The 72,089-nt window shown below is 51.1% G+C and overlaps 2 protein-coding genes across 13 annotated transcripts in view; both read left to right on the plus strand.

Annotated features, from left to right (window-relative positions):
• LOC146049909 (uncharacterized) overlaps positions 1-5,486 on the plus strand; it is a 104,734-nt gene extending 99,248 nt beyond the window's left edge. For both annotated transcript variants that reach the window (XM_083166590.1, XM_083166591.1), the window contains one exon: positions 1,925-5,486. In XM_083166590.1, coding sequence (XP_083022716.1) covers positions 1,925-4,504 — 2,580 coding nt within the window. In that variant the 3' untranslated portion in view covers positions 4,505-5,486. The remainder of the gene's footprint in view (positions 1-1,924) is intronic.
• An 8,244-nt stretch (positions 5,487-13,730) lies between these two features.
• Positions 13,731-45,071, plus strand: USF1 (upstream transcription factor 1). 11 transcript variants are annotated; one of them, XM_083167499.1, is made up of 12 exons: positions 13,731-13,904; positions 20,568-20,625; positions 20,714-20,763; positions 20,842-21,020; positions 21,124-21,225; positions 21,302-21,494; positions 21,568-21,655; positions 22,425-22,483; positions 43,165-43,259; positions 44,240-44,279; positions 44,313-44,368; positions 44,444-45,071. In XM_083167499.1, the coding sequence occupies exons 2-12, from the start codon at positions 20,618-20,620 to the stop codon at positions 44,531-44,533; spliced, it is 960 nt and encodes a 319-aa protein (XP_083023625.1). In that variant the 5' UTR covers positions 13,731-13,904; positions 20,568-20,617; the 3' UTR covers positions 44,534-45,071. The 11 variants fall into 11 exon arrangements, with proteins under 11 accessions (XP_083023625.1, XP_083023623.1, XP_083023621.1 ...); XM_083167497.1 differs by having other exon boundaries at positions 13,734-13,921; positions 20,848-21,020; positions 44,240-44,368; XM_083167495.1 differs by having other exon boundaries at positions 13,736-13,904; positions 21,302-21,488; positions 44,240-44,368.
• The last annotated feature ends 27,018 nt before the right edge of the window (positions 45,072-72,089 follow it).

Here is a 72,089-nt window from a genome sequence, read left to right on the forward strand (position 1 = left end):
TACATTAGATCTGTGTGTAAGGCGTGTTATATACATTAGATCTATGTGTAAGGAATGTTATATACAGTAGATCTATGTGTAAGGAATGTTATATACAGTAGATCTGTGTGGAAGGCGTGTTATATACAGTAGATCTGTGTGTAAGGCGTGTTATATACAGTAGATCTGTGTGTAAGGCGTGTTGTATACAGTAGATCTGTGTGTAAGACATGTTATATACATTAGATTTGTGTGTAAGACGTGTTATATACAGTAGATCTGTGTGTAAGGCGTGTTATATACAGTAGATCTGTGTGTAAGGCGTGTTATATATAGTAGATCTGTGTGTAAGGCGTGTTATATACATTAGATCTGTGTGTAAGGCGTGTTATATACAGTAGATCTGTGTGTAAGGCATGTTATATACATTAGATCTGTGTGTAAGACGTGTTATATACAGTAGATCTGTGTGTAAGGCGTGTTATATACATTAGATCTGTGTGTAATGCGTGTTATATACATTAGATCTATGTGTAAGGAATGTTATATACAGTAGATCTATGTGTAAGGAATGTTATATACAGTAGATCTGTGTGGAAGGCGTGTTATATACAGTAGATCTGTGTGGAAGGCGTGTTATATACAGTAGATCTGTGTGTAAGGCATGTTGTATACAGTAGATCTGTGTGTAAGACGTGTTGTATACAGTAGATCTGTGTGTAAGACATGTTATATACATTAGATCTGTGTGTAAGACGTGTTATAAACAGTAGATCTGTGTGTAAGGCGTGTTATATATAGTAGATTTGTGTGTAAGGCGTGTTATATACAGTAGATCTGTGTGGAAGGCGTGTTATATACAGTAGATCTGTGTGGAAGGCGTGTTATATACAGTAGATCTGTGTGTAAGGCGTGTTATATATAGTAGATCTGTGTGTAAGGCGTGTTATATATAGTAGATCTGTGTGTAAGGCGTGTTATATATAGTAGATCTGTGTGTAAGGTGTGTTATATACATTAGATCTGTGTGTAAGGCGTGTTATATACAGTAGATCTGTGTGTAAGGCGTCTTGTATACAGTAGATCTGTGTGTAAGACATGTTCTATACATTAGATCTGTGTGTAAGACGTGTTATATACAGTAGATCTGTGTGTAAGGCGTGTTATATACATTAGATCTGTGTGTAAGGCGTGTTATATACATTAGATCTATGGGTAAGGAATGTTATATACAGTAGATCTATGTGTAAGAAATGTTATATACAGTAGATCTGTGTGGAAGGCGTGTTATATACAGTAGATCTGTGTGTAAGGCGTGTTATATTCAGTAGATCTGTGTGTAAGGCATGTTGTATACAGTAGATCTGTGTGTAAGGCATGTTGTATACAGTAGATCTGTGTGTAAGACATGTTATATACAGTAGATCTGTGTGGAAGGCGTGTTATATACAGTAGATCTGTGTGTAAGGCGTGTTATATTCAGTAGATCTGTGTGTAAGGCATGTTGTATACAGTAGATCTGTGTGTAAGGCATGTTGTATACAGTAGATCTGTGTGTAAGACGTGTTGTATACAGTAGATCTGTGTGGAAGACGTGTTATATACAGTAGATCTGTGTGTAAGGCGTGTTATATATAGTAGATCTGTGTGTAAGGCGTGTTATATACAGTAGATCTGTGTGGAAGGCGTGTTATATACAGTAGATCTGTGTGGAAGGCGTGTTATATACAGTAGATCTGTGTGTAAGGCGTGTTATATATAGTAGATCTGTGTGTAAGGCGTGTTATATACAGTAGATCTGTGTGGAAGGCGTGTTATATACAGTAGATCTGTGTGGAAGGCGTGATATATACAGTAGATCTGTGTGTAAGGCGTGTTATATATAGTAGATCTGTGTGGAAGACGTGTTATATGATCCTGAACTTGTGCTGTTTGCTATTGTCAGATGGAGGAATTCTCTGTGGAACCTCCGCCAGACGACCCTTGTACTGAAGATGAGGCAGAACAGAAGTACTTCATGGCAACGGGCTGCCCGGATATGGAGCAGCAGTGGAGAGAAACACACGACAGCTTAGAGGACATTTATCTCAGCGCATACGATGAGCTCAGTCCTTTGGTTGTTGATTTAGTTGAGGTGGGTGATGGTCACCAGAGGCAGCAGGAGAGTGAAGAGAACCAGGGAAATGAGAAATATAGTACATTAAATGCAGATCCACTGACAGTAAAACATGACCATGACACATCCTATGGTCACACAGATATGGAAACAACATATGGGCCACCCAATCACATACCAGAAGCTGGGGCACTTCACAGTCTGCACTGCAACCTAGGAGCTGCCACAGAAAACAGGTCGTGTTCCATGAAACCTCAGACGGTTCTACATGATAAAGTAGACGGTGGTGAATCACAGACCATTATTTCTCTCTACAGCAACAAAGAACATCTAGATGAGGATGCTACAGTTATAAATGCATTTTACAGCAAATCCCAAGGTCCTTTCTACAGTAAGGTTGACAATCCTGAAGTTGTAGCTACTGTGGAAAGTCCATGTCTTGAAGAACCACCAGGTGGTGGTAGTTGCTGTAAGGATGACAAGCTAGAGGAGGCTACCCTGGAAAGTCCATGTCCTGAGGAATCACAGGCTGATGTTATTTGCTGTAAGGATGACATTCTAGATATGGAGGTTACCATGGAAAGTCCATGTCCTGAGGAATCACAGGCTGATGTTAGTTGCTGTAAGGATGACATTCTAGATATGGAGGCTACCATGAAAAGTCCATGTCCTGAGGAACCACAGGCTGATGTTAGATGCTGTAAGGATGACATTCTAGATATGGAAGCTACCCTGGAAAGTCCATGTCCTGAGGAATCACAGGCTGATGTTAGTTGCTGTAAGGAGGACAATCTAGAGGAGGCTACCCTGGAAAGTCCATGTCCTGAGGAATCACAGGCTGATGTTAGTTGCTGTAAGGATGACATTCTAGATATGGAAGCTACCCTGGAAAGTCCATGTCCTGAGGAACCACAGGCTGATGTTAGTTGCTGTAAGGATGACATTCTAGATATGGAAGCTACCCTGGAAAGTCCATGTCCTGAGGAACCACAGGCTGATGTAAGTTGCTGTAAGGATGACATTCTAGATATGGAAGCTACCCTGGAAAGTCCATGTCCTGAGGAACCACAGGCTGATGTTAGTTGCTGTAAGGAGGACAATCTAGAGGAGGCTACCCTGGAAAGTCCATGCTCTGAGGAACCACAGGCTGTTAATAGTTGCTGCCAGGATGACATTTTAGATATTGAGGCTACCCTGGAAAGCCCATGTCATGAGAACCCACACAGTAGTGGACTTTGCAACAGCAACAAAATTCTGGGGGCCCAAGCTGAGGTTAAAAACTTAATTTCTGTAGAAATTCCAGATTATGGAGATAACAGCAGGAAAGACAATCTGCTAGAGTCTTGGACATCAGAGGGTGTGAGATACGCTGGGGAACCCATGGATATTCTAGCAGAAAAAAAGCCACAGGGTAGTCTGGAAAACATGCACATACTCTATACTGGAGAACACAGTGTACAACAGAAAGTAGATGATACAATCAATATTCCAGATATATCTATCTTAGGAAAAGATGGTGCTGCAGAAAGTCAGGTGGAGGCATCTGGAGAAAGACATTGGGAAAGTGAAGAACATAAGCCCATGTCAGGAAACCAGCTGTGCATTAGAGACGTCCCTCAGACTCCCCTGTCTTCAGATGTTGACGGTGAGGACATGATGACCAGTTTGGGGTTCTCTGACATTTTGAATGTGAAGTTTTTTATCCAGCATGATGACCATAAACCACATGAATCTGACCCAGAGCAGAGAAGATCTTCTGTATTAGAGAACACAGTACTTGGGCTATACCCTGACAGAAGTGTGGCCATGTCACTGGCTTCCACAACTAACAAAGTACAGCAGGCAAAATCCTTCCCCATTGTCCCACCAAAACCACAGTTTGCCAAGCTGCCTCCTGCGCTGAAGAGCAAAATACATATGACCTCATCATTCTCCACAAGGCCACAGAAAGCCGAAAAGAATCCTGCAGATGGCAGTAGGGACTCCACCTCACAACGGTGCTCCAACTGGCGTAATGCCACCAGTGTATCCTTTGATACAGCCATGGCACTTGCTAAAGAGCGACAGCAGTCCCAAAATCCAGTTAGACGAATGCAAACGTATTGTATTGGGGATTCCTATGAGATTATGGACAGTTCTAAGTCTGAGCCCACTCCCCATGTCCAGAAAATCACCATCACATCAGCCAGTACGAGGACAAACAGACCTTCCAGCTTCATGTCTCTACCCGCTGCTGATCATCGGCCAAGAGAAGACTCTGTAACGATCTGCGGAATACTCAGCCCAGACCTTGATGCTTATATAAAAGTAGTTCCTAGCAGAAACAGACTCAGTATGCCACAGCTAGGGAGACAGGCAAGTGGTGACAGGGCCGACCTGTGCCAGCAGCAACGCCAGTCTCTGCTCTGAGTCTCTATCATATACCAGGAGTGGGTCAACCACCCAGTCCGCACAACCTCGTGTTCTGCACATGTACAATGTTGCCTACAGACCCTCACACCATAATCTCTTATTACGAGCGGTTCCTATATAGGGGGTTACAATGACATATAGCTGTGATGTCACCATACATGTACATCCAAGTATACTGTAATGGGCACTCACCTAGAACAAAGCAGTGGTTACATGACTCGTACATGGGGGTGTTCTGTAACTGCCATTAAACTGGAGTGAGAACCATATTAGGAAAGGGTAAGACTGGGAAAGATGGAGTCGTGTGGCACATACAGCGACAGATTTGCTGGTATCCCTACAGTGCAATGAACCAAAGCTTCGTTCCTCCGGAAAACTGATGGAAATAAAAGCTATTGTCTCCTGTAGTGCTGCTGCCTGGGCTGTGACCGAAAATGAAGAACCCATGAAAACCCTAAAGAACTTCCTCAATGGCCTGGACCCAGTTGTTGTTGTCCCATAGAAAAGACAATAATTGGATTACAGTGATATCTCAGATTAATCCGTTTCTTGAATTAGCATCACACATGTTTTAGCATTCAGCCTATTTAATTAAAGACAATTTTAAACTTTGTTCTTTGGTATCATCGTGTGCACCACACTGCTGATCAGGAAGCCCGGCAGACCCCAACCCCATAACAGCAGACATTAACAGCCACTGGGGTCCCCTTACATCTCCTAAGGACCCCCAGAGGCTGCCAAGAGAAGCAGACATCTGGAAACGATGAAGTCCCTACGGTCACAATGTTCTGATGGTCACAATGGTGGTGGCCAATGTCGCAGTGTTTTACCAAAACCAAATATTTTTTATATTTTTATAAAAGTTGTTTTTATTTTTAATAAAATTGATTTGGATACGTCTTTTTGACCTAATGCAAGCAAAAAACCCCAACAAATTCTGAGCCATCTATGAAAAAGTATTAAAGGGAGAAGAAAACCCTTGGTAACAGATGTTGTCACAATAATAGTTCAGTGTGTCTTCAATTGTGGTCAACATCCACGGACTCACACCAATCCCTACAGCAGGACATTACTCAGCTGGCATAACTGTGCGGTCATCTCTGCCTTGAGAAAGGCAGCGTTTACAGCCCTGCACGATGCCCTGGGGTTACAGGTTCTTGGATCACACAGTAAGCACGCAAAAGCCAGGGACAACGGCGCCTATATTACATAAAGACTTGGGGGGCACATTTATCGGAATATTACCGGCCAGATCGATGATATCACCGGGATGTATTACCTGCTGTGCGTAGGGACAGGGCTCCGAAAGGAGCCCGTCCCTGCGATGAATGGAGCCGGAAGCCGGGGGGTCTGCGAATGCGCGGTAACGCGCTGCCCCCCACCCCCCCCCCCCCACTGACCGCACTGCCGCTCGGGCAGTGCGATGTGCACCCATAGGCTATCACCATATCAGAATGGCGATAGCCCAGGGGTGCGATGCCGGGCTGCCCGATGTTGATACATCGGGCAGCTTCACATCCCCCATTGAAACCTATGGGGGATGTGGCCGGCGGCGCTGCAGGGGGGATCGGAGATTCCTGCTGCGTTCCCCATTAATACATTTCAGTGCTACTTAATATTTGCGGTTAACCCCCGAAAACAGATGTTTTCGGGGATTTAGCTGCAAATATTGCTTGATAAATGGGCCCCTAAATCCAACATGTAAACTGAAACCACACTAGGTACATATATATACAGGTAGCATTAACATGGAACACGGCTATGACTAGACTACTATAAGAGGAACCCTGCCCCTACGCAGTCACTAGGCCCCTCAGGGAATACTTGCGATGGTGACTCCTGGAGGATGAGGGTCTTGCAGCCGCTGTGAAGTCACTACTCCTGTAGGGAGTACGGCATCCTTGGAGAGTCACCCATATCCGACTGTCACACGTAAGCCAGGTACCTACGATAGCTCTGATGGCTGCGTTCCCACCTTCTGACATGAGACAGACAGCACTGTGACGATGCTCTGCTTTCCTGGTGACTGTCACACGTAAGCCAGGTACCTACGATAGCTCTGGTGGCTGCGTTCCCACCTTCTGACATGAGACAGACAGGACTGTGACGATGCTCTGCTTTCCTGGTGACTGTCACACGTAAGCCAGGTACCTACGATAGCTCTGATGGCTGCGTTCCCACCTTCTGACATGAGACAGACAGAACTGTGACGATGCTCTGCTTTCCTGGTGACTGTCACACGTAAGCCAGGTACCTACGATAGCTCTGATGGGAGCGATACGCTTGGCTGCGTTCCCACCTTCTGACATGAGACAGACAGCACTGTGACGATGCTCTGCTTTCCTGGTGACTGTCACACGTAAGCCAGGTACCTACGATAGCTCTGATGGGAGCGATACGCTTGGCTGCGTTCCCACCTTCTGACATGAGACAGACAGCACTGTGACGATGATCTGCTTTCCTGGTGCTGCTACACAGTCTCCTGATTGCTGGGGCTTTGGAAACATGGGGGAACTTTACTAAGATTGAGAAATCTATTCCACATGAGATGTTGCTATGGGCAACCAATCAGATATTATTATCTTCTAGAGGGTGCTAAATAAATAAGAAGTAGATTCTGATTGGTTGCCCATAGCAACATTACATGTGAAGTAGAATACACATCTTAGTAAATTTCCCCCATGGAGTCTGGAAGCAGCGATGCAGCACAAAGGCCAGGTAAATATGCTAATAAGGGGGTTGTCCACTTTGGGATCGTATAATGAGCAATGTTAACCCCTCATAGTCTTTCATCAGAGCGCACCGTCTATAAGCGACGACATCAGAGCTCACCTTCTATAAGCGACGACATCAGAGCGCACCGTCTATAAGCGACGACATCAGAGCGCACCGTCTATAAGCGACGACATCAGAGCGCACCGTCTATAAGCGACGACATCAGAGCGCACCGTCTATAAGCGACGACATCAGAGCGCACCGTCTATAAGCGACGACATCAGAGCGCACCGTCTATAAGCGACGACATCAGAGCGCACCGTCTATAAGCGACGACATCAGAGCGCACCGTCTATGAGCGACGACATCAGAGCGCACCGTCTATAGACGACATCAGAGCGCACCGTCTATAAGCGACGACATCAGAGCGCACCGTCTATAGACGACATCAGAGCGCACCGTCTATAAGCGACGACATCAGAGCGCACCGTCTATAAGCGACGGCATCAGAGCACACCGTCTATAAGCGATGAAATCAGAGCGCACCGTCTATAAGCGACGACATCATAGCGCACCGTCTATAAGCGACGACATCAGAGCGCACCGTCTATAAGCGACGACATCAGAGCGCACCGTCTATAGACGACATCAGAGCGCACCGTCTATGAGCGACGACATCAGAGCGCACCGTCTATAGACGACATCAGAGCGCACCGTCTATAAGCGACGACATCAGAGCGCACCGTCTATAAGCGACGGCATCAGAGCGCACCGTCTATAAGCGACGGCATCAGAGCGCACCGTCTATAAGCGACGACATCAGAGTGCACCGTCTATAAGCGACGACATCAGAGCGCACCGTCTATAAGCGACGACATCAGAGCGCACCGTCTATAAGTGACAGCATCAGAGCGCACCGTCTATAAGCGACGACATCAGAGCGCACCGTCTATAAGCGACGACATCAGAGCGCACCGTCTATAAGCGATTACATCATAGCGCACCGTCTATGAGCGACAACATCAGAGCGCACCGTCTATAAGCGACGACATCATAGCACACCGTCTATGAGCGACAACATCAGAGCGCACCGTCTATAAGCGACGACATCAGAGCGCACCGTCTATAGACGACATCAGAGCGCACCGTCTATGAGCGACGACATCAGAGCGCACCGTCTATGAGCGACGACATCAGAGCGCACCGTCTATAAGCGACGACATCAGAGCGCACCGTCTATAAGCGACGACATCAGAGCGCACCGTCTATAAGCGACGACATCATAGCGCACCGTCTATAAGCGACTACATCAGAGCGCACCGTCTATAAGCGACGACATCAGAGCGCACCATCTATAAGCGACATCAGAGCACACCGTCTATAAGCGACGACATCAGAGCGCACCGTCTATAAGCGACGACATCAGAGCGCACCGTCTATAAGCGACATCAGAGTGCACCGTCTATAAGCGACGACATCATAGCGCACCGTCTATAAGCGACATCAGAGCGCACCGTCTATAAGCGACGACATCATAGCGCACCGTCTATAGACGACATCAGAGCGCACCGTCTATAAGCGTCATCAGAGCGCACCGTCTATAAGCGACGACATCATAGCGCACCGTCTATAGACAACATCAGAACGCACCGTCTATAAGCGACGACATCAGAGCGCACCGTCTATAAGCGACGACATCAGAGCGCACCATCTATAAGCGATGAAATCAGAGCGCACCATCTATAAGCGATGTCATCAGAGCGCACCGTCTAGAAGCGACGACATCATAGCGCACCGTCTATGAGCGACGACATCATAGCGCACCGTCTATAAGCGACGACATCAGAGCGCACCATCTATAGACGACATCAGAGCGCACCGTCTATAAGCGACGACATCAGAGCGCACCATCTATAAGCGACGACATCAGAGCGCACCGTCTATAAGCGTCATCAGAACGCACCGTCTATAAGCGACGACATCAGAGCGCACCGTCTATGAGCGACGACATCATAGCGCACCGTCTATAAGCGACGACATCAGAGCGCACCGTCTATAGACGACATCAGAGAGCACCGTCTATGAGCGACGACATCAGAGCGCACCGTCTATAAGCGACGACATCAGAGCGCACCGTCTATAAGCGACATCAGAGCGCACCGTCTATGAGCGACGACATCAGAGCGCACCGTCTATAAGCGACGACATCAGAGCTCACCGTCTATGAGCGACGACATCAGAGCGCACCGTCTATAAGCGACGACATCAGAGCGCACCGTCTATAGACGACATCAGAGCGCACCGTCTATAAGCGACGGCATCAGAGCGCACCGTCTATAGACAACATCAGAGCGCACCGTCTATAAGTGACAGCATCAGAGCGCACAGTCTATAAGCGACGACATCATAGCGCACCGTCTATAAGCGACGACATCATAGCGCACCGTCTATAAGCGACGACATCAGAGCGCACCGTCTATAAGCGACGGCATCAGAGCGCACCGTCTATAGATGACATCATAGCGCACCGTCTATAAGCGACGACATCAGAGCGTACCGTCTATAAGCGACGACATCAGAGCGCACCATCTATAGACGACATCAGAGCGCACCTTCTATAAGCGACGGCATCAGAGCGCACCTTCTATAAGCGACGGCATCAGAGCGCACCTTCTATAAGCGACGGCATCAGAGCGCACCGTCTATAAGCGACGACATCAGAGCGCACCGTCTATAAGCGACGACATCATAGCGCACCGTCTATAAGCGACGACATCATAGCGCACCGTCTATAAGCGACGACATCAGAGCGCACCATCTATAGACGACATCAGAGCGCACCTTCTATAAGCGACGGCATCAGAGCGCACCGTCTATAAGCGACGACATCAGAGCGCACCATCTATAGACGACATCAGAGCGCACCGTCTATAAGCGACGACATCAGAGCGCACCATCTATAGACGACATCATAGCGCACCGTCTATAAGCGACGACATCAGAGCGCACCGTCTATAAGCGACGGCATCAGAGCGCACCGTGTATAAGCGACGGCATCAGAGCGCACCGTCTATAAGCGACGACATCAGAGCGCACCGTGTATGAGCGACGACATCAGAGCGCACCGTCTATAAGCGACGACATCAGAGCGCACCGTGTATGAGCGACGACATCAGAGCGCACCGTCTATAAGCGACGACATCAGAGCGCACCGTCTATGAGCGACGACATCAGAGCGCACCGTCTATAAGCGACGACATCAGAGCGCACCGTCTATAAGCGACGACATCAGTGCGCACCGTCTATAAGCGACGACATCATAGTGCACCGTCTATAAGCGACATCAGAGCGCACCATCTATAAGCGACGACATCAGAGCGCACCGTCTATAAGCGACGACATCAGAGCGCACCGTCTATGAGCGACGACATCATAGCGCACCGTCTATGAGCGACGACATCATAGCGCACCGTCTATAAGCGACGACATCATAGCGCACCGTCTATGAGCGACGACATCATAGCGCACCGTCTATAAGCGACGACATCAGAGCGCACCGTCTATAGACGACATCAGAGCGCACCGTCTATGAGCGACGACATCAGAGCGCACCGTCTATGAGCGACGACATCATAGCGCACCGTCTATAAGCGACGACATCAGAGCGCACCGTCTATAGACGACATCATAGCGCACCGTCTATAAGCGACGACATCAGAGCGCACCGTCTATAGACGACATCAGAGCGCACCGTCTATGAGCGACGACATCATAGCGCACCGTCTATAAGCGACGACATCAGAGCGCACCATCTATAGACGACATCAGAGCGCACCGTCTACAAGCGACGACATCAGAGCGCACCGTCTATAAGCGACGACATCAGAGCGCACCATCTATAAGCGATGAAATCAGAGCGCACCATCTATAAGCGATGTCATCAGAGCGCACCGTCTAGAAGCGACGACATCATAGCGCACCGTCTATGAGCGACGACATCATAGCGCACCGTCTATAAGCGACGACATCAGAGCGCACCATCTATAGACGACATCAGAGCGCACCGTCTATAAGCGACGACATCAGAGCGCACCATCTATAAGCGACGACATCAGAGCACACCGTCTATGAGCGACGACATCATAGCGCACCGTCTATAAGCGACGACATCAGAGCGCACCGTCTATAGACGACATCAGAGTGCACCGTCTATGAGCGACGACATCAGAGCGCACCGTCTATAAGCGACGACATCAGAGCTCACCGTCTATGAGCGACGACATCAGAGCGCACCGTCTATAAGTGACAGCATCAGAGCGCACAGTCTATAAGCGACGACATCATAGCGCACCGTCTATAAGCGACGACATCATAGCGCACCGTCTATAAGCGACGACATCAGAGCGCACCGTCTATAAGCGACGACATCAGAGCGCACCGTCTATAAGCGACGACATCAGAGCGCACCGTCTATAAGCGACGACATCAGAGCGCACCGTCTATAAGCGACGGCATCAGAGCGCACCGTCTATAAGCGACGACATCAGAGCGCACCATCTATAGACGACATCAGAGCGCACCTTCTATAAGCGACGGCATCAGAGCGCACCGTCTATAAGCGACGACATCAGAGCGCAACATCTATAGACGACATCAGAGCGCACCGTCTATAAGCGACGACATCAGAGCGCACCATCTATAGACGACATCATAGCGCACCGTCTATAAGCGACGACATCAGAGCGCACCGTCTATAAGCGACGGCATCAGAGCGCACCGTCTATAAGCGACGACATCAGAGCGCACCGTGTATGAGCGACGACATCAGAGCGCACCGTCTATAAGCGACGACATCAGAGCGCACCGTCTATGAGCGACGACATCAGAGCGCACCGTCTATAAGCGACGACATCAGAGCGCACCGTCTATAAGCGACGACATCAGTGCGCACCGTCTATAAGCGACGACATCATAGCGCACCGTCTATAAGCGACATCAGAGCGCACCATCTATAAGCGACGACATCAGAGCGCACCGTCTATAAGCGACGACATCATAGCGCACCGTCTATGAGCGACGACATCATAGCGCACCGTCTATGAGCGACGACATCATAGCGCACCGTCTATATGCGACGACATCATAGCGCACCGTCTATGAGCGACGACATCATAGCGCACCGTCTATAAGCGACGACATCAGAGCGCACCGTCTATAGACGACATCAGAGCGCACCGTCTATAAGCGACGACATCAGAGCGCACCGTCTATGAGCGACGACATCATAGCGCACCGTCTATAAGCGACGACATCAGAGCGCACCGTCTATAGACGACATCATAGCGCACCGTCTATAAGCGACGACATCAGAGCGCACCGTCTATAGACGACATCAGAGCGCACCGTCTATGAGCGACGACATCATAGCGCACCGTCTATAAGCGACGACATCAGAGCGCACCGTCTATAAGCGACGACATCAGTGCGCACCGTCTATAAGCGACGACATCAGAGCGCACCGTCTATAGACAACATCAGAGCGCACCGTCTATAAGCGACGACATCAGAGCGCACCGTCTATAGACGACATCAGAGCGCACCGTCTATAAGCGACGACATCAGAGCGCACCGTCTATAAGCGACGACATCAGAGCGCACCGTCTATAAGCGACGACATCAGAGCGCACCGTCTATGAGCGACGACATCATAGCGCACCGTCTATAAGCGACGACATCAGAGCGCACCGTCTATAAGCGACGACATCAGTGCGCACCGTCTATAAGCGACGACATCAGAGCTCACCGTCTATAGACAACATCAGAGCGCACCGTCTATAAGCGACGACATCAGAGCGCACCGTCTATAGACGACATCAGAGCGCACCGTCTTTATTACCAGTTAATATGATATTGTGGCAAGAGCCCGTGAGGGTACCATTCTGCTGCAATAGATACAAAAAACCTAAACCTATGGAAATTACATGGGTGATGCTGCCTGCTGCAGGTGAAGGGGGCTTGGGGGGCACAAGGTAGATGCTGTTAGTCTGCTGCAGGGGAAGGGGGGGGGGGGCACATGGTAGGTGCTGCTGTCTGCTGCTGTAAGGGAATGGGGTTCAGAATAGGGATGGCCATCGACCATCGATGATTCGAAATCATGGATGGTTCATGGCCGATGTCGAATACTTTTGCCATCGATGGGGGAGTACCAGATGGTTTCCCTCCATCGATGTAATAGCTCCGCCCCCCAACACCCGCGAAGCCCCGCCCCCGTGTTTTGATTGGCCCACAGGCCAATCAATCAAACACAATGGATGACCATCGATATGTAAAAATATCGATGGTCATCCATTGCATAGTTAAGCACTATCGATGGCCAGTTGCCGAATTGCCATCGATGGCATCCTGACATGCGCCATCCAACGATGGCCATCCCTAGTTCGGAAATTACAAAAAAAAACTGCAACCCCCGCCCTCACACACGTCACATCCGCGTCTCACAATAGAAGTGGATCTAGAACAGACGCTGCAGAACGTTCCTAGAACAAAGACAGCGCCATTAGCGTTCGTGTTGATCGCTTCCGCCCAAAATAAAGATGGCGGCGGAGGGTCGGATATGCGCATGTCAGGATTTCCATGGCTAGTGGACCGAACCCGGCGCCTCAGAGCTGGGGGAGATTTACAGGTAATCCGGGTACTCCGGTGAGTCTAGTGCGTGATGGGGGACCCGTGGGAGGGGCGTGACTCACGGCTGTACCGGGAAGGGGCGGGGCCTCTCCGGCATTGTCAGTGACAGATGTAGGCCTGAGACCAGCATCGGTCCCCGGGGCAGGCAATGTTCCCAGGCAGCGTATTACAACGGGAACTGCCCCATCCCTCCTGCCCCCTTTCTGAGAATTTCCACATCAAGACCCCTCTCCATCCCACTCTCCCGCCCCCCTTCCTAGGTATTACCACGTCCAGTCTGCGGCAGCACTCCTGTGTGTAATGTCTATAGGTGTCTATACAGCGTCTGGCAGTCTCAGGTACTATGCGGCAGCGCTCCTGTGTGTAATGTCTATAGGTGTCTATACAGCGTCTGGCAGTCTCAGGTACTCTGCGGCAGCGCTCCTGTGTGTAATGTCTATAGGGGTCTATACAGCATCCGGCAGTCTCAGGTACTCTGCGGCAGCGCTCCTGTGTGTAATGTCTATAGGTGTCTATACAGCGTCTGGCAGTCTCAGGTACTCTGCGGCAGCGCTCCTGTGTGTAATGTCTATAGGTGTCTATACAGCGTCTGGCAGTCTCAGGTACTCTGCGGCAGCGCTCCTGTGTGTAATGTCTATAGGGGTCTATACAGCATCCGGCAGTCTCAGGTACTATGCGGCAGCGCTCCTGTGTGTAATGTCTATAGGTGTCTATACAGCGTCTGGCAGTCTCAGGTACTCTGCGGCAGCGCTCCTGTGTGTAATGTCTATAGGGGTCTATACAGTGTCTGGCAGTCTCAGGTACTCTGCGGCAGCACTCCTGTGTGTAATGTCTATAGGTGTATATACAGTGTCTGGCATCTCAAGTACTCTGCGGCAGCGCTCCTGTGTGTAATGTCTATAGGTGTCTATACAGCGTCTGGCAGTCTCAGGTACTATGCGGCAGCGCTCCTGTGTGTAATGTCTATAGGTGTCTATACAGCGTCTGGCAGTCTCAGGTACTCTGCGGCAGCGCTCCTGTGTGTAATGTCTATAGGTGTATATACAGTGTCTGGCAGTCTCAGGTACTCTGCGGCAGCGCTCCTGTGTGTAATGTCTATAGGGGTCTATACAGCATCCGGCAGTCTCAGGTACTATGCGGCAGCGCTCCTGCGTGTAATGTCTATAGGGGTCTATACAGCACCTGGCAGTCTCAGGTACTCTGCGGCAGCACTCCTGTGTGTAATGTCTATAGGGGTCTATACAGCATCCGGCAGTCTCAGGTACTCTGCGGCAGCGCTCCTGTGTGTAATGTCTATAGGTGTATATACAGTGTCTGGCAGTCTCAGGTACTCTGCGGCAGCGCTCCTGTGTGTAATGTCTATAGGGGTCTATACAGCATCCGGCAGTCTCAGGTACTCTGCGGCAGCGCTCCTGTGTGTAATGTCTAAAGGGGTCTATACAGCGTCTGGCAGTCTCAGGTACTCTGCGGCAGCGCTCCTGTGTGTAATGTCTATAGTGGTCTATACAACGTCTGGCAGTCTCAGGTACTCTGCGGCAGTGCTCCTGTGTGTAATGTCTATAGGGGTCTGGCAGTCCCAGGTACTTTGCGGCAGCGCTCCTGTGTGTAATGTCTATAGGTGTCTACACAGCGTCTGGCAGTCTCAGGTACTCTGTGACAATGCTCCCATGTATAAAGTCGATACAGTGTCTGCCAGTCTCAGGTATGCTGCGGCAGTGCTCCTGTGTGTAATATCTATAGGGGTCTATACGGCGTCTGGCAGTCTCAGGTACTCTGCGGCAGCGCTCCTGTGTGTAATATCTATAGGGGTCTATACGTCGTCTGGCAGTCTCAGGTACTCTGCGGCAGCGCTCCTGTGTGTAATGGCTATAGGGGTCTGGCAGTCCCAGGTACTTTGCGGCAGCGCTCCTGTGTGTAATGTCTATATAGGTGTCTGGCAGTCTCAGTTACTCTGTGACAATGCTCCCATGTATAAAGTCGATACAGTGTCTGCCAGTCTCAGGTATGCTGCGGCAGCGCTCCTGTGTGTAATGGCTATAGGGGTCTGGCAGTCCCAGGTACTCTGCGGCAGCGCTCCTGTGTGTAATGTCTATAGGTGTCTACACAGCATCTGGCAGTCTCAGGTACTCTGTGACAATGCTCCCATGTATAAAGTCGATACAGTGTCTGCCAGTCTCAGGTACTCTGCGGCAGCGCTCCTGTGTGTAATGTCTATAGGTGTCTACACAGCGTCTGGCAGTCTCAGGTACTCTGTGACAATGCTCCCATGTATAAAGTCGATACAGTGTCTGCCAGTCTCAGGTATGCTGCGGCAGCGCTCCTGTGTGTAATGGCTATAGGGGTCTGGCAGTCCCAGGTACTCTGCGGCAGCGCTCCTGTGTGTAATGTCTATAGGTGTCTACACAGCGTCTGGCAGTCTCAGGTACTCTGTGACAATGCTCCCATGTATAAAGTCGATACAGTGTCTGCCAGTCTCAGGTATGCTGCGGCAGCGCTCCTGTGTGTAATGGCTATAGGGGTCTGGCAGTCCCAGGTACTCTGCGGCAGCGCTCCTGTGTGTAATGTCTATAGGTGTCTACACAGCGTCTGGCAGTCTCAGGTACTCTGTGACAATGCTCCCATGTATAAAGTCGATACAGCGTCTGCCAGTCTCAGGTATGCTGCGGCAGCGTTCCTGTGTATAATGTCTATACCACGTCTGGCAGTCTCAGGTACACTACGACAACGCTCCTGTGTACAATTTCTATACAGTGTTCGGCAGTCTCATGTACTCTGCGGTAGCGCTCCTGTGTGTAATGTCTATAGGTATATAAACAGTGTCTGGCCGTCTCAGCTACTCTGCGGCAGCACTCCTCTGTATAATGTCTATACCACGTCTGGAAGTCTCAGGTACTCTGCGGCAGCGCTCCTGTGTATAATGTCTATAGGTCTCTATACAGTATCTGGAAGTTTCAGGTACTCTGCGGCAGCGCTCCTGTGTATAATGTTTATAGGTGTCTATACAGTGTCTGGCAGTCTCAGCTAATCTGTGACAGCGCTCCTGTGTATAATGTCTACACAGCGTCTGGCAGTTTCAGGTACTCTGCGGTAGCGCTCCTGTGTATAATGTCTATAGGTCTATACAGCATCTGCCAGTCTCAGGTACTATGTGGCAGCGTTCCTGTGTATAATGTCTATACCATGTCTGGCAGTCTCAGGTACTCTGCAACAACGCTCCTGTGTATAATGTCTAGACAGCGTCTGGCAGTCTCAGGTACTTTGCGTAGCGCTCCTGTGTATAATGTCTATAGGTTTCTATGCAGCTTCTGGCAGTCTCAGGTACTCTGCAACAATGCTCCTGTGTATGTCTACAGGGGTCTATACAGCGTCTGCCAGTCTCAGGTACACTGCGGCAGCGTTCCTGTGTATACTGTCTATACCATGTCTGGCAGTCTCAGGTACTCTGCGACAACGCTCCCGTGTATAATGTCTATAGGTGTCTACACGGTGTCGGGCAGTCTCAGGTACTCTGTGTCAGCGCTCCTGTGTATAATGCCTAGACAGCATGTGGCAGTCTCAGGTACTCTGTGACAACGCTCCCGTGTATAATGTCTATAGGTGTCTACACGGTGTCGGGCAGTCTCAGGTACTCTGTGTCAGCGCTCCTGTGTATAATGCCTAGACAGCGTGTGGCAGTCTCAGGTACTCTGCGACAGTGCTCCTGTTTATAATGTCTATGCAGTGTCTGGCCGTCTAAGGTACTGTGTGGTAGCGCTCCAGATGTGGTATAATGTCTATACCACATCTGGCAGTCTCGGGTACACAGCGGTCCGGTGTATAATGTCTATAGGTGTCTATACAGTGTCTGGCAGTGCTCTTGTGTATAATGTCTATACAGTGTCCGGCAGTCTCCGGTACTCTGCGGCAGCACTCCTATGTATGTCTATACCATCTCTGGCAGTGTCAGGTACTCTGCGGCAGCACTCCTGTGTATAATGTCTATACAGTCTCCGGTACTATGCGGCAGCGGTCCGGTGTATAATGTCTATACAGTGTCTAGCAGTCTGAGGTACTCTGAGGCAGCGCTCCTGTGTATGATGTTCATAGCTGTATATACAGCATCTGGCTGTCTCAGGTGGTATGCGGCAGCACTCGTGTATAATGTCTATACCACATCTGGAAATCTCAGGTCTATATATACAGCATCTGGTACTCTACGGCAGCATTCCTGTGCATAATGTATAGGTGTATACTATATACAGCGTCTGGCAGTCTCAGGTATGATGATGGTCCTGCGGAGTTCTGGACTTACTAATACGTATAGCGTAGGCCAGACCCTCTGTATAACCCTAATGGTTGCCTGCATGTAATACATGAGAAACAGCGCTTATGGTATAAATGATTGACTTTAGTTCATCCAGTAATGGTTGATACCTTTTAAATGGTCAACATACTCAAGGTCAACAGTGACAGTTGGACTCAAGGAAAATGTCGACATACACATGGTCGACACTGAAAAAGTCGACACATGTTTTTTATGCTTTTGGGTGTCTATGTTGACAGCGTGTAAGTGTACCTCGCTTGGCTCGGTGCACTATTCTTTTCTCCCTCCATATCATAGGGCAGGGGTAGCCAACTCCAGTCCTCGGGAGCTACCAACAGTTCACATTGTCCAGCTCGCCTCGCAGGCGCACTCATTGCTGGCTGACACATTGTTCAGCTCGCCTCGCAGGCGCACTCATTGCTGGCTGACACATTGTCCAGCTCACCTCGCAGGCGCACTCATTGCTGGCTGACACATGGTCCAGCTCACCTCGCAGGCGCACTCATTACTGGCTGACACATTGTTCAGCTCGCCTCGCAGGCGCACTCATTACTGGCTGACACATTGTCCAGCTCGCCTCGCAGGCGCACTCATTACTGGCTGACACATTGTCCATCTCGCCTCGCAGGCGCACTCATTGCTGGCTGACACATTGTCCAGCTCACCTCGCAGGCGCGCTCATTACTGGCTGACACATGGTCCAGCTCACCTCGCAGGCGCACTCATTGCTGGCTGACACATTGTCCAGCTCACCTCGCAGGCGCACTCATTGCTGGCTGACACATTGTCCAGCTCGCCTCGCAGGCGCACTCATTGCTGGCTGACACATTGTCCAGCTCACCTCGCAGGCGCACTCATTGCTGGCTGACACATGGTCCAGCTCACCTCGCAGGCGCACTCATTACTGGCTGACACATTGTCCAGCTCACCTCGCAGGCGCAGTCCTTGCTGGCTGACACATGGTCCAGCTCACCTCGCAGGCGCACTCATTACTGGCTGGCACATTGTCCAGCTCACCTCGCAGGCGCACTCATTACTGGCTGACACATTGTCCAGCTCACCTCGCAGGCGCACTCATTGCTGGCTGACACATGGTCCAGCTCACCTCGCAGGCGCACTCATTGCTGGCTGACACATGGTCCAGCTCACCTCGCAGGCGCACTCATTACTGGCTGGCACATTGTCCAGCTCACCTCGCAGGCGCACTCATTACTGGCTGACACATTGTCCAGCTCACCTCGCAGGCGCACTCATTGCTGGCTGACTCATGGTCCAGCTCACCTCGCAGGCGCACTCATTGCTGGCTGACACATGGTCCAGCTCACCTCGCAGGCGCACTCATTGCTGGCTGACACATTGTCCAGCTCACCTCGCAGGCGCACTCATTGCTGGCTGACACATGGTCCAGCTCACCTCGCAGGCGCACTCATTACTGGCTGACTCATTGCTGGCTGACACATGGTCCAGCTCACCTCGCAGGCGCACTCATTGCTGGCTGACACATTGTCCAGCTCACCTCGCAGGCGCACTCATTACTGGCTGACACAATCTAAAAGATCCACAGGTGGAGCTAATTACTTCTGTGATTCTGTGAGGAGATCTGGAAAACATGCACTGTTGGTAGCTCTCGAGGACTGGAGTTGGCTACCTCTGCCCTAGAGGATGGTAAAGAATGAACCACGTCAGTGTAAAACAAAAAAACATGAAAAACATGTCGACCTTCTGTCAATGTCAACCTTAAAGGTGTTAACCTACCCATTGTAGATCATTAATGGTCGACCTGATGACTGTTGATCTTGGAACCAAGTGTCTCTGGGGCCCGGTCTGGGAGCTGTGCAGCCCGGCTGCCTCCATGGGGCCCGGTCTGGGAGCTGTGCAGCCCGGCTGCCTCCATGGGGCCCGGTCTGGGAGCTGTGCAGCCCGGCTGCCTCCATGGGGCCCGGTCTGGGAGCTGTGCAGCCCGGCTGCCTCCATGGGGCCCGGTCTGGGAGCTGTGCAGCCCGGCTGCCTCCATGGGGCCCGGTCTGGGAGCTGTGCAGCCCGGCTGCCTCCATGGGGCCCGGTCTGGGAGCTGTGCAGCCCGGCTGCCTCCATGGGGCCCGGTCTGGGAGCTGTGCAGCCCGGCTGCCTCCATGGGGCCCGGTCTGGGAGCTGTGCAGCCCGGCTGCCTCCATGGGGCCCGGTCTGGGAGCTCTGTGGCTCAGCTGCTACTACGGGGTCCGGTCTGGGGGCTGTGCAGGAAATGCAGCCATAAGAGTATAATGGAAGATGTTGTACTACAGTATATTCTCAGTATAGCGATACTGGTGATGACGCGAGTGTCGGCATGAGCTAATCAGGAACCTTCTCTTTTTGCAGAGCCTACGAACAGCCTGGAAGCCACGTCTGATGTGTAACCAAGCAGAGACATGAAGGGGTGAGTATCCCACGCATGTAGCGATCACCCGTGGGTCACCTGTGCTGAGCTGAGCCTAAGGCTGCTGTTTGGGTGTCTGTGATTTTAGGCAGCAGAAAGCGGCAGAGATTGAGGAAGGCACAGTCCGTGTACAGGAAGGTGAGTGCTGGAACGTGGACTGGTCCCGTGGACTTTCCTCTGAGTGGATACATAATGCTCCTTTGTTTTGCTCACAAGGTGCAGTGGCGACCGGTGAAGATCCCACCAGTGTTGCGATCGCTAGTATCCAATCAGCCGCCACCTTCTCAGATCCCAGCGTTAAGTATGTGTTCCGTACAGACAGCGGTGGCACGCAGGTAGGTGGCACAGGATTGGTGATGGAAGCGGTGTCGTGTCTGGCAGAGTGCGGTGACGGGGTAAATAGCTCCTTCCTACTGTGCATTGTGGGATAACTAGCACTATGTGTTCTGGTGGTGGGGCATTGTAGCCTGGGTGATTTACCCCTTGTTTCCTGTGCAGGTAATGTATAGGGTCATACAAGTAGCGGAGGGCCAGCTGGATGGACAGACAGAAGGGTCTGGGGCCATCAGTGGTTTCCCTGCAGCCCAGTCAATGACCCAGGTAACTTCTTCTCCGTCTGTAATGGTCGGTGCTCACCGGTGGGACTGGAGGTTATGGTGTCCTCTCTGCTTGGCAGGCCGTCATCCAGGGCGCATTTACCAGTGATGACACCGGGGAGAACGATGTCTCGGCCACGGAGACACATTACACCTATTTCCCCGCTGTGGCCGATAGCAGTACATCAGTAGGTGCCGGGGCCGCTGCCACCACCGTAGTAACCACACAGAACAGTGAGGCACTTCTAGGACAAGCTGCCTCCACGGGTGCGGGTAAGACCTGGCCCTGTGTCATGTGACCGCTACCTGCAAGTCACTGACTTCACTCATCTGTCTTCTCTGACAGGTCAGTTCTTTGTAATGATGTCCCCTCAAGATGTCCTGCAGGGAGGTGCTCAGCGCTCCATCGCTCCAAGGACCCATCCGTACTCGCCGTGAGTAGAACAAATGTAGCCATGCGGGGTGGTGGAGTGGAAGATACGGGGATTTATCATCAGCGCCAAACCCTTTACTTGTAGTGGGGCAGGCTGTATCATGGGTGCAGTTCTAGCTGTCACCACTAGGGGCACTATGATTCTCTCTATGGCCCTTATTCTGGTTGGTGCGGTAATATCCACGTGCGTTCGTGCCGCCGATGTTTTGTGTCTGCGCATGTGCAGAGGCGTCTCTGCGCATGTGCGAGCGGGGCGTACGGCCAAATCCCGCATGAAATGTGAACACTCCGAACAGGGGGTGGAGAGGGGCGTGAAGGGCTATGTGGGCTCATTACCATATGCATACGCCCCGCGTTTCATGGGCGTTCCCATGCAAACGCTGGGCGTACGTATGGTAATGCAGTCGTGACGCACGTGTAGGGGGCGGACATATGACATCGCCGGATGTCAGCTGCCCGCCCAGATCCCTGCTTTTGCACGGAAAAATGTCCGTGTGGTCTGAGGTTGCGGGAGCTGGTGGAGCACTCTGTCCTGCATTCGATGGTCTGCGACCATCGAATGATGGGGGAGGTTCCCTGAGATGGAGGAGGCGTATTCCATGAAAAATACACGTGCGGTCCGTTCGGCCAGCTTCTTACCGCGTACGGACGGAGTTGGCGATCCGTATGGAAGGCAGGGTTTAGGACGCACGGTGCTGGCCGCATATTCGGATCCGGCCGCACCGATCAGAATAAGGGCCTATGTCTGAGGTGTCTTCTGTTCACACCAGGAAATCAGATGGTCCTCGCACCACACGGGATGAAAAGAGAAGAGCACAGCACAATGAAGGTATGCCAGCCAGGCACATGCAGGGGTTAGTGATCTCCAGTGCTGGGGGTGTGTGTGTGTGCTGTATGTAGTACTGGAGGTGTGTGTGCTGTATGTATTGCTGGGGGTGTCTGTGTGCTGTATGTAGTACTGGGGGGGGGGGGGGTGTCTGTGCTGTATGCAGTATTGGGGGGGGGGTGTCTGTGCTGTATGCAGTACTGGGGGGGGGGTGTCTGTGCTGTATGTAGTACTGGGGGGGGGGTGTCTGTGCTGTATGTAGTACTGGGGGGGGGGCGGTGTGTGCTGTATGTAGTACTGGGGGGGGTGTCTGTGCTGTATGTAGTACTGGGGGGTGTCTGCTGTATGTATTGCTGGGGGTGTCTGTGTGCTGTATGTAGTACTGGGGGGGGGGGGTGTCTGTGCTGTATGCAGTATTGGGGGGGGGGGGGTGTCTGTGCTGTATGTAGTACTGGGGGGGGGGGTGTCTGTGCTGTATGTAGTACTGGGGGGGAGGGGTGTCTGTGCTGTATGTAGTACTGGGGGGGGGGTGGTGTGTGCTGTATGTAGTACTGGGGGGGGTGTCTGTGCTGAATGTAGTACTGGGGGGGGGGGGGGGTGTGTGCTGAATGTAGTACTGGGGGGGGGTGGTGTGTGCTGAATGTAGTACTGGGGGGGTGGGGTGGGTGTGGTGTGTGCTGAATGTAGTACTGGGGGGGTGGTGTGTGCTGAATGTAGTACTGGGGGGGGGGGGTGGTGTGTGCTGAATGTAGTACTGGGGGGGGGGGGTGGTGTGTGCTGAATGTAGTACTGGGGGGGGGGTGTGGTGTGTGCTGAATGTAGTACTGGGGGGGGGTGTGTGTGTGCTGAATGTAGTACTGGGGGGGGGGGGTATGTGCGCTGAATGTAGTACTGGGGGGGGTGGTGTGTGCTGAATGTAGTACTGGGGGGGGGTGCTGTATGTAGTATTGGGGGGGGTGCTTTATGTAGTACTGGGGGGGGGGGGGTGCTTTATGTAGTACTGGGGGGGGGGTGTGCTGTATGTAGTACTGGGGGGGGGTGTCTGTGCTGTATGTAGTACTGGGGGGTGTCTGTGCTGTATGTAGTACTGGGGGGGGTGTCTGTGCTGTATGTAGTACTGGGGGTGGTGTGTGTGTGTGTGCGTGCGTGCTGTATGTAGTACTGGGGGCGATGGGTGCTGTATGTAGTACTGGGGTGCTGTATGTAGTACTGGGGGCGGGGGGTGCTGTATGCAGTACCGATGGGGATGCGTACTGTAAGGTGTGTGTGCTGAATGTAGTACTGGGAGTATGTGTGTGCTGTATGTAGTACTGGGGGGGGGGTGTATGTAGTACTGGGGGTGTGCGTACTGTACGGCGTGTGCTGAATGTAGTACCGGGAGTATGTGTGTGCTGTACTGGGGGGGGGGGGGGGGTGTTGTATGTAGTACTGGGGGGGGGTGCTGTATGTAGTACTGGGGGGTATGCAGTACTGGAGGGGGGGTTGCTGTATGTACTACTGGGGGTGTGCGTACTGTAGGGCGTGTGTTCAATGTAGTACTGGGAGTATGCGTGCGCTGTATGTAGTACTCGTGGCGGTGTGCTGTATGTAGTACTGGGGGGTGCGCTGTATGTAGTACTGGTGGCGGTGTGCTGTATGTAGTACTGGTGGCGGTGTGCTGTATGTAGTACTGGTGGCGGTGTGCTGTATGTAGTACTGGTGGCGGTGTGCTGTATGTAGTACTGGGGGGGTGCGCTGTATGTAGTACTGGGGGGGTGCGCTGTATGTAGTACTGGGGGGGTGCGCTGTATGTAGTACTGGGGGGGTGCGCTGTATGTAGTACTGGGGGTGGTGCTGTATGTAGTACTGGGGGTGTGCGTACTGTAGGGCGTGTGCGTGTGCTGTATGTAGTACCGGTGGGGGTGTGCTTTATGTAGTACTGGGGGTTGGTGTGTGCTGTATGTAATACCGGTGGGTAGGTGCTGTATGTAGTACTGTGGCTGTGCGTACTGTAGGGTGTGTGCGTGTGCTGAATGTAGTACTGGGAGTATGTGTGTGCTGTATGTAGTACTGGGGGTGTCTGTGTGCTGTATGTAGTACTGGGGGGTGTCTGTGTGCTGGATGTAGTACTGGGGGGTGTCTGTGTGCTGGATGTAGTACTGGGGGGTGTCTGTGTGCTGTATGTAGTACTGGGGGTGTCTATGTGCTGTATGTAGTACTGGGGGGGGTGCTGTATGTAGTACTGGGGGGGAGGGGTCTGTGTGCTGTATGTAGTATTGGGGGGTGCTGTATGTAGTACGGGGGGGTCTGTGTGCTGTATGTAGTACTGGGGGGTGTGTGTGCGCTGTATGTAGTACTGGGGGTGTCTATGTGCTGTATGTAGTACTGGGGGGGGTGCTGTATGTAGTACTGGGGGGGAGGGGTCTGTGTGCTGTATGTAGTATTGGGGGGTGCTGTATGTAGTACTGGGGGGGGTCTGTGTGCTGTATGTAGTACTGGGGGGGGTGTGTGCGCGCTGTATGTAGTACTGGGGGCGGGGGGTGCTGTATGTAGTACTGGGGGCGGGGGGTGCTGTATGTAGTACCGGTGGGGATGTGTACTGTAAGGTGTGTGTGCGCTGAATGTAGTACTGGGAGCATGTGTCTGCTGTATGTAGTACTGGGGGTGTGCTGAATGTAGTACTGGGAGTGGGGGTGTGCTGTATGTAGTACTGGGGGTGTGCGTACTGTAGGGTGTGTGCTGAATGTAGTACTGGGAGGGTGTGTGCTATATGCAGTACTGGGGGGGGGGGGGTGCTGTACATAGTACTGGGGGTGTGCGTACTGTAGGGTGTGTGCTGAATGTAGTACTGGGAGTATGTGTGTGCTGTATGCAGTACTGGGGGGGGGTGCGTACTGTCGGGTGTGTGCTGTATGTAGTACTGGGGGGGGGGGGGGTTGCGTACTGTAGGGTGTGTGTGTGTGCTGAATGTAGTACTGGTAGTATGTGTGTGCTGTATGTAGTACCAGTAGGGGTGTGCTGTGTGCATACTATAGGGTGTGTGCATGTGCTGAATGTAGCACTGGGAGTATGTGCGTGCTGTATGTAGTACTGGGGGGGGGGGGGGGTGTTTGGTGCTGCTGTGTGTAGTACTGGGGGTGTGCGTACTGTAGGGCGTTTGTTGAATGTAGTACCGGGAGTATGTGTGTGCTATATGCAGCACTGGTGTGTGTGTGTGTGTGTGTGTGGGGGGGGGGGGTTGCTGTATGTAGTACTGCGGTGTGTGTGTGCTGTATGTAGTACTGGGGGGTGTGTGCTGTATGTAGTACTGGGGGGTGTGTGCTGTATGTAGTACTGGGGGGGGGGGTGTGCTGTATGTAGTACTGGGGGGGGGGGTGCTGTATGTAGTACTGGGGGGGGGTGCTGTATGTAGTACTGGAGGGGGGTGCTGTATGTAGTACTGGGGGGGGGGGGTGCTGTATGTAGTACTGGGGGGGGGGGTGCTGTATGTAGTACTGGGGGGGGGGTGCTGTATGTAGTACTGGGGGTGTGTGTGTGCTGTATGTAGTACTGGGGGTGTGTGTGTGTGCTGTATGTAGTACTGGGGGGGGTGTGTGCTGTATGTAGTACTGGGGGGGTGTGTGTGCTGTATGTAGTACGGGGGGGGGGTGTGCTGTATGTAGTACTGGGGGGGGTGTGTGCTGTATGTAGTACTGGGGGGGGTGTGTGTGCTGTATGTAGTACTGGGGGGGGGGGTGTGCTGTATGTAGTACTGGGGGGAGGGGTGTGCTGTATGTAGTACTGGGGGGGGGGGGTGTGCTGTATGTAGTACTGGGGGTATGTGTGTGCTGTATGTAGTACAGGTGGGGGTGTGCTGTATGTAGTACTGGGGGGGAGTGTGTGCTGTATGTAGTACTAGGTGTGTGCGTACTGGGGGATGTGTGCTGTATGTATTGCTGGGGGTGTCCATGATATATTTAGTACTGGAGGTGAGTGTGCTGTATGTAGTACTGGGGGGGGGGGGGGGGGGTGTCTGTGCTGTATGTAGTACTGGGGGGGGTGTCTGTGTGCTGTATGTAGTACTGGGGGGGTGTCTGTGTGCTGTATGTAGTACTGGGGGTTGGTGTGTGCTGTATGTAGTACCGGTGAGTAGGTGCTGTATGTAGTACTGGGGGGTGGTGTGTGCTGTATGTAGTACTGGGGGTTGGTGTGTGCTGTATGTAGTACTGGGGGGTGGTGTGTGCTGTATGTAGTACTGGGGGGTGGTGTGTGCTGTATGTAGTACTGGGGGGTGGTGTGTGCTGTATGTAGTACTGGGGGGGGGGGGGGTGTGCTGTATGTAGTACTGGGGGGGGGTGTGCTGTATGTAGTACTGGGGGGGGGTGCTGTATGTAGTACTGGGGGGGGGTGCTGTATGTAGTACTGGGGGGGGGGTGTGCTGTATGTAGTACTGGGGGGGGGTGCTGTATGTAGTACTGGGGGGGTGCGCTGTATGTAGTACTTGTGGCGGTGTGCTGTATGTAGTACTGGGGGGGTGCGCTGTATGTAGTACTGGGGGGGTGCGCTGTATGTAGTACTGGTGGCGGTGTGCTGTATGTAGTACTGGGGGGGTGCGCTGTATGTAGTACTGGGGGGGTGCACTGTATGTAGTACTGGGGGGGTGCGTACTGTAGGGCGTGTGCGTGTGCTGTATGTAGTACCGGTGGGGGTGTGCTTTATGTAGTACTGGGGGTTGGTGTGTGCTGTATGTAATACCGGTGGGTAGGTGCTGTATGTAGTACTGTGGCTGTGCGTACTGTAGGGTGTGTGCGTGTGCTGAATGTAGTACTGGGAGTATGTGTGTGCTGTATGTAGTACTGGGGCGGTGTCTGTGTGCTGTATGTATTACTGGGGGTGTCTGTGTACTGTATGTAGTATTGGGGGGGGGTGCTGTATGTAGTACTGGGGGGGAGGGGTCTGTGTGCTGTATGTAGTACTGGGGGGTGTCTGTGTGCTGTATGTAGTATTGGGGGGTGCTGTATGTAGTACGGGGGGGTCTGTGTGCTGTATGTAGTACTGGGGGGGGGTCTGTGTGCTGTATGTAGTACTGGGGGGTGTGTGCGCTGTATGTAGTACTGGGGGCGGGGGGTGCTGTATGTAGTACCGGTGGGGATGTGTACTGTAAGGTGTGTGTGTGTGTGCTGAATGTAGTACTGGGAGCATGTGTCTGCTGTATGTAGTACTGGGGCGGTGTCTGGGTGCTGAATGTAGTACTGGGGCGGTGTCTGGGTGCTGAATGTAGTACTGGGGCGGTGTCTGTGTGCTGTATGTAGTACTGGGGGTGTCTGTGTGCTGTATGTAGTATTGGGGGGGGTGCTGTATGTAGTACTGGGGGGGAGGGGTCTGTGTGCTGTATGTAGTATTGGGGGGTGCTGTATGTAGTACGGGGGGGTCTGTGTGCTGTATGTAGTACTGGGGGGTGTGTGTGCGCTGTATGTAGTACTGGGGGCGGGGGGTGCTGTATGTAGTACCGGTGGGGATGTGTACTGTAAGGTGTGTGTGCGCTGAATGTAGTACTGGGAGCATGTGTCTGCTGTATGTAGTACTGGGGGTGTGCTGAATGTAGTACTGGGAGTGGGGGTGTGCTGTATGTAGTACTGGGGGTGTGCGTACTGTAGGGTGTGTGCTGAATCTAGTACTGGTAGGGTGTGTGCTGTATGCAGTACTGGGGGGGGGGGGGTGCTGTACATAGTACTGGGGGTGTGTGTACTGTAGGGTGTGTGCTGAATGTAGTACTGGGAGTATGTGTGTGCTGTATGCAGTACTGGGGGGGGGGTGCGTAATGTCGGGTGTGTGCTGTATGTTGTACCGGTGGGTAGGTGCTGTATGTAGTACTGGGGGGGGTGCGTTCTGTAGGGTGTGTGCGTGTGCTGAATGTAGTACTGGTAGTATGTGTGTGCTGTATGTAGTACCAGTAGGGGTGTGCTGTGTGCATACTATAGGGTGTGTGCATGTGCTGAATGTAGCACTGGGAGTATGTGCGTGCGGTATGTAGTACTGGGGGGGGTTTGGTGCTGCTGTGTGTAGTACTGGGGGTGTGCGTTTGTTGAATGTAGTACCGGGAGTATGTGTGTGCTATATGCAGTACTGGTGTGTGTGTGTGTGGGGGGTTGCTGTATGTAGTACTGGGGGGTGTGTGCTGTATGTAGTACTGGGGGGGGGGGTGCTGTAAGTAGTACTGGGGGGGGGGTGCTGTAAGTAGTACTGGGGGGGGGTGCTGTATGTAGTACTGGGGGGGTGCTGTATGTAGTACTGGGGGGTGTGTGCTGTATGTAGTACTGGGGGGTGTGTGCTGTATGTAGTACTGGGGGAGTGTGTGTGCTGTATGTAGTACTGGGGGAGTGTGTGTGCTGTATGTAGTACTGGGGGGGTGTGTGTGCTGTATGTAGTACTGGGGGGGGGTGTGCTGTATGTAGTACTGGGGGGGGGGTGTGCTGTATGTAGTACTGGGGGGGGGGGTGTGCTGTATGTAGTACTGGGGGGGGGGTGTGTGTGCTGTATGTAGTACGGGGGGGTGGTGTGTGTGCTGTATGTAGTACTGGGGTGGTGTGTGTGCTGTATGTAGTACTGGGGGGGTGTGTGTGCTGTATGTAGTACTGGGGGGGTGTGTGTGCTGTATGTAGTACTGGGGGGGGGGGTGTGCTGTATGTAGTACTGGGGGGGGGGGTGTGCTGTATGTAGTACTGGGGGGGTGTGCTGTATGTAGTACTGGGGGGGGGGGGTGTGCTGTATGTAGTACAGGTGGGGGTGTGCTGTATGTAGTACTGGGGGGGACTGTGTGCTGTATGTAGTACTAGGTGTGTGCGTATTGGGGGATGTGTGCTGTATGTATTGCTGGGGGTGTCCATGATATATTTAGTACTGGAGGTGAGTGTGCTGTATGTAGTACTGGGGGGGGGGGGGGGGGGGGTGGTGTCTGTGCTGTATGTAGTACTGGGGGGGTGTCTGTGTGCTGTATGTAGTACTGGGGGGTGTCTGTGTGCTGTATGTAGTACTGGGGGTTGGTGTGTGCTGTATGTAGTACCGGTGAGTAGGTACTGTATGTAGTACTGGGGGGTGGTGTGTGCTGTATGTAGTACTGGGGGGTGGTGTGTACTGTATGTAGTACTGGGGGGGTGCGTACTGTAGGGCGTGTGCGTGTGCTGTATGTAGTACCGGTGGGGGTGTGCTTTATGTAGTACTGGGGGTTGGTGTGTGCTGTATGCTGTATGTAATACCGGTGGGTAGGTGCTGTATGTAGTACTGTGGCTGTGCGTACTGTAGGGTGTGTGCGTGTGCTGAATGTAGTACTGGGAGTATGTGTGTGCTGTATGTAGTACTGGGGCGGTGTCTGTGTGCTGTATGTAGTACTGGGGGTGTCTGTGTGCTGTATGTAGTATTGGGGGGGGTGCTGTATGTAGTACTGGGGGGGAGGGGTCTGTGTGCTGTATGTAGTACTGGGGGGTGTCTGTGTGCTGTATGTAGTACGGGGGGGTCTGGGTGCTGTATGTAGTACTGGGGGGGGTCTGTGTGCTGTATGTAGTACTGGGGGGTGTGTGTGCTGTATGTAGTAATGGGGGCGGGGGGTGCTGTATGTAGTACTGGGGGCGGGGGGTGCTGTATGTAGTACCGGTGGGGATGTGTACTGTAAGGTGTGTGCGCTGAATGTAGTACTGGGAGCATGTGTCTGCTGTATGTAGTACTGGGGGTGTGCTGAATGTAGTACTGGGAGTGGGGGTGTGCTGTATGTAGTACTGGGGGTGTGCGTACTGTAGGGTGTGTGCTGAATGTAGTACTGGGAGGGTGTGTGCTGTATGCAGTACTGGGGGGGGGGGTGCTGTACATAGTACTGGGGGTGTGCGTACTGTAGGGTGTGTGCTGAATGTAGTACTGGGAGTATGTGTGTGCTGTATGCAGTACTGGGGGGGGTGCGTACTGTCGGGTGTGTGCTGTATGTTGTACCGGTGGGTAGGTGCTGTATGTAGTACTGGGGGGGGGGGGGGGTTGCGTACTGTAGGGTGTGTGCGTGTGCTGAATGTAGTACTGGTAGTATGTGTGTGCTGTATGTAGTACCAGTAGGGGTGTGCTGTGTGCATACCATAGGGTGTGTGCATGTGCTGAATGTAGCACTGGGAGTATGTGCGTGCGGTATGTAGTACTGGGGGGGGGGGGGGGTTTGGTGCTGCTGTGTGTAGTACTGGGGGTGTGCGTTTGTTGAATGTAGTACCGGGAGTATGTGTGTGCTATATGCAGTACTGGTGTGTGTGTGTGTGTAGGGGGGGGGGGGTTGCTGTATGTAGTACTGGGGGGGGTGTGCTGTATGTAGCACTGGGGGGGGTGTGCTGTATGTAGTACTGGGGGAGTGTGTGTGCTGTATGTAGTACTGGGGGGGTGTGTGTGCTGTATGTAGTACTGGGGGGGGGGGGGGGTGTGCTGTATGTAGTACTGGGGGGGGGGGGTGTGTGCTGTATGTAGTACTGGGGGGGTGTGTGTGCTGTATGTAGTACGGGGGGTGTGTGTGTGTGCTGTATGTAGTACGGGGGGGGGGGGGGTGTGCTGTATGTAGTACGGGGGGGGGGTGTGTGTGCTGTATGTAGTACTGGGGGGGTGTGTGTGTGCTGTATGTAGTACTGGGGGGGTGTGTGTGTGCTGTATGTAGTACTGGGGGGGTGTGTGTGTGCTGTATGTAGTACTGGGGGGGTGTGTGTGTGCTGTATGTAGTACTGGGGGGGTGTGTGTGCTGTATGTAGTACTGGGGGGGTGTGTGTGCTGTATGTAGTACTGGGGGGGTGTGTGTGCTGTATGTAGTACTGGGGGGGTGTGTGTGCTGTATGTAGTACTGGGGGGGTGTGTGTGCTGTATGTAGTACTGGGGGGGTGTGTGTGCTGTATGTAGTACTGGGGGGGTGTGTGTGCTGTATGTAGTACTGGGGGGGTGTGTGTGCTGTATGTAGTACTGGGGGGGTGTGTGTGCTGTATGTAGTACTGGGGGGGGGTGTGCTGTATGTAGTACTGGGGGGGGGGTGCTGTATGTAGTACTGGGGGGGGGGGTGTGCTGTATGTAGTACTGGGGGGGTGTGCTGTATGTAGTACTGGGGGGGGGGGTGTGCTGTATGTAGTACTGGGGGGTATGTGTGTGCGGTATGTAGTACAGGGTATGTGTGTGCTGTATGTAGTACAGGTGGGGGTGTGCTGTATGTAGTACTGGGGGGGAGTGTGTGCTGTATGTAGTACTAGGTGTGTGCGTATTGGGGGATGTGTGCTGTATGTATTGCTGGGGGTGTCCATGATATATTTAGTACTGGAGGTGAGTGTGCTGTATGTAGTACTGGGGGGGGGGGGGGTGTCTGTGCTGTATGTAGTACTGGGGGGGTGTCTGTGTGCTGTATGTAGTACTGGGGGGTGTCTGTGTGCTTTATGTAGTACTGGGGGTTGGTGTGTGCTGTATGTAGTACCGGTGAGTAGGTACTGTATGTAGTACTGGGGGGTGGTGTGTGCTGTATGTAGTACTGGGGGGTGGTGTGTACTGTATGTAGTACTGGGGGGTGGTGTGTGCTGTATGTAGTACTGGGGGGTGGTGTGCTGTATGTAGTACTGGGGGGGGGGGGTGTGTGCTGTATGTAGTACTGGGGGGGGGGTGTGCTGTATGTAGTACTGGGGGGGGGGGGTGTGTGCTGTATGTAGTACTGGGGGGGGGGGGGTGTGCTGTATGTAGTACTGGGGGGGGGGGGTGTGCTGTATGTAGTACTGGGGGGGGGTGTGCTGTATGTAGTACTGGGGGGGGGGTGTGCTGTATGTAGTACTGGGGGGGGGGTGTGCTGTATGTAGTACTGGGGGGGGGGTGTGCTGTATGTAGTACTGGGGGGGGGGGGTGCTGTATGTAGTACTGGGGGGGGGTGCTGTATGTAGTACTGGGGGGGGTGTGCTGTATGTAGTACTGGGGGGGGGGGTGTGCTGTATGTAGTACTGGGGGGGTGCGCTGTATGTAGTACTGGGGGGGTGCGCTGTATGTAGTACTGGTGGCGGTGTGCTGTATGTAGTACTGGGGGGGTGCGCTGTATGTAGTACTGGGGGGGTGCGCTGTATGTAGTACTGGGGGGGTGCGCTGTATGTAGTACTGGGGGTGGTGCTGTATGTAGTACTGGGGGTGTGCGTACTTGGGGGGTGCGCTGTATGTAGTACTGGTGGCGGTGCGCTGTATGTAGTACTGGGGGGGTGTGCTGTATGTAGTACTGGGGGGGTGCGCTGTATGTAGTACTGGGGGGGTGCGCTGTATGTAGTACTGGGGGTGGTGCTGTATGTAGTACTGGGGGTGTGCGTACTGGGGGGGTGCGCTGTATGTAGTACTGGTGGCGGTGCGCTGTATGTAGTACTGGGGGGGGTGCGCTGTATGTAGTACTGGTGGCGGTGTGCTGTATGTAGTACTGGGGGGGGTGCACTGTATGTAGTACTGGGGGTGGTGCTGTATGTAGTACTGGGGGTGTGCGTACTGTAGGGCGTGTGCGTGTGCTGTATGTAGTACCGGTGGGGGTGTGCTTTATGTAGTACTGGGGGTTGGTGTGTGCTGTATGTAATACCGGTGGGTAGGTGCTGTATGTAGTACTGTGGCTGTGCGTACTGTAGGGTGTGTGCGTGTGCTGAATGTAGTACTGGGAGTATGTGTGTGCTGTATGTAGTACTGGGGCGGTGTCTGTGTGCTGTATGTGGTACTGGGGGTGTCTGTGTGCTGTATGTAGTACTGGGGGTGTCTGTGTGCTGTATGTAGTATTGGGGGGGGGTGCTGTATGTAGTATTGGGGGGTCTGTGTGCTGTATGTAGTACTGGGGGGTGTCTGTGTGCTGTATGTAGTATTGGGGGGTGCTGTATGTAGTATTGGGGGGTGCTGTATGTAGTATTGGGGGGTGCTGTATGTAGTACGGGGGGGTCTGTGTGCTGTATGTAGTACTGGGGGGGGGGGGGTCTGGTGCTGTATGTAGTACTGGGGGGGTCTGGTGCTGTATGTAGTACTGGGGGGTGTGTGCTGTATGTAGTACTGGGGGGTGTGTGCTGTATGTAGTACTGGGGGGGTGTGTGTGCTGTATGTAGTACTGGGGGGGTGTGTGTGCTGTATGTAGTACTGGGGGGGTGTGTTTGCTGTATGTAGTACTGGGGGGGGTGTGTGTGCTGTATGTAGTACTGGGGGGGTGTGTTTGCTGTATGTAGTACTGGGGGGGGGGTGTGTGCTGTATGTAGTACTGGGGGGGGGGTGTGTGCTGTATGTAGTACTGGGGGGGGTGTGTGCTGTATGTAGTACTGGGGGGGTGTGTGTGCTGTATGTAGTACTGGGGGGGGGTGTGCTGTATGTAGTACTGGGGGGGGGGGTGCTGTATGTAGTACTGGGGGGGGGGTGTGCTGTATGTAGTACTGGGGGGGTGTGCTGTATGTAGTACTGGGGGGGGGGGGGTGCTGTATGTAGTACTGGGGGGTATGTGTGTGCTGTATGTAGTACAGGGTATGTGTGTGCTGTATGTAGTACAGGTGGGGGTGTGCTGTATGTAGTACTGGGGGGGAGTGTGTGCTGTATGTAGTACTAGGTGTGTGCGTATTGGGGGATGTGTGCTGTATGTATTGCTGGGGGTGTCCATGATATATTTAGTACTGGAGGTGAGTGTGCTGTATGTAGTACTGGGGGGGGGGGGGGTGTCTGTGCTGTATGTAGTACTGGGGGGGTGTCTGTGTGCTGTATGTAGTACTGGGGGGTGTCTGTGTGCTTTATGTAGTACTGGGGGTTGGTGTGTGCTGTATGTAGTACCGGTGAGTAGGTACTGTATGTAGTACTGGGGGGTGGTGTGTGCTGTATGTAGTACTGGGGGGTGGTGTGTACTGTATGTAGTACTGGGGGGTGGTGTGTGCTGTATGTAGTACTGGGGGGTGGTGTGCTGTATGTAGTACTGGGGGGGGGGGTGTGTGCTGTATGTAGTACTGGGGGGGGGGGGTGCTGTATGTAGTACTGGGGGGGGGGTGTGTGCTGTATGTAGTACTGGGGGGGGGGGTGTGCTGTATGTAGTACTGGGGGGGGGTGTGCTGTAAGTAGTACTGGGGGGGGGGTGTGCTGTATGTAGTACTGGGGGGGGGGTGTGCTGTATGTAGTACTGGGGGGGGGGTGCTGTATGTAGTACTGGGGGGGGTGTGCTGTATGTAGTACTGGGGGGGGGGGGTGTGCTGTATGTAGTACTGGGGGGGTGCGCTGTATGTAGTACTGGGGGGGTGCGCTGTATGTAGTACTGGTGGCGGTGTGCTGTATGTAGTACTGGGGGGGTGCGCTGTATGTAGTACTGGGGGGGTGCGCTGTATGTAGTACTGGGGGGGTGCGCTGTATGTAGTACTGGGGGTGGTGCTGTATGTAGTACTGGGGGTGTGCGTACTGGGGGGGTGCGCTGTATGTAGTACTGGTGGCGGTGCGCTGTATGTAGTACTGGGGGGGTGTGCTGTATGTAGTACTGGGGGGGTGTGCTGTATGTAGTACTGGGGGGGTGCGCTGTATGTAGTACTGGGGGGGTGCGCTGTATGTAGTACTGGGGGTGGTGCTGTATGTAGTACTGGGGGTGTGCGTACTGGGGGGGTGCGCTGTATGTAGTACTGGTGGCGGTGCGCTGTATGTAGTACTGGGGGGGGTGCGCTGTATGTAGTACTGGTGGCGGTGTGCTGTATGTAGTACTGGGGGGGGTGCACTGTATGTAGTACTGGGGGTGGTGCTGTATGTAGTACTGGGGGTGTGCGTACTGTAGGGCGTGTGCGTGTGCTGTATGTAGTACCGGTGGGGGTGTGCTTTATGTAGTACTGGGGGTTGGTGTGTGCTGTATGTAATACCGGTGGGTAGGTGCTGTATGTAGTACTGTGGCTGTGCGTACTGTAGGGTGTGTGCGTGTGCTGAATGTAGTACTGGGAGTATGTGTGTGCTGTATGTAGTACTGGGGCGGTGTCTGTGTGCTGTATGTGGTACTGGGGGTGTCTGTGTGCTGTATGTAGTACTGGGGGTGTCTGTGTGCTGTATGTAGTATTGGGGGGGGGTGCTGTATGTAGTATTGGGGGGTCTGTGTGCTGTATGTAGTACTGGGGGGTGTCTGTGTGCTGTATGTAGTATTGGGGGGTGCTGTATGTAGTATTGGGGGGTGCTGTATGTAGTATTGGGGGGTGCTGTATGTAGTACGGGGGGGTCTGTGTGCTGTATGTAGTACTGGGGGGGGGGGTCTGGTGCTGTATGTAGTACTGGGGGGGTCTGGTGCTGTATGTAGTACTGGGGGGTGTGTGCTGTATGTAGTACTGGGGGTGTGTGCTGTATGTAGTACTGGGGGGTGTGTGCTGTATGTAGTACTGGGGGGGTGTGTGTGCTGTATGTAGTACTGGGGGGGTGTGTTTGCTGTATGTAGTACTGGGGGGGGTGTGTGTGCTGTATGTAGTACTGGGGGGGTGTGTTTGCTGTATGTAGTACTGGGGGGGGTGTGTGTGCTGTATGTAGTACTGGGGGGGGGGTGTGTGCTGTATGTAGTACTGGGGGGGGTGTGTGCTGTATGTAGTACTGGGGGGGTGTGTGTGCTGTATGTAGTACTGGGGGGGGTGTGTGCTGTATGTAGTACTGGGGGGTATGTGTGTGCTGTATGTAGTACAGGGTATGTGTGTGCTGTATGTAGTACAGGTGGGGGTGTGCTGTATGTAGTACTGGGGGGGAGTGTGTGCTGTATGTAGTACTAGGTGTGTGCGTATTGGGGGATGTGTGCTGTATGTATTGCTGGGGGTGTCCATGATATATTTAGTACTGGAGGTGAGTGTGCTGTATGTAGTACTGGGGGGGGGGGGGTGTCTGTGCTGTATGTAGTACTGGGGGGGTGTCTGTGTGCTGTATGTAGTACTGGGGGGTGTCTGTGTGCTTTATGTAGTACTGGGGGTTGGTGTGTGCTGTATGTAGTACCGGTGAGTAGGTACTGTATGTAGTACTGGGGGGTGGTGTGTGCTGTATGTAGTACTGGGGGGTGGTGTGTACTGTATGTAGTACTGGGGGGTGGTGTGTGCTGTATGTAGTACTGGGGGGTGGTGTGCTGTATGTAGTACTGGGGGGGGGGGTGTGTGCTGTATGTAGTACTGGGGGGGGGGGTGTGTGCTGTATGTAGTACTGGGGGGGGGGTGTGCTGTATGTAGTACTGGGGGGGGGGGTGTGTGCTGTATGTAGTACTGGGGGGGGGGTGTGTGCTGTATGTAGTACTGGGGGGGGGGTGTGTGCTGTATGTAGTACTGGGGGGGGGGTGTGCTGTATGTAGTACTGGGGGGGGGTGTGCTGTATGTAGTACTGGGGGGGGGGTGTGCTGTATGTAGTACTGGGGGGGGGGTGTGCTGTATGTAGTACTGGGGGGGGGGTGTGCTGTATGTAGTACTGGGGGGGGTGTGCTGTATGTAGTACTGGGGGGGGGGGTGTGCTGTATGTAGTACTGGGGGGGTGCGCTGTATGTAGTACTGGGGGGGTGCGCTGTATGTAGTACTGGTGGCGGTGTGCTGTATGTAGTACTGGGGGGGTGCGCTGTATGTAGTACTGGGGGGGTGCGCTGTATGTAGTACTGGGGGGGTGCGCTGTATGTAGTACTGGGGGTGGTGCTGTATGTAGTACTGGGGGTGTGCGTACTGGGGGGGTGCGCTGTATGTAGTACTGGTGGCGGTGCGCTGTATGTAGTACTGGGGGGGTGTGCTGTATGTAGTACTGGGGGGGTGCGCTGTATGTAGTACTGGGGGGGTGCGCTGTATGTAGTACTGGGGGTGGTGCTGTATGTAGTACTGGGGGTGTGCGTACTGGGGGGGTGCGCTGTATGTAGTACTGGTGGCGGTGCGCTGTATGTAGTACTGGGGGGGGTGCGCTGTATGTAGTACTGGTGGCGGTGTGCTGTATGTAGTACTGGGGGGGGTGCACTGTATGTAGTACTGGGGGTGGTGCTGTATGTAGTACTGGGGGTGTGCGTACTGTAGGGCGTGTGCGTGTGCTGTATGTAGTACCGGTGGGGGTGTGCTTTATGTAGTACTGGGGGTTGGTGTGTGCTGTATGTAATACCGGTGGGTAGGTGCTGTATGTAGTACTGTGGCTGTGCGTACTGTAGGGTGTGTGCGTGTGCTGAATGTAGTACTGGGAGTATGTGTGTGCTGTATGTAGTACTGGGGCGGTGTCTGTGTGCTGTATGTGGTACTGGGGGTGTCTGTGTGCTGTATGTAGTACTGGGGGTGTCTGTGTGCTGTATGTAGTATTGGGGGGGGGTGCTGTATGTAGTATTGGGGGGTCTGTGTGCTGTATGTAGTACTGGGGGGTGTCTGTGTGCTGTATGTAGTATTGGGGGGTGCTGTATGTAGTATTGGGGGGTGCTGTATGTAGTATTGGGGGGTGCTGTATGTAGTACGGGGGGGTCTGTGTGCTGTATGTAGTACTGGGGGGGGGGTCTGGTGCTGTATGTAGTACTGGGGGGGTCTGGTGCTGTATGTAGTACTGGGGGGTGTGTGCTGTATGTAGTACTGGGGGGTGTGTGCTGTATGTAGTACTGGGGGGTGTGTGCTGTATGTAGTACTGGGGGGGTGTGTGTGCTGTATGTAGTACTGGGGGGGTGTGTGTGCTGTATGTAGTACTGGGGGGGTGTGTTTGCTGTATGTAGTACTGGGGGGGGTGTGTGTGCTGTATGTAGTACTGGGGGGGTGTGTTTGCTGTATGTAGTACTTGGGGGGGTGTGTGTGCTGTATGTAGTACTGGGGGGGGGGTGTGTGCTGTATGTAGTACTGGGGGGGGTGTGTGCTGTATGTAGTACTGGGGGGGTGTGTGTGCTGTATGTAGTACTGGGGGGGGTGTGTGCTGTATGTAGTACTGGGGGGGTTGTGTGCTGTATGTAGTACTGGGGGGGTGTGCTGTATGTAGTACTGGGGGGGTTGTGTGCTGTATGTAGTACTGGGGGGGTGTGCTGTATGTAGTACTGGGGGGGTGTGCTGTATGTAGTACTGGGGGGGGTGTGTGCTGTATGTAGTACTGGGGGTATGTGTGTGCTGTATGTAGTACAGGTGGGGGTGTGCTGTATGTAGTACAGGTGGGGGTGTGCTGTATGTAGTACTAGGTGTGTGCGTACTGGGGGATGTGTGCTGTATGTATTGCTGGGGGTGTCCATGATATATTTAGTACTGGAGGTGAGTGTGCTGTATGTAGTACTGGGGGGGGGGGGGGGGTGTCTGTGCTGTATGTAGTACTGGGGGGGGTGTCTGTGTGCTGTATGTAGTACTGGGGGGGTGTCTGTGTGCTGTATGTAGTACTGGGGGTTGGTGTGTGCTGTATGTAGTATCGGTGAGTAGGTGCTGTATGTAGTACTGGGGGGTGGTGTGTGCTGTATGTAGTACTGGGGGGTGGTGTGTACTGTATGTAGTACTGGGGGGTGGTGTGTGCTGTATGTAGTACTGGGGGGGGGGTGTGCTGTATGTAGTACTGGGGGGGGGTGTGCTGTATGTAGTACTGGGGGGGGGGGGTGTGCTGTATGTAGTACTGGGGGGGGGTGTGCTGTATGTAGTACTGGGGGGGGGGGTGTGCTGTATGTAGTACTGGGGGGTGTGTGTACTGTATGTAGTACGGGGGGTGCGCTGTATGTAGTACTGGTGGCGGTGCGCTGTATGTAGTACTGGTGGCGGTGTGCTGTATGTAGTACTGGGGGGGTGCGCTGTATGTAGTACTGGGGGTGGTGCTGTATGTAGTACTGGGGGTGTGCGTACTGTAGGGCGTGTGCGTGTGCTGTATGTAGTACCGGTGGGGGTGTGCTTTATGTAGTACTGGGGGTTGGTGTGTGCTGTATGTAATACCGGTGGGTAGGTGCTGTATGTAGTACTGGGGGAGTGTGTGTGCTGTATGTAGTACGGGGGGGGGGGGGTGTGTGTGTGCTGTATGTAGTACTGGGGGGGTGTGTGTGCTGTATGTAGTACTGGGGGGGTGTGTGTGCTGTATGTAGTACTGGGGCGGTGTCTGTGTGCTGTATGTAGTATTGGGGGGGGTGCTGTATGTAGTACTGGGGGGAAGGGGTCTGTGTGCTGTATGTAGTACTGGGTGGTGTCTGTGTGCTGTATGCAGTATTGGGGGGTGCTGTATGTAGTACGGGGGGGTCTGGTGCTGTATGTAGTACTGGGGGGGGTGTGTGCGCTGTATGTAGTACTGGGGGCGGGGGGTGCTGTATGTAGTACTGGGGGCGGGGGTGCTGTATGTAGTACCGGTGGGGATGTGTACTGTAAGGTGTGTGCGCTGAATGTAGTACTGGGAGCATGTGTCTGCTGTATGTAGTACTGGGGGTGTGCTGAATGTAGTACTGGGAGCATGTGTCTGCTGTATGTAGTACTGGGGGTGTGCGTACTGTAGGGTGTGTGCTGAATGTAGTACTGGGAGGGTGTGTGTGCTGTATGCAGTACTGGGGGGGGGGGTGCTGTACATAGTACTGGGGGTGTGCGTACTGTAGGGTGTGTGCTGTATGCAGTACTGGGGGGGGTGCGTACTGTCGGGTGTGTGCTGTATGTTGTACCGGTGGGTAGGTGCTGTATGTAGTACTGGGGGGGGGTGCGTACTGTAGGGTGTGTGCGTTTGCTGAATGTAGTACTGGTAGTATGTGTGTGCTGTATGTAGTACCAGTAGGGGTGTGCTGTGTGCATACTATAGGGTGTGTGCATGTGCTGAATGTAGCACTGGGAGTATGTGCGTGCTGTATGTAGTACTGGGGGGGGGGGTTTGGTACTGCTGTGTGTAGTACTGGGGGTGTGCGTACTGTAGGGCGTTCGTTGAATGTAGTACCGGGAGTATGTGTGTGCTATATGCAGTACTGGTGTGTGTGTGTGGGGGGGGGGTGTTTCTGTATGTAGTACTGGGGTGTGTGTGCTGTATGTAGTACTGGGGGGGGGGGGGGTGCTGTATGTAGCACTGGGGGGGGGGGGTGCTGTATGTAGTATTGGGGGGGAGGGTGCTGTATGTAGTACTGGGGGGGTGTCTGTGTGCTGTATGTAGTACTGGGGGGGGTGTCTGTGTGCTGTATGTAGTACTGGGGGTTGGTGTGTGCTGTATGTAGTACCGGTGAGTAGGTGCTGTATGTAGTACTGGGGGGTGGTGTGTGCTGTATGTAGTACTGGGGGGGGCGGTGTGTGCTGTATGTAGTACTGGGGGGGGGGTGTGTGTGTGCTGTATGTAGTACTGGGGGGGGGGTGCTGTATGTAGTACTGGGGGGTGTGTGTGCTGTATGTAGTACTGGGGGGGTGTGTGTGCTGTATGTAGTACTGGGGGGGGGGTGCTGTATGTAGTACTGGGGGGGGGGGATGTGCTGTATGTAGTACTGGGGGGGGGATGTGTGCTGTATGTAGTACTGGGGGGGGGGGCGGTGCTGTATGTAGTACTGGGGGGGGGTGCTGTATGTAGTACTGGGGGGGGTGCTGTATGTAGTACTGGGGGGGGGGGGTGCTGTATGTAGTACTGGGGGGGGGGTGTGCTGTATGTAGTACTGGGGGGGAGTGTGCTGTATGTAGTACTGGGGGGGGGGTGTGCTGTATGTAGTACTGGGGGGGGGTGTGCTGTATGTAGTACTGGGGGGGGGGTGTGCTGTATGTAGTACTGGGGGGGGGTGTGTGCTGTATGTAGTACTGGGGGGGGGTGTGCTGTATGTAGTACTGGGGGGGGGGGGTGCTGTATGTAGTACTGGGGGGGGGGTGCTGTATGTAGTACTGGGGGGGGGTGCTGTATGTAGTACTGGGGGGGGTGCTGTATGTAGTACTGGGGGGGGGGGAGCTGTATGTAGTACTGGGGGGGGGGTGCTGTATGTAGTACTGGGGGGGGGTGCTGTATGTAGTACTGGGGGGGGTGCTGTATGTAGTACTGGGGGGGGGTGTGCTGTATGTAGTACTGGGGGGGGGGGTGCTGTATGTAGTACTGGGGGGGGGGGTGCTGTATGTAGTACTGGGGGGGGTGTGCTGTATGTAGTACTGGGGGGGGGGTGGGGTGCTGTATGTAGTACTGGGGGGGGGGTGGGGTGCTGTATGTAGTACTGGGGGGGGGGGGTGCTGTATGTAGTACTGGGGGGGGGGGGTGCTGTATGTAGTACTGGGGGTATGTGTGTGCTGTATGTAGTGCAGGTGGGGGTGTGCTGTATGTAGTGCAGGTGGGGGTGTGCTGTATGTAGTACTGGGGGGGAGTGTGTGCTGTATGTATTGCTGGGGGTGTCCATGATATATTTAGTACTGGAGGTGTGTGTGCTTTATGTAGTACTGGGGGGGGGTGTCTGTGTGCTGTATGTAGTACTGGGGGTTGGTGTGTGCTGTATGTAGTACCGGTGAGTAGGTGCTGTATGTAGTACTGGGGGTGTGCGTACTGTAGGGTGTGTGCGTGTGCTGAATGTAGTACGGGGGGGTCTGTGTGTGCTGTATGTAGTACCGTTGGGGGTGTGCTGTATGTAGTACTGGGGGTGTGCATACTGTAGGGTGTGTGTTGTATGTAGTACTAGGGGTTGGTGTGTGCTGTATGTAGTACCGGTGAGTAGGTGCTGTATGTAGTACTGGAGGTGTGCGTACTGTAGGGTGTGTGCGTGTGCTGAATGTAGTACTGGGAGTATGTGTGTGCTGTATGTAGCACCAGTGGGGGTGTGCGTAATGTGTGTGTGTGTGTGTGTGTGTGTGTTGAATGTAGTACTGGGAGTATGTGTGTGCTGTATGTAGTACCGTTGGGGGTGTGCTGTATGTAGTACTGGGGGGGGGGGGGTGCTGTGTGCGTACTGTAGGGTGTGTGCTAAATGTAGTACCGGGAGTATGTGTGCTGTATGCAGTACCGGGGGGGGTTGCTGTATGTAGTACTTGGGGTATGCAGTACTGAAGGGGTGTCTGTGTACTGTATGTAGTACTGGTGGTGTGTGCTTTATGTAGTACTGGGGGTGTGCGTACTGTATGTAATACAGGGGGTGTGCTGTATGTAGTACCGGTGTGGGGGGGTGGTGCATACTGTAGGGTGTGTGCGTGTGCTGTATGTAGTACTGGGGGGGGGGGGGGGGTTGCTGTATGTAGTACTGGGGGGGGGGTGCTGTATGTAGTACTGGGGGGGGGGGGGTGCTGTATGTAGTCCTGGGGGGGTGCTGTAAGTAGCACTGGGGTGGTGGGGGGGTTGTGCTGTATGTAGTACAGGGGGGGATACTGTATGTAGTACAGGGGGTGTGCGTGTACTGTAGGGTGTGTGCATGTGCATGATGTATTTGTGTGTGCTGTATGTAGTACTGGTGGGGTTGTGCTGTATGTAGTACTGGGGGTTGGTGTGTGCTGTATGTAGTACCGGTGGGTAGGTGCTGTATGTAGTACTGGGGCTGTGCGTGTGCTGTATGTAGTACTGGGGGTTGGTGTGTGCTGTATGTAGTACCGGTGGGTAGGTGCTGAATGTACTACTGGGGGTGTGCGGACTGTAGGCTGTGTGTGCTGGATGTAGTACTGGGATTATGTGTGTGCTGTATGTAGTACCAGTGGGGGTGTGCTGTATGAGGGGGCACGAGAGAGAGAGAGAGGGGGGTGTCTGTGCGCTCCATGTAGTATTGGTGGGGGATGGGGAGCTGTGCACTCTCTGAGGTACTTGTATAGGGAGAGACCTGGGAGTCAGTCTCTCTCTGTCTCTCTCTCCCCCCTGTCTCCTGCACCTGTCTAACTGTCTGCCTGTCTCTGCCTCAGTGGAGCGTCGCCGGCGGGACAAGATTAACAACTGGATCGTTCAACTGTCTAAGATCATTCCTGACTGCTCCATGGAGAACACAAAATCTGGCCAGGTACGGTCTAGATTCAGGGAGCAGTGGTGTCGTGTGCTCGATCTGGCTGGGGGAAAAGGTGTCGGCCACGGCTCTGCCTCCAGAACCCACACGCACCGCCTCTGCTCCCGCGTGGTTGGCTCTAGGGGCGGAGGCGTCGCGTGGTTGGCCCCGGCTCTGGGGGCGGAGGCGTCGCGTGGTTGGCCCCGGCTCTGGGGGCGGAGGCGTCGCGTGGTTGGCCCCGGCTCTGGGGGCGGAGGCGTCGCGTGGTTGGCCCCGGCTCTGGGGGCGGAGGCGTCGCGTGGTTGGCTCTGGGGGCGGAGGCGTCGCGTGGTTGGCCCCATCTCTGGGGGCGGAGGCGTCGCGTGGTTGGCCCCATCTCTGGGGGCGGAGGCGTCGCGTGGTTGGCCCCATCTCTGGGGGCGGAGGCGTCGCGTGGTTGGCCCCGGCTCTGGGGGCGGAGGCGTCGCGTGGTTGGCCCCGGCTCTGGGGGCGGAGGCGTCGCGTGGTTGGCCCCGGCTCTGGGGGCGGAGGCGTCGCGTGGTTGGCCCCGGCTCTGGGGGCGGAGGCGTCGCGTGGTTGGCCCCGGCTCTGGGGGCGAAGGCGTCGCGTGGTTGGCCCCGGCTCTGGGGGGCGGAGGCGTCGCGTGGTTGGCCCCGGCTCTGGGGGCGGAGGCGTCGCGTGGTTGGCCCCGGCTCTGGGGGCGGAGGCGTCGCGTGGTTGGCCCCGGCTCTGGGGGCGGAGGCGTCGCGTGGTTGGCCCCGGCTCTGGGGGCGGAGGCGTCGCGTGGTTGGCCCCGGCTCTGGGGGGCGGAGGCGTCGCGTGGTTGGCCCCGGCTCTGGGGGCGGAGGCGTCGCGTGGTTGGCCCCGGCTCTGGGGGCGGAGGCGTCGCGTGGTTGGCCCCGGCTCTGGGTGCGGAGGCGTCGCGTGGTCAATCACCCTAACATGCAATGTAATACTATGTGTTGACCCTGTAAACATGCCTGTGCCCTCTCCCGCAGAGTAAAGGCGGCATTCTCTCTAAAGCCTGTGACTACATCCAGGAGCTGCGCCAGGGCAACATGCGCCTGTCTGAGGAGCTGCAGAACCTGGAGCAGCTACAGATGGATAACGAGCTCTTACGGCAGCAGGTGGGTGACTGGTACCCATGGAGGAGGGGGGGGTGCCAGTGCAGGGTGACATTGACCAGATCTCTTCTCTGCCAGGTGGAGGATCTGAAGAATAAGAATCTCATTCTCCGAGCGCAGCTTCGACACCATGGAGTGGAAATAATCATTAAGAATGATGCCCGCTGACGAGAGTGGTCCCTCCTGCCTGCTTCTGTCATGTAACACGTCAGGGGCATCACGGGGCTGGTGCAGGGGGTGGAACACACCGAAGGATCTGTAGAAATGTATATTTGTCCATTTTTGTACTTGTTGTATTGAATGCTGGGTGCGGAGCATTCCTCCTTGTGCTGTACAGTCACCCTCTGCCGCCTGCCCGTGTAACCACTGTGCCGCTGGGGGAACTCAGAATTATTATCACTCTTATGTCCATTTATTTTGAAATATGTGCCCCTCACCCCGTGGTCTTGGTGGGGAGTCCCCTTTTTTTATGTTCTGGGGGTGGGGGGAGAGGCCCCACTCATTAATTTGCAGTCCCTGGTGGTGGGGGTAGAGTCCCAATGGGTAGGGGGGGGGAGAATCCCCACTCATTTATGTGCAGTCCCTGGGATGGGGGGAGAGTCCCCTAGGGGTGGGGGGTATTCAGGTGCTTGACCATATTCATACACTCTATGGCAGCCGCCCTCACGTGTGTATTTCGCAGATTAAATGCCATATTTATACCACATGCAGATGTTGTCTCTATGTATGACCACTGACCCTGTGCTCAGTGCTGTGCGGGGGTTCTTCCAGCAGTTGTTTATGTATGTGTGGGGAGGAGCGTGGACTGATCCTGTGCTCAGTGCTGTGCGAGGGTTCTGCTAGGATTAGTTAATTATTGTATGTATGTATGTGTGAGTGCAGGAGAGCATGGACTGATCGTGTGTGTGTGTGTGAGCGTGGACTGCATCTCAGAAAGTATGGTAAAACACAGTATGGAAGTGAAGCACACACCCCGGGGAATAAGGTAAGAATCAAACCAGAACATTTGATTCGATTTAGTTTACAGAGGTCATTGCAGTATCTTAAAGCACCTGAAGGCTTCGGTACTAGGACAATAGGATTATTACACTCACTGGTGGATTCCTCTATAACCCCAGGCGTTACGCCTCCTGCGTTACTGATGCCCACTTTGCTTTGGGTATACGATAGGACCTTTGTTTAATGACCACCCCGAGTGGAGTCACATCATCATGTTGGAGGATCTGTGTCTCTCCCGGGATGGCAGAAGACACATCGTGGTAGCGGGTCACCAAGCTCACCACTTCCTGTTTCTGTCCAGGAGTAAGTGGGACTTCAACGGGTACCCGGCATGCTGGAACCTTTATAGCTACCAAAGAGGGCTGACTGGCAGGTTCCTTCCAGGGTTTTTAGCAGGTTTACATGGTAGATTTGTACCTCCCTCCTGTCGGACCCTGTAATTAACCGGTCCCACCACCTCTATGACCTCATAAGGGCCCCTCCATTGTGCATACATCTTGCTTTCTGTGGTTGGTACCAGCACTAACACTTTATCTCCTGGGTTAAAGGACCGGATGACTGAGGTAACGTCATACCTGGCGATGTTGGGCCCTTTCCATGTGGTCGTTCAGGAGTGGCACAATCTGCCTCAGACGGCCATATTACTGGGCCACACACTGAACAATGTTAGGATCCTGGCACAGTTGTTCTTCCCGCCCTTATTTTAGTAGATCCAGAATTTCTCTCGCCTGTCTCAGATAGGAGTCCTGAACCTGGTACAGCAGACATGTCCAACCTGCAGCCCTCCGGCTGTTGTGAAACTACACATCCCAGCATGCCTTCCCAAAGTTTTAGCATTCCCTAATAGCAAACCAGGTCTACCAGGCCACCTGCGTGCGGGTGGGACACGGAGGTGGTAATCCCGTCTACCAGGCCACCTGCGTGCGGGTGGGACACGGAGGTGGTAGTCCGGTCTACCAGGCCACCTGCGTGCGGGTGGGACACAGAGGTGGTAATCCCGTCTACCAGGCCACCTGCGTGCGGGTGGGACACGGAGGTGGTAATCCCGTCTACCGGGCCAGCTGTGGGCGGGTGGGACACGGAGGTGGTGATCCCATCTACTTTTAGCAGCCAGCATAAATCCTTCATAAATTTGGAAACAAAAGGTGTACCTTGGTCTGTTAAGACCTTTTTTGGCATTCCCAGGTGGGTATGCATAGTTAGTTGCTCTCTGGTAATGGTGCTAGATTTCATATTGGACAGGGGTAAAGCCTCCGGGGATCTGGTGGCATAATCTACCATCACTAGTATGTGTTGGTGCCTTCGAGCAGATTTTTCCCCTGGCCCTATCCGATTCATACCAGTCTGCTGGATAGGCACGGAAATTATAGGGAAGGGTACCAGTGGAGCCCTAAACTGCCAGTGGGGCTGTCTTCTGGCACACTGGGCATTCCTGACAATACCTCATGATCAGGGCATAGATGCTGGGCCAGAAGAACTTTAGCAGGACGCGTTTGAGTGTTCTCGTCCCCCATAGATGCTTATGTGCGGCTTCTAATACCAACCACACCAGTTTTTCCCCCTGTAAAGTAGTAACACACAATACAATACAAAATATGGCACATTCCAAGCTCCCCCTCTCCTACCCCGCAGCCAGTCTGTGTCCCTCAAGGGTCAGTCCTTGACCCTCTCCTCCTCCCTCTACGCCACCTCTCTGGGCACCTTCATCAGCTCCTACGGCTTCCATTACCACCTTTATGCCAATGATACCCTAATCTATCTCTCCTCCCCCGACCTATCCCCATCACTCCTGTCCAAGGTCTCCGAATGCCTCATGGCCATCTCAGCCTGGATGACCCAACGCTTCCTGAAACTAAACATGGCTAAAACTGAACTTCTAATCTTCCATCCCCCGAACATCCCCTCTTCTCCCACTATCTCCATCAGCATTGGTGAAACCGAGATCATCTCCACCGCCCAAACACGCTGCCTCGTTGTCATCATTGACTCCACCCTCTCTTTCACCCCCCCACATTCGTGCTCTCTCACAGTCTTGCCGCTTTTACCTCCACAACATTTCGCGCATCAAACCATTCCTCTCCACTAACGCGACCAAAATTCTCATTCACTCTCTTGTCATCTCCCGCCTTGACTACTGCAACATCCTTCTGTCTGGGCTACCTCTCACCCGCCTTGCCCTTCTCCAATCCATTCTTAACACTGCTGCTGATAGGCTCATCTTCCTCTCCCGCTGCTCTACCTCCCCCTCTGTCTATCTCTTCACTGGCTCCCCATTCCTTTCCGAGTTCTCTTTAAACTCCTCACCACCACCTACAAGGCGCTCTCCTCCTCCACCGCTCCTTACCTCTCTTCACTGATCTCTATCCACACTCCCTCCGGTCCTCTTCGCTCCATCGCTGACCGCCGACTGACCTCTCACCTAAGCACCTACTCCCACTCCCGAGACCAAGACTTCTCTCGCGCTGCCCCCCTGCACTGAAACAACCTCCCGTCACCTATCAGGCTTCTGATTCCCTTACCTCCTTCAAGCGCTCCCTCAAAACCCACTTCTTCCAACTAGCCTATCCCTCCTCCTAACCTCTTTCGCTCCGCCTATCCTGCCTACCCTACCCCTCCATCCGTTCCTACCTATCCTATTGTTTTCCGTTCGACCACCCACCTCCTTTTAGTCTGGTAACTCTTATGAGTAGGGCCCTCCTTCCTCATGTACTTACCCTACCTCTTTACCTCACCTGTGCCCCTGCCCTGTTCTTCCCGTCCTCTACTTCATCTTCAGTCTCCTCGACAATTTTGACACCTACTTCTGAACTGATGCTGATTTTAGTTCTACCAGCTATACCCCTATTTATACTGTATTTTAACACACCCTGTACGTTACCTTGTAATTTCTTTTTGTTTGTTATGTACGGTGCTGCAGACACTTTGTGGCGCCTTATAAATAAATTCACTACTACCCTGTGGTGGTAAAGCAGCAATCACCCTCCCATGAACCACTTTAGCACACTCAAATGCGTGTACCAGATTCCTAGCGTCCTGTTGCTCTCGCCTAAAGTGCGGCAATGACACTTGCTCACCGACAGGATGCTACTGATCCTCTGTTACTGCAGGGATCTCATTAGCTGCAGTGCTTCTCCCAGATCCCAACCCTTTGTATTCCCAGCTGCTGGCCGTTTGCTCGCCTCATGAAACGTATCCCTCTCCCGCAGCAAAGGAATTTGCGAATAAGGTGGTCTGGAGGTGACTGCAGCTACCACCTTTACTAGCTGGCCGTGTATTATCAGGGGTAGGTACATACATGGGCACTCTTCAACATTACCATGGATACATAGCAGGACCTGATCCACCCCCCAGGGTAATCACATTAGCCGGTGTCCATGCCCAGGTCTCCAGGCGTTAGAGCTGTACCAGTTTATGTAACGGAGGTTTCTAGCAGCCATGCTGACTATAGGCAGAACTGCTTTCCCCATGTTGCAATCCATCGGCTCTCCCTGCCTAAGATGGTCCTCTTGTACATGACTAGAATCACTGCTTTCACAGCACACCGAGGCAGGGTCTTTGTCTTAGCAGCTGGAACCTGGCTTCTAGGCTTTGGTGCTGACACACCCCCTTGCCTAGCTTACTTAAATTTCTCATGGGTCAGTTATCGCTCAGTCACCGCATAGCCTGCGCCAGTGTGACTATCTCTACGATTTGTACCGCAGAGGTTTGGTCTTGTTACAACCAGACCTTAGCCAGCTGGGCTAGTTTGGTCAGCTGGATCCTTGAAGACCAAGATGCCTTCACCCACCAGTCCTGAAAGTTTTTGGCTTTGCTGGGGTTTGTCACTCCAATCCTGTTTAGCTGGGGTAGGAGCGTGTCTCTGCGCCTCCCCTAGGGGAGCTGTTCTAGCTGCACATTGTGCACAGGAAGATGTAGCAGTGTGCTGAAATGTGCAAAGAAATGCCTCAATGCCGTCAGCTGGGGTGAGCTTGCGCAACGCCTCACTCTCCGTCCGAGCTTTCTTCCTCTCAGACAACTCAACATGCAGCAATTGTATCTGGGTCTGCTGGCCCAGAAATACTGAGTAACCAGAGTAAACCCACGCAAACATGGGGAGAATATACAAACTCTGCACAGTTATGGCCATGGTGGGTATCAAACCCATGACCGCAGTGCTGAGGCAGTAATGTAACCATTACACTGTCCGTACTGCCCCGTATATATAACACATGGTGGGGATAGAACCCATGCCCTCAGTGCTGTGAGGCAGTAATGTAACCATTACACCATCCGTACTGCCCCGTATATATAACACATGGTGGGGATAGAACCCATGACCTCAGCGCTGTGAGGCAGTAATGCTAACCATTACACCGTCCGTACTGCCCCGTATATATAACACATGGTGGGGATAGAACCCATGCCCTCAGTGCTGTGAGGCAGTAATGCTGACCATTACACCATCCGTACTGCCCCGTATATATAACACATGGTGGGGATAGAACCCATGCCCTCAGTGCTGTGAGGCAGTAATGCTGACCATTACACCATCCGTACTGCCCCGTATATATAACACATGGTGGGGATAGAACCCATGCCCTCAGTGCTGTGAGGCAGTAATGTAACCATTACACCATCCGTACTGCCCCGTATATATAACACATGGTGGGAATAGAACCCATGCCCTCAGTGCTGTGAGGCAGTAATGTAACCATTACACCATCCGTACTGCCCCGTATATATAACACATGGTGGGAATAGAACCCATGACCTCAGCGCTGTGATGCAGTAATGCTAACCATTACACCGTCCGTACTGCCCTGTATATATAACACATGGTGGGGATAGAACCCATGACCTCAGTGCTGTGAGGCAGTAATGTAACCATTACACCATCCGTACTGCCCCGTATATATAACACATGGTGGGAATAGAACCCATGACCTCAGTGCTGTGAGGCAGTAATGTAACCATTACACCATCCGTACTGCCCCGTATATATAACACATGGTGGGGATAGAACCCATGCCCTCAGTGCTGTGAGGCAGTAATGTAACCATTACACCGTCCGTACTGCCCCGTATATATAACACATGGTGGGAATAGAACCCATGACCTCAGCGCTGTGATGCAGTAATGCTAACCATTACACCGTCCGTACTGCCCTGTATATATAACACATGGTGGGGATAGAACCCATGACCTCAGTGCTGTGAGGCAGTAATGTAACCATTACACCATCCGTACTGCCCCGTATATATAACACATGGTGGGGATAGAACCCATGACCTCAGCGCTTTGAGGCAGTAATATAACCATTACACCGTCCGTACTGCCCCGTATATATAACACATGGTGGGAATAGAACCCATGACCTCAGCGCTGTGATGCAGTAATGCTAACCATTACACCGTCCGTACTGCCCTGTATATATAACACATGGTGGGGATAGAACCCATGACCTCAGTGCTGTGAGGCAGTAATGTAACCATTACACCATCCGTACTGCCCCGTATATATAACACATGGTGGGGATAGAACCCATGACCTCAGCGCTGTGAGGCAGTAATATAACCATTACACCGTCCGTACTGCCCTGTATATATAACACATGGTGGGGATAGAACCCATGACCTCAGTGCTGTGAGGCAGTAATGTAACCATTACACCATCCGTACTGCCCCGTATATATAACACATGGTGGGAATAGAACCCATGACCTCAGTGCTGTGAGGCAGTAATGTAACCATTACACCATCCGTACTGCCCCGTATATATAACACATGGTGGGGATAGAACCCATGCCCTCAGTGCTGTGAGGCAGTAATGTAACCATTACACCATCCGTACTGCCCCGTATATATAACACATGGTGGGAATAGAACCCATGACCTCAGCGCTGTGATGCAGTAATGCTAACCATTACACCGTCCGTACTGCCCTGTATATATAACACATGGTGGGGATAGAACCCATGCCCTCAGTGCTGTGAGGCAGTAATGTAACCATTACACCATCCGTACTGCCCCGTATATATAACACATGGTGGGGATAGAACCCATGCCCTCAGTGCTGTGAGGCAGTAATGTAACCATTACACCATCCGTACTGCCCCGTATATATAACACATGGTGGGAATAGAACCCATGACCTCAGCGCTGTGATGCAGTAATGCTAACCATTACACCGTCCGTACTGCCCTGTATATATAACACATGGTGGGGATAGAACCCATGACCTCAGTGCTGTGAGGCAGTAATGTAACCATTACACCATCCGTACTGCCCCGTATATATAACACATGGTGGGGATAGAACCCATGACCTCAGCGCTGTGAGGCAGTAATATAACCATTACACCGTCCGTACTGCCCTGTATATATAACACATGGTGGGGATAGAACCCATGACCTCAGCGCTGTGATGCAGTAATACTAACCATTACACCATCCGTACTGCCCCGTATATATAACACATGGTGGGTATCAAACCCATGACCTCCGTGCTGTGAGGCAGTAATGCTAACCATTACACCGGCCGTACTGCCCCGTATATATAACACATGGTGGGGATAGAACCCATGTCCTCAGTGCTGTGAGGCAGTAATGCTAACCATTATACCGTCCGTACTGCCCTGTATATATAACACATGGTGGGGATAGAACCCATGACCTCAGCGCTGTGAGGCAGTAATATAACCATTACACCATCCGTACTGCCCTGTATATATAACACACGGTGGGGATAGAACCCATGACCTCAGTGCTGTGAGGCAGCAATGTAACCATTACACCATCCGTACTGCCCCGTATATATAACACATGGTGGGAATAGAACCCATGACCTCAGCGCTGTGAGGCAGTAATGCTAACCATTACACCGGCCGTACTGCCCCGTATATATAACACATGGTGGGGATAGAACCCATGACCTCAGTGCTGTGAGGCAGTAATGCTAACCATTATACCGTCCGTACTGCCCTGTATATATAACACATGGTGGGGATAGAACCCATGACCTCAGCGCTGTGAGGCCGTAATGTAACCATTAAACCATCCGTACTGCCCCGTATATATAACACATGGTGGGGATAGAACCCATGACCTCAGTGCTGTGAGGCAGTAATGTAACCATTACACCGTCCGTACTGCACCGTATATATAACACATGGTGGGGATAGAACCCATGACCTCAGTGCTGTGAGGCAGTAATGTAACCATTACACCGTCCGTACTGCACCGTATATATAACACATGGTGGGGATAGAACCCATGACCTCAGTGCTGTGATGCAGTAATGCTATAACCACTACACCATCCGTACTGCCCCAAATCCGTACATCCTGTAATGCTGGCCTATCCCCTCAGAAGTATGTCCAGGACGGCTTATGCGCTAGCTGCTACAATGCGCTGGCGCTGCCCACAGCTCCAGCCTCCTCTCAGAAGCCTTCTTGGGCAACATCGCTAACTGATGTCGCAGCTAGTAAATGGGCTCTCATCTGCACCATCCTTACAGCCTGCCCCGCCATCCTCATCCCACTGGAGTCGGAGCTACTTTTGGTGAGCTCATTATCTGCCTCTGTTTAGGGTCTACATAAATCCTTACAGGGTAGGCCTGATAAACTGCGGGGTTACAGTCAGGGAGCCCTCTTCATCCTCCCAATCTGTTGCTGAAGGAGGGGTTGAGATGAACAGGATGATGAGGTGGCAGAGGGGGAACCTGTAGATGCCAATGCTGATGAGGGGGACACCTGAGCTAAAGGGCCGCCCCATCACGCATTAAAGTGGCACCCTTGGTCACAGCGGTAAAAGAGCCTCTTAATTTAGAGTACCCTGCTGAACCGCCCAGATCCGCAGGCCCTATTTTCAAATGTCCTAGGAGAACTCTAGCTTTATTCCCCACGTCTTCAGACTTGGAAAATGTTCTCTTGGACCCCCATCCCTCAGGAGGATAGGGTCCACTGGGAAACTACTACTTTAGACGCTCATGTCGGTAAGCTAGTGCAATCATCTCCGCTGCCCCATTCCACCTTGTGCCCCTGCAGACTTATTTGCAACACTTTAAAGGTGGTAGCTAGGTATGCCCTGGCATCAGCCTGGATGATAAAGGCCATGGGCAACTACTCTTGCAGCTGACGCTGTTGAGGGTGAGCCTGTGGAGAACCTGTTTCCTACCATTGAGATAATACATCAGGCCGTACCGTACTTAGGGGAGGCAGTTCTCCTCTAACCTCCCGTGTGTCTGCTTAGCCTGTTGCAGCACAGAGATCCCTGTGGCTGCGCTCATGGAGGAGGGATCCGGTCTCTGAGAAAATCTCAGATGCGCTTCCGTTTGAGGGATCCCTGGTGTTTGGGTCCGAACTGGATAAAATTGTGGCTACGGTAGTACTTTCTTAGACAGCTTTTCTACCACCTACTCCTACACATTTCAAGAACCTGCCCCAGCCTGCCAAGTCCTCCATGCCAGGTGTAAGCAGCACGGGGCCACCAGGCACCCTGACTCTCAGCCAGTGGACTGGGCCTCCACCTGTGGGTTCTCTAGGTGGTAAGTGGCCTGTTGGGGTTTTCAGACATCAAGCTGGAATCCACAACTGAGTTTGGGATGTTGTCCTCCAAGGCTACTCCCGAACCTTTCAGCATTGCTCGCACAACTTGTTCTTTCCCATGGGTTCTTTAAATGACTTGAAAAAGTTCAGGGCTCTGGAGCACTCCATCCAGTGGCGCCTACGGGGGGGCATCCTAGCACCTGTCCCTTCGGCTCAAGGAGGTTCATGATTCTACATCAGCTTTTTTTCTTGGCAGGAAGCCCGGCTGGACATGCCGTCACATTCTCAATTTAACACAACAGGTCCTGAAGTTCGGAATGGAAACATTGTGATCCATAGTCTTGGCCCTACGACCAGGAGACTGTATGGCTTCCCTGGACATCCAGGATGCATATGTGCATTTCCCCATCATGCCAGAACATCTTTGGTTTCTATGGTTTGCACTGCAAGACCATCACTTTCAGTTTCATGCTCTGCATTTCGGATTACCTACCGCCCCTCGGGTGTGTATGAAGGTCGTGGCAGTGATGGGCAGCAGGCTTCGCACCCAGGCAGTCCAGATACTTCTGTATCTGGACGAACTGTTGTTTCTGGCACACCCAGAGAAGTTCTTCAGGACCATCTGGCCACAGTGGTGACAGTCCTCGAACGTCTCGGTTGGATCATCAATTGGTTCAAATCATCCATGCCTCCAGCTCTGTCTATGGTCCATCTGGGAGCCCAGTTAGCTACAACACATCAAAGATCTACCTGCCAGAGGAACGCAGTCCCACATCCGACATCTCCTCTACCTCAGCCGGGAGTCAGTGCATGCCTGCACAAGGGTCCTAGGTTAGATGGTATCTACCTCCGAGATGGCGGTATATACCCAGTGGGTGATCCCTCACCAAGTGGTTGGGAATCTACTACAACATCCAGTGATGATAGCCTTAAACTCCGGCTGTACGTCTCGCTTTACTGGTGGTTTTGAGGTCAGAACCTTACAGTGGGAAGACCATTTTGGATCCACCAGAGGACCCCTGGTTGGGAGGTTAACCTCTGCATGTCCAGTCTGACAATGCGATGATGGTGGCTTATTTCAACCACCAGGGCGGCACTCGTAGTCCAACTGACATGGCACAAACATCCTGCATCTTTTAGTGGGCGGAGATAAAGATCCCTGCTCTCAGCAAACTAAGCCTTCAGGCTCTGGATGCTGGCGAATGGGCCTTCCATCCAGCGGTGTTCCAGATGCTGGTACGCCATGGCGGCAGACCTGGAGTGCACTTGAGGGCATCATGCATGCCACAACCTCAAGGTCACCCTGTACAGGTCCAGATCTCATGACCCAGGGGCTTGCATGGTGGATGCCCTTGCAACCCTAGGGCTGTTTTTCTCTCATGTACGCCCCCTCGAAGAAAGAGATTTAACAGGTAAGACATAAAAATCATTTTACAGCAGGTAATACAGAGTATTCACACGTGGGTTCAGAGGTTCCTAGCATAAGATTCTCAACATCAACTGGGCAAAAAAGTTTTGCTGAGAGCAGGGATCTTTATCTCCGCCCACTAAAAGATGCAGGATGTCTGTGCCATGTCAGTTGGATTACGCATTGGGACTGATGCTCTGACCTGGACAGATATTGAACAGTAAACTACAGATGTTCATTAACCAAACAATGATTCATATCAGTTCTTAGGAACAAAAACTTGGACTGGATGTAATTAGTCTGCTCTAACCCTGAGATCCTGCTGTTCGTGGGGAACTATACAATACTACAAAACTATATATATATATATATATATATATATATATATATATATATATATATATATATATATATATATATATATATATATATATATACACACACAGGTTGAGTATCCCGTATCCGAATTATTCCGAAAACCAGACATTCCAGAAAGTGAAAAAAAAAAATGTTTTTTTGCTAAAAACTCACTGGGGACATTTGTAACAGCACTACTGAGGACATGATATGTAACTGGCACTACTGAGGACATGATATGTAACTGGCACTGTATATGTACAAGAAAATGGTTGCTTGGCCTTCAAATTCAATATCTGAGATAGTACACAAATTTTGTTTCATGTTTTGAAACCTTGTTTTTTGAACAAATAAAATATATTTGTGTGCATTTCATGTGGTAATAAAATATATTTGTGTGCATTTCATGTGGTAATAAAATATATTTGTGTGCATTTCATGTGGTAATAAAATATATTTGTGTGCATTTCATGTGGTAATAAAATATATTTGTGTGCATTTCATGTGGTAATAAAATATATATGTGTGTGTATTTTATGTGTTTATACAGCATACATGCAAGATACTTCAAAATACACATTTAAATATTAAAATATTCCAAAATACGGAATAATCCGATATCCAAAATTCTCCTGGTCCCGAGCATTTTGGATACGGGATACTCAACCTGTATGTATGTATGTATATATATATATATATATATATATATATATATATATATACACACACACACACACACACACACACACAGTATATGGTACTTGTTTCCTAGCACGGCGCCAGCGATTTTAATTGTATTGATCGGGACCTAAAAAATTGCGCCCATCGCATGCAACCAAATCACATGCGATGCGATCAACGCGATTTTTACATTGTAATCAATGTAAAATGGTCCCTGAGGCCCAATTTTACATTGGTCCCAATGTAAAATACACCGTACGCCCCAATTTTTATTGCATACCCCCCCCCCCCCCGGTATGGGTGAAATGGCCCCCCATTGTTAACGCCACCCCACTGTTCACGGCAACCCGAAGAATGGCGAGTGCAGCGGTACTCATTCTCCGACCTTTTCATACCCCCACTATCCACGTCAGCGTGGAGTTGATTTTATAAAGTGTGGCGAGCGCAGCGAGGTGACGCGCATTACTTCACAGGTATTATGCGTCCCCTCGCGGGGCTCGCCGTGCTTCGGGCTCGGTGGCTCGCCACACTATATAAAATCAACTCCACGCTGACGTGGATAGTGGGGGTATGAAAAGGTCGGAGGACGTGTACCGCTGCGCTCGACACGCTTCGGGTTGGCATCAATAGTGGGGTGGCGTTAACAATGGGGTGGCATACAATGAAAAATGGGGTCTGGGGGCCATTTAACATTGTACCCTATGTAAAATCGTGTTGATCGCGTCGGTCGCATTGCGTGCCATTATAATGGCATGCGATGGACGCGATCAACGCGATTTCACCCTTGCCGGCAATAATGAATGAAAAATGACAGGAAATCGCGTCCATCGCATACCTTAAGTTACCTTAACTTAAGGTATGTGATTAACCACGACGGGTGCTGTGCTAGGAAACAAGTACCATATATATATGTATATATATATATATATATAATTTATTATACACTCTCTCATATACCCCGTTCTCACTAGACACTGAAATTTGCCCTTTACCACGGGTCTTTTTGCAGTGTGAACGGGTCACATACCCGAATCTCATACACGGGTAAAACTCGTCTTTTTACCTGTGTTTGAGATCCGGGTACGCAGACACCGGTTGACCCGTTCTCATTGCATAAAAACCCGTGTTAAAAGGCAAATTACAGTGTTGAAACTTCTTCACCCGGGAATTTGCCTTGCAGTGAGAACAGGGGTCCGTCCCTGCAGTCGCTGGGTAAAATCTGTGTATTTCTCACTCGCAGTGATAACACCGTATTAGTTATACAGAAATAGTAAAAGCGCCTGTTATCCCGTTAGTAAGTTAGGGTGAGATTTAATAAGATGAGAGATTCAGAAAGTGAGAGATTTGGTGAGAAATCTCCAGGTTTTTTAAAGCTGCAATCATTTACACTTCAAAATCACACTGGTGTTGCCGTGTAAATGATTGCCGCTTTAAAAAACCAGCTCCCAAATAATATTGAAGATTTATTTTATCAAGATTTCATCAGAACAAGTGCAGCAGTTGTTGCCATCTCCTATATAATAGCCCAAGGGGCGCATTTATCATTGGAATGCGATGCCGGGGCGGTGACATCGCCTGACATCGCCTTGCGGTTCCCTGTGTAATACCGCCGGGATGTATCATCTGGCAGGCGCAGGAAGCCGGGGGGTCTGCGGCTATGCGCTGACCCCCCCCCCCCGACCGCACTAGCGCTCGGGCAGTGCGATATGTAGCCATAGGCTACAATGGGCTGTCGCCATATCAGGGTGCGATGCATCGGGCAGCTTCGCATCCCCCATAGAAACCTATGGGGGATGCGTCCGGCGGCGCTGCAGGGAGGATCGCAGCAGGGATCGGAGATTCCTGCTGCGGTCCCCCTATGATACATTTAGGTGAAACTTAATATTTGCGGTTAACCCCCGAAAACACCTTTGTTTTCGGGGATTTAGCCGCAAATATTAGTTGATAAATGGGCCCCCAGATCTGTCACCCTGTGAGTGTGTGTGTTACACTGGGCGGAATCATAGAGTGACAGATGGGGCTAATAGCCTATCCGTGCAGCAGATACTGGGCATCTGGTTCTCCCTGAAGACCAGCACACAGTATAATCAGACTTCACGCTGAATGTGTGAGCAATCTACTGGATACAGTACCTATTGTATGTGTTTATCCTTCTTCAGGGACAAATCCGCTCTAGCAGACTGTTCATGCACCAGTTTGCCAATACGACCGAATTACTGTACGAGTAGGCAGAAGAGCAGACAAATCGCATGGTGGCGTTAAACGTCCCGTGGTACATACTGTATATGTGATAATAAGATGTGGGCATGAATCACAGGAATTACCCTACCATTGATGTGGACAATTGTGGCACTTGTTCTAATGAAATCTTGTTCTGACGACAAATCTGAATTTATTTTTAAGGAAACTTTTATGTATCTTAGTTAAGAACAGTTTCTTATAAAGAACAGTGGGATCCCTTGCACTTTACCATTAGAAATAAGGATGAAACCAACTGGGTAGTTACAGACAGTGAAATGGAAGGAGGGCCTTGCTCGCAAACTTACAATCCATAGGGAAATAGGTATTCTGTATCCCATAATGGTCCACCAGATGATAAAGGTTCTTGGTGTGATACAGTGAACCAGCGCAGTAATCCGGAGGGTAATATCCTAGTGGTGAGCATGTTTGTGCTGTATAGTGGGGATGTGATGGGATAGGAGAGGTGTATGATGGTAATAATTCTGGGCTATGATACGCTGCCTGACAGGTGAGTACCCCGGGAACGCCTGGAGGATCAGAGACTAGAGGAGACTCTTATTGTATGTGGGAGAGGATTCCCCAGAATGGGTGCAGCCCGGGGAAAGTCGTGTTTGGGAGCGAGTAATGAGTGTGGGTGCGGGACGTAGATCTGGTGAGGAGCAGAGAGGTCAGGTTGGGGGATGTAATGAGATAAGAGATGTACATTGGAGTATTTGATTTATTGCTATGTGTGTAAGTAACAGTATTTTATATTGAATATGGTAGAATACATGTAACCATTGGAGGGACTGACAGCGGATCCGGACACGAGGAATTATCCTATATGTGTATTAACAACTCAAATACAAAATTCGGTGTGTGTGTGTGTGTGTGTGTGCTCTGTTTAGTGTGTTGGTGTTATACAGAGGGACGCTTGCTACACTAGGTAGCCCGAGGAGACAGAATAAAGCAATGAGGTGATACGAGGCGGCACGGGGTCAGAGTTGTCTTCATCGTCTTCCTCGCTGTTGGTTCCAGAGTCTTCTGGAGAAAGCCGGATGTGGGGTGTGACGGACACTTGATACCTCTGTGCCCCATGCAGAATGTGAGAAGATTGCTCTGAAGGAACATCTGACACCCACATAGAACGAGCCACCATGCTCCTTGTGTCACTGCGGGGTCTGCTGGTTACATCGGGGTGGTCTGCCCTACAGACAGGAAACACATGACACAAACTGTTACCACTCAGCATGTCATTGCCACATGTAGTAGGCTGTATATGCTGTATCTTATCATGTACTAGTCCGAGCGGCGCAGTTGTAACACAATACAGCAGGAGGCGCCACTATCCCAATACACAGCGCGGCTGTTACACTATACACAGGGCGACGTGGCTGTCACATAATACATAGAGCAGCACAGGCCAGAGCAGCTGTCACACAATACACAGAGTGGAGTGGCTGTCACACAATACTCCGAGTGGTGTGGCTGTCACACAATACGCAGGGCGGCGCAGCTGTCACACAATATTCCGATCGGCGTGGCTGTCACACAATACACCTAGAGGCGCCACTATCCCAATACACAGCGTGGCTGTTACACTATACACAGGGCAACGTGGCTGTCACATAATACATAGAGCAGCACAGGCCAGAGCAGCTGTCACACAATACACAGAGTGGCGTGGCTGTCACACAATACTCCGAGTGGTGTGGCTGTCACACAATACACAGGGCGGCGTGGCTGTCACAATACGCAGGGCTGCACAGCTGTCACAAAATACGCAGGGTGGCGTGGCTGTCACATAATACGCAGGGCGGCACGGCTGTCACACAATATGCAGGGCGGCGCGGCCTGTACCTGTATATCTCTCCATGTTTATGTTTCCCATGACTCTGCTGGTGGAGACATAGGACCAGAGCGAAGAGCACTAAGAGAACAAGTGCAATGATCAGGGTCATTGTGATTGCAGCAAAGATGCCCATAGCGCCGAGTCCTCCTGCAACACAGAACAGGGACCATGTGTCCAATCATATATGTAATACAGAACATCGACCATGTGTCCAATCATATACGTAATACAGAACATCGACCATGTGTCCAATCATATATGTAATACAGAACATCCACCATGTGTCCAATCATATACGTAATACAGAACAGGGTCCATGTGTCCAATCATATATGTAATACAGAACATCAACCATGTGTCTAATCATATATGTAATACAGAACATCGACAATGTGTCTAATCATATATGTAATACAGAATATTGACCATGTGTCCAATCATATATGTAATACAGAACATCGACCATGTGTCTAATCATATATGTAATACAGAACATTGACCATGTGTCCAATCATATATGTAATACAGAACATCGACCATGTGTCCAATCATATATGTAATACAGAACATCAACCATGTAACCAATCATATATGTAATACAGAACAGGGACCATGTGTCTAATCATATATGTAATACAGAACATCGACCATGTGTCCAATCATATATGTAACACAGTCATCAACCATGTAACCAATCATATATGTAATACAGAACAGGGACCATGTGTCCAATCATATATGTAATACAGAACATCGACCATGTGTCTAATCATATACGTAATACAGAACATCGACCATGTGTCCAATCATATATGTAATACAGAACATCGACCATGTGTCCAATCATATATGTAATACAGAACATCGACCAAGTGTCTAATCATATACGTAATACAGAACAGGGTCCATGTGTCCAATCATATATGTAATACAGAACATCGACCATGTGTCTAATCATATATGTAATACAGAACATCGACCATGTGTCCAATCATATATGTAATACAGAACATCAACCATGTGTCCAATCATATATGTAATACAGAACATCGACCACGTGTCCAATCATATATGTAATACAGAACATCAACCATGTGTCCAATCATATATGTAATACAGAACATCGACCATGTGTCTAATCATATACGTAATACAGAACATCGACCATGTGTCCAATCATATATGTAATACAGAACATTGACCATGTGTCCAATCATATATGTAATACAGAACATCAACCATGTAACCAATCATATATGTAATACAGAACAGGGACCATGTGTCCAATCATATATGTAACACAGAACATCGACCATGTGTCTAATCATATATGTAATACAGAACATCAACCATGTGTCCAATCATATATGTAATACAGAACATCGACCATGTAACCAATCATATATGTAATACAGAACATCAACCATGTGTCCAATCATATATGTAATACAGAACAGGGACCATGTGTCTAATCATATATGTAATACAGAACATCGACCATGTGTCTAATCATATATGTAATACAGAACATCGACCATGTGTCCAATCATATATGTAATACAGAACATTGACCATGTGTCCAATCATATACGTAATACAGAACATCGACCATGTGTCTAATCATATATGTAATACAGAACAGGGTCCATGTGTCTAATCATATATGTAATACAGAACATCAACAATGTATCTAATCATATATGTAATACAGAACATCAACCATGTGTCCAATCATATATGTAATACAGAACATCTACCATGTATCCAATCATATATGTATTACAGAACAGGGACCATGTGTCCAATCATATATGTAATAGAGAAAAGGGACCATGTGTCCAATCATATATGTAATACAGAACATCAACCATGTAACCAATCATATATGTAATACAGAACATCTACCATGTATCCAATCATATATATAATACAGAACATCGACCATGTAACCAATCATATATGTAATACAGAACATCAACCATGTAACCAATCATATATGTAATACAGAACAATGACCATGTGTCCAATCATATATGTAATACAGAACAGGGTCCATGTGTCTAATCATATATGTAATACAGAACAGGGACCATGTGTCCAATCATATATGTAATACAGAACATCGACCATGTGTCTAATCATATATGTAATACAGAACATCGACCATGTGTCCAATCATATATGTAATACAGAACAGGGACCATGTATCCAATCATATATGTAATACAGAACAGGGACCATGTGTCCAATCATATATGTAATACAGAACATCAACCATGTATCCAATCATATATGTAATACAGAACAGGGACCATGTGTCCAATCATATATGTAATACAGAACAGGGACCATGTGTCCAATCATATATGTAATACAGAACAGGGACCATGTGTCCAATCATATATGTAATACAGAACATCGACCATGTGTCTAATCATATATGTAATACAGAACATCGACCATGTGTCCAATCATATATGTAATACAGAACAGGGACCATGTGTCCAATCATATATGTAATACAGAACAGGGACCATGTGTCCAATCATATATGTAATACAGAACAGGGACCATGTGTCCAATCATATATGTAATACAGAACATCAACCATGTAACCAATCATATATGTAATACAGAACATCAACCATATGTCCAATCATATATGTAATACAGAACAGGGACCATGTAACCAATCATATATGTAATACAGAACATCGACCATGTGTCCAATCATATATGTAACACAAAGAACAGGGACCATGTGTCCAATCATATATGTAATACAGAACATCGACCATGTGTCTAATCATATATGTAATACAGAACATCGACCATGTGTCTAATCATATATGTAATACAGAACAGGGACCATGTGTCCAATCATATATGTAATACAGAACAGGGACCATGTGTCCAATCATATATGTAATACAGAACATCGACCATGTGTCCAATCATATATGTAATACAAAGAACAGGGACCATGTGTCCAATCATATATGTAATACAGAACATCGACCATGTGTCCAATCATATATGTAATACAGAACATCGACCATGTGTCCAATCATATATGTAAAACACAGAACAGGGACCATGTGTACAATCATATATGTAAAACACAGAACAGGAACCATGTGTCCAATCCAGAGTCGTAACTAAAACTCTCTGGGCCCCATAGCAGAATTTTAAAAGGGGCCCCCCTTTGTACAGGGTGACACACGAACACAGGTAGTGGGGGATACAAGGGGTCACAAAAGCATTTACACAGAGGTAGGAGGGTACAAAATGTCATACACGGGAGGGGGATGGTTGGAACGTACAGCATGCATACACAGAGGCATACACTTTCTTCCCTCCAGACTCCGGGAACGGGATCATGTGAGCGGCCACATGTGGGGATATGTGCCTGTGCCCTACGCCGCCCTCTTTCCCCAGACGCCAGAGGGCGACTCTGTGTGTGTGTGACCCCCACAGAAGCATGTAGGGGTACAAGATTACAGAGGGGGTCACACACACAGATCAAGGTGATACAGGGGTCACACTGGGGATTAGGGGTGAGCAGGTGTCATACACTGGGAAAATGGATTCAAGGGGTCACACACCGGGGATGAAGAAGATGTCACGTATAGGGGATGTGTGGTACAGGGGGGGGTGTCACACACCAGGGATGAGGGTGAAAGAGGAGACAAGTTGGCATACATGGGAATAGGGGTGCAGGAGGTAATGCACCAGGGATATTTCGGGTCAAGGAGGGGGTCAAACACACTGCAGAGGGTAGGTGGGTCATACCGTTTCACACACACAAAGGATCACACCTGGGGTACAGGTAGGAGGGTACAGTTGCATGGACAATTACCAATCAGGGGAGGTGAGCTGCAGGAAGGGTAGCATGTGGACCCAGGGGGAAGGGGAGGCTGCAATGACATATACTAAACTGCTGCACTTGATGATGGTGGCACCGCTGGAGGGAGAAGGAGGCAGGTCAGCGCTGCTTCCCCTCATGGTGCGGCTGCTAGAGGAATGACTAGGTGCTGGGTCTGCGAGGTGGGGGAGGGGGGCGGCACAACATCTCCCCCCGGCGTCTGTGGAAATAGGGCGGCGCAGGGCACAGGCCCACATCCCCGCATGTGGGGGGAAGAGGGCGGCTCACATGATCCCGGGCCCGGCGTCTGGGGGAAGAGGGCGGCTGCGGCTCACACATCTCCGGCATCTGGGGGGGGTACCGCTGCCGAGAGTGCCGCTGCCATGAGATACGCTGCACATAGTCATAGAGGGCAGTGTAATTGGGTGCAGGCGGAGCAACGGGCCCTACCAACAGCTCGGGGCCCATTGCAGCTGCACCCACGGTAGTTATGCCACTGGTCCAATCATATATGTAACACACAGAATATGGGCCAGGGGGAGCATTGGGCCCTACCGACAGCTTGGGCCCCATAGCAGCTGCACCCTCGGTAGTTATGCCACTGGTCCAATCATATATGTAACACACAGAATATGGGCCAGGGGGAGCATTGGGCCCTACCGACAGCTTGGGCCCCATAGCAGCTGCACCCTCGGTAGTTATGCCACTGGTCCAATCATATATGTAACACACAGAATATGGGCCAGGGGGAGCATTGGGCCCTACCGACAGCTCGGGGCCCATTGCAGCTGCACCCACGGTAGTTATGCCACTGGTCCAATCATATATGTAACACACAGAATATGGGCCAGGGGGAGCATTGGGCCCTACCGACAGCTTGGGCCCTATAGCAGCTGCACCCTCGGTAGTTACGGCACATGTCCAATCATATATGTAACACACAGAATATGGGCCAGGGGGAGCATTGGGCCCTACCGACAGCTTGGGCCCCATAGCAGCTGCACCCTCGGTAGTTATGCCACTGGTCCAATCATATATGTAACACACAGAATATGGGCCAGGGGGAGCATTGGGCCCTACCGACAGCTTGGGCCCCATAGCAGCTGCACCCTCGGTAGTTATGCCACTGGTCCAATCATATATGTAACACACAGAATATGGGCCAGGGGGAGCATTGGGCCCTACCGACAGCTTGGGCCCTATAGCAGCTGCACCCTCGGTAGTTACGGCACATGTCCAATCATATATGTAACACACAGAATATGGGCCAGGGGGAGCATTGGGCCCTACCGACAGCTTGGGCCCCATAGCAGCTGCACCCTCGGTAGTTATGCCACTGGTCCAATCATATATGTAACACACAGAATATGGGCCAGGGGGAGCATTGGGCCCTACCGACAGCTTGGGCCCCATAGCAGCTGCACCCTCGGTAGTTATGCCACTGGTCCAATCATATATGTAACACACAGAATATGGGCCAGGGGGAGCATTGGGCCCTACCGACAGCTTGGGCCCTATAGCAGCTGCACCCTCGGTAGTTACGGCACATGTCCAATCATATATGTAACACACAGAATATGGGCCAGGGGGAGCATTGGGCCCTACCGACAGCTTGGGCCCCATAGCAGCTGCACCCTCGGTAGTTATGCCACTGGTCCAATCATATATGTAACACACAGAATATGGGCCAGGGGGAGCATTGGGCCCTACCGACAGCTCGGGGCCCATTGCAGCTGCACCCTCGGTAGTTATGCCACTGGTCCAATCATATATGTAACACACAGAATATGGGCCAGGGGGAGCATTGGGCCCTACCGACAGCTTGGGCCCCATAGCAGCTGCACCCTCGGTAGTTATGCCACTGGTCCAATCATATATGTAACACACAGAATATGGGCCAGGGGGAGCATTGGGCCCTACCGACAGCTTGGGCCCCATAGCAGCTGCACCCTCGGTAGTTATGCCACTGGTCCAATCATATATGTAACACACAGAATATGGGCCAGGGGGAGCATTGGGCCCTACCGACAGCTTGGGCCCTATAGCAGCTGCACCCTCGGTAGTTATGCCACTGGTCCAATCATATATGTAACACACAGAATATGGGCCAGGGGGAGCATTGGGCCCTACCGACAGCTTGGGCCCCATAGCAGCTGCACCCTCGGTAGTTACGGCACATGTCCAATCATAACACAGAACAGCGGACACATGTCCAATCATATATGACATAAATCCGACTATAAGACCCCCTCTGATAGCCATGGCGAGTCCCTGTAGTTAGGTGTGTAGCTAGAGATGTCTGCCAGGACAACACCATCATTGCCAGTTGGGAGGCCAGGTATAGGGCAGCCGCCTTTTTTAAGACTCTTACAAAATCATTCAAAAAATCTCCCAAACCATTGAAAAAGCAACCAGGTGTAGTGAAACGGGTAAGGGGGATCCTGTTGCTCCACCTCCCATTGTTGTTCCTGGATTGCAGACCAAACCAGCCGCAGCAGACTTTTTATTATATTCCAATAGGACCCACATTGGACTCTTAAGGGACAATCTTGGAGGTATGACTAAAATTCGTCATAAGAATGCCACCATATAAGGAGTTGGTTATCTGTGCCATCCTGGCCCAATTTCACTGTTTGTGGACAATATAGGAACGGACTCTCCAGGACACCCCAAATTACATATGGTTGGTGGTTAATATCAAATTCAGATTTTAATCCAGATTAATTCATTCTAATCAGTTTTTCATTATGGCTTTTTACCTAATTGAGAAAATGTATTTGTGATAGATCCACCAATCCTGATTTGTTTAGCACTGTTTACCTTGTTTTTTATGTGGGTATATTCTTCAGGACTGACTATCCTATGTTATAGCAGCAGCTGGTAAAGACCACCCATGCCGAGCGCCCGCTCTAGCCTCACGAGTGAGGTCTGGCCCACAATTCTTGTATCCTAGCCTCCATTTCCCCTATTAGACAGGCTAGTATCCTGTTGGCCTTATTTGCTACATGACACTGAGCACTACACCCAGTCTGTTGTCAGTTTGATCTCCTAGATCCTTATCCAGCTCTGATCTAACCAATGCCTCTCCGCTTAGATTATAACTAGCACACTGGTTGTGTCTCCCATGATGCATAACTTTGCATTTATCCACTTCGAACCTCATTTTCCCATTGTTTGCCCACTCATCTAGATTATTTAGATGGCTCTGGAGCGTGGACACATCCTCCTCTGATCTAATCACCCTGCTCAGTTTTGTGTAATCGCACCCCATATCGCTAATATGTTAACTAAAAGTGGCCCTAGTACCGATCCCTGTGGCCCTCCACTTAGTACTGATATTTACAGCCACTCTCTGTTCTCTATCCTGTAGCCAGTTTCTTAACCAACTACAAATTTTTACCCCCAATTTCAATTCCGCCATTTTATTGATCAACCTCTTATGTGGCACAGAAAAATCCAGGCAGCCCACGTCTACCGCATGTCATTATCTAGGTTAGCTGCTCTCCATAACATAGAAAGGTTGTGCTTCACTAGGGTGAGTTACAGCCAGCTGCGGATGGCAATTCATCTTGGTGGTGTAAGACTATTGCTAGGTGGTCCCCAGCCAACGTCATAAAAATGAACAATAGTTGATTAACAGTGCATGGGCCAATTAAATGTTAACCTCCTTTTCATAAACCGATCAGAGACTGTCAATCCTATAATTACATAAACCAATCAGAAGCCCTCATTTGCATTAGGTTTATTTTGCTCTCCATAACATGGAAAGGTTGTGCTTCACACTAACGTAAATTAAAACCATCTGCAGATGACTGATAACAAATGAATGGTAGATAATTCATGTTATTGGTTTAAGACAATTGCCAGATGGTCCCAGCAGAAGATGTAAGATAGAAAACTGTCAGTCAAAGGTGCATAAACCAATCAAAGGCGCTTGTTTCCAAACTCCTTTTCATTAACTGATCAAAGGCACTCAATCTCATAATCATTTGCCTAACCCAATCAGAGGCTCTCATTTCCAATCTCATTTGGATAAGCCAATCAGAAGCCGTCTTTTCTAAACTCATTTGCATATGGTTTATTTTCCTCTCCATAACATAGAAAGGAAATGCTTAAATTAAACCAGGCGCAGCTTTGGACGGCCACTGATGATTTGATGTCATCAAAGGTTTGTGGCCAATGTCATATACCTTTGCCATTGAACTGGCTGGTTTCTCTCCATTGATGGCAAAGCAAAACTTTTGTTTCGTATTGAAGTGCCCTCAAATACCTTGACGTAGGGATGGCCATGGATAGTGCTAAACAGTCCAATGGATGACCATTGATTCAAGCCCATCCCCTATATTCTGATTGACCCCTGGGTCTGTCAGTCAAAGACAATGGACGCTTATTTGATGGGCAATGATGGGGCGGTTCGGATCCTATATAGGTTACTGTTTATATCTATGGATTTTGGCTCCATGATAACAATAAGAAACAAACACATAGGAATCAGTCAGCTGCGTAGCCCATATGGATTACTATTAAGTTCTGTGGATTTTACACCGGCCTAGACAATAACATTTAGAAATGAATGAGTTAGTATCAGTCGGCTGCGTAGCCCAGTGGTTAAGTGTCTGCTGTAGGTACAGTTGATTATGGTGAGTCCCTGGTTTGAATCCCATGTAGGTCACTATTTAGTTCTGTGGATTTTACACCGGCCTAGACAATAAAATTTAGAAACGAAGACTTGATCATCAGTCGGCTGCGTAGCCCAGTGGGTAAGTACCTGCTCTCGTCGCTGGCAATGATGGTGAGTCCCCTGGTTCCAATCCCATGTAGGTTACTATTTATTTCTGTGGATTTTACCCCTGACCTAGACAATAACATTTAGAAACAAAGACTTGAGTATCAGTCGGCTGCGTAGCCCAGTGGTAAGGTACCTGCTCTCGGTACTGGCAATGCTGGTGGGTCCCCCGGTTCGAATCCCATGTATGTGTATTACTATTTAGTTCTGTGGATTTTACACCGACCTAGACAATAACATTTAGAAACGAAGACATGAGTATCAGTCGGCTGCATAGCCCAGTGGTAAGGTACCTGCTCTTGTTACTGGCAATGATGGTGAGTCCCCAGGTTTGAATCCCATGTGGGTTACTATTTAGTTCTGTGGATTTTACCCCTGACCTAGACAATAACATTTAGAAACGAAGACTTGAGTATCAGTCGGCTGCGTAGCCCAGTGGTAAGGTACCTGCTCTCGGTACTGGCAATGCTGGTGGGTCCCCCGGTTCGAATCCCGTGTATGTGTTCTATTTAGTTCTGTGGATTTTACACCGGCCTAGACAATAACATTTAGAAACGAAGACTTGATCATCAGTCGGCTGCGTAGCCCAGTGGGTAAGTACCTGCTCTCGTCGCTGGCAATGATGGTGAGTCCCCCGGTTCCAATCCCATGTAGGTTACTATTTATTTCTGTGGATTTTACACCGGCCTAGACAATAACATTTAGAAACGAAGACATTTGTATCAGTCGGCTGCGTAGCCCAGTGGTTAAGTATCTGCTCTCGTTACTGGCAATGATGGTGAGTCCCCCGGTTCGAATCCCGTGTATGTTACTATTTAGTTCTGTGGATTTTACACTGGCCTAGACAATAACATTTAGAAACGAAGACTTGAGTATCAGTCGGCTGCGTAGCCTAGTGGTAAGGTATCTGCTCTCGTTACTGGCAATGATGGTGAGTCCCCCGGTTCGAATCCCGTGTATGTTACTATTTAGTTCTGTGGATTTTACACCGGCCTAGACAATAACATTTAGAAACGAAGACTTGAGTAACAGTCGGCTGCGTAGCCCAGTGGTAAGGTATCTGCTCTCGTTACTGGCAATGATGGTGAGTCCCCCGGTTCGAATCCCGTGTATGTTACTATTTAGTTCTGTGGATTTTACACGGGCCTAGACAATAACATTTAGAAACGAAGACTTGAGTATCAGTCGGCTGCGTAGCCCAGTGGTTAAGTATCTGCTCTCGTTACTGGCAATGATGGTGAGTTCCCCGGTTCGAATCCCTCTAGTACAGGCCTGGCCTGCCTGTGGCTCTCCAGCTGCTGTGTAACCACAAGTCTCAGCATGCTGGGACTTGTGGTTTCGCAGCGGCTGGAGAGTCACAGGTGGGCCAGACCTGCTTTAGCACCCGGATAATGATCCCGCTGGATGATGGACAATCGCTGTGCTTCTGGGAGGATGACGTAAATGTCGGACCACAAGCACAGCCCCTTCCCTGACAGCTCTATGGTGAATCCCAATAGTTAGGTGTGTAGCTAGAGATGTGTGCCAGGGCACCGCCATCATTGCCAGTAGAGAGGGTAGGTACAGGGCAAGATACGCAGCCGAATTTTGATGAACTTTACAAAATCATTTAAATAAAAAACCTTTATAACCTACCATGGGATTCGAACCCTGGTCTCCATATCCTCACAGCACAGGTTACCTGCCGATATAACCACTGAGCTATGGAAGATCTTATAGAGACAGGGTAGATTTGATTCCCATGTAGTTTCCATGTGGTTCTGTGGATTCCGCACTGGGTAGATGATAGACACCATTGAGAAATTAACAGGAGTTGTTACTATTGGCTGCGTAGCCTGATGGGTTAGTGGTTGCTTTCTATGATGGTGAGGTCCCAGGTTGGATTCCCATGTGGGTTACTATTTGGGTCTGTAGATAGATTTAGGAATATCCGCATAGATCGCTGCACTTACTCATTATTATGTATTAATACTTTCCTATTATTATATTATTCTGGTGAATTGAATTGTGTTCACCAAGCACCTTGGAGGTTCTCTTAGGAATATTAAATACGAATGCAAGAGAAAAGTATTCCTAATACAGGGCCCTCATAGGATTAATATTTAATACATTTCTGATTTATTTATCTTCTTAGGGATTGGTTGCAAACAAAGACACAACTAAAATGTACCATATATACTCGAGTATAAGCCTACTTTTTCAGAACATTTTTTAGGCTGAAAAAGCCCCCCTCAGCTTATACTCGAGTGAGGGTCCCACTTGAGTCAATATGCTTTCCCAGTTTTTTTGTTGTAAAATTAGGTGCCTCGGCTTATATTCGGGTCGCCTTATACTCGAGTATATACGGTAACTTTTATTGGTACTATTATAATGACTGGAAGCCAGCGAGATATAAACATTCATTTGACAAAATGAATATGTGAGAAAAGTGAGAACAGATGAAAGTTTTGTGGCCTGTATTTGAGTTCTGTACAAAGGGATGATTTCTATTTATAATAAAGTGCTTCCACTAATAGTTTGTATATCTTGTGTGTAATTTAGTAATTCTGCTTCTATAAATGCTAAGTATAATGCTATAACACAGTAGCATCGTTCCCTGTAGTCTCAGGCTTGTACGTTCTAACGTCCCCTAATTTATTTACTCTCTGGGGTGAAATCTGTTGCATAATTATCTTACAAACATAGGGGTTATAGCGATATACTCTGTCCCATGCAGATTTATAGCATTCACATGCGATTCTCTGTCTGTGTAACAGCGTATTTAGGTGTAATGACCTTAATACTAGCAATAGAAGTATCTTCTTCTTTCTAAGTGTCCTGTGTATTACATACTAGTAAGCAAAAGCATCAAAAGCTAGTCTGCTACCTTCCGTGCTTGTGCATGTGTGAGAAAGCGATGTAGTGTCACTCTCTACCAGCAGATAGCAGTATTTCGGAAATTCAATTTGTAGCAAAACTAATCCTGAGGGGGGGGGGGGGGGTCGCAGGGGTCCCGTGAATCGTGGGTCGTGGGGGTCCCGCGAATCGCGGGAG

This window comes from Crinia signifera, chromosome 12, assembly GCF_055691185.1.
Source record: "Crinia signifera chromosome 12, ASM5569118v1, whole genome shotgun sequence".
NCBI lineage: Eukaryota > Metazoa > Chordata > Amphibia > Anura > Myobatrachidae > Crinia > Crinia signifera.

Excerpts from the sequence above, each read along its gene's own strand:
- USF1 (XM_083167493.1), top strand. Across the intron at positions 20,764-20,841 it reads CACAGTCCGTGTACAGGAAG|GTGCAGTGGCGACCGGTGAA; the intron begins GTGAGTGCTGGA and ends TTTGCTCACAAG. Across the intron at positions 43,260-44,239 it reads AGAACACAAAATCTGGCCAG|AGTAAAGGCGGCATTCTCTC; the intron begins GTACGGTCTAGA and ends CCTCTCCCGCAG.